The sequence below is a fragment of the Hemiscyllium ocellatum genome, chromosome 2 (genome assembly GCF_020745735.1).
Source record: "Hemiscyllium ocellatum isolate sHemOce1 chromosome 2, sHemOce1.pat.X.cur, whole genome shotgun sequence".
NCBI lineage: Eukaryota > Metazoa > Chordata > Chondrichthyes > Orectolobiformes > Hemiscylliidae > Hemiscyllium > Hemiscyllium ocellatum.
In genome coordinates, this window is record NC_083402.1 from 81,496,462 (window position 1) to 81,568,550 (window position 72,089).

General features: G+C 42.5%; 1 protein-coding gene across 1 annotated transcript; it reads right to left on the reverse strand.

The window, feature by feature from the left end:
* Positions 1-19,779: 19,779 nt before the first annotated feature.
* On the reverse strand, positions 19,780-39,574 carry rfk (riboflavin kinase). The gene is made up of 4 exons (XM_060837864.1): positions 39,234-39,574; positions 30,909-31,060; positions 28,821-28,923; positions 19,780-22,834 (listed from the first exon to the last, which is right to left on the reverse strand). The coding sequence occupies exons 1-4, from the start codon at positions 39,313-39,315 to the stop codon at positions 22,704-22,706; spliced, it is 468 nt and encodes a 155-aa protein (XP_060693847.1). The 5' UTR covers positions 39,316-39,574; the 3' UTR covers positions 19,780-22,703.
* Positions 39,575-72,089: the final 32,515 nt, after the last annotated feature.

Here is a 72,089-nt window from a genome sequence, read left to right on the forward strand (position 1 = left end):
ACAGTTCTGAGTTGGGACGGTTAGAAAAGGGAAATTCCATGTGGCCAAATTTTACATCTTTCTGGGTAAGTCTGAACTACGCAAGTTTTTCAAGCGTTTCAGTTGTAAGATTTAACAATATTTCTCACTATCTTACCAAACACATCTTACTTAATGCCTATCACACCATTCTGGCACCTGTAACATCTGATTTCAGCTCCATCTTCTCAGCACCGTTCCCAGAACAGCTCACCACTCAGCAGGCAGGGGCTGAAATATCAGCTCCCCTTGTCGCCATGCTCTCTTTAAAAGGTCACTGTGTGCCCAGATGTGAGATAGTAGCCAGCATTGCCTTCATTGTCAATGTCATGGCACAGCAGCCATAAGCCACATTGCTAAGGCATATAGTTGACATGGTTGAAACTTCCTTGTACATGCTAACACTATAGCAGCTTGTCATTGTCAGTTAGGAGATCATCACAGACAAGCAAGCATTAAGTCAAATCCAAACATGATTTTTTATTACAGGAAGCAAAAAAGACCAAAAAAAGCTGAAGTTTGCTATGACAATGTAAACCAGATTTCAGTGTCATGACGAACAAACATTTTACATTCCACAATTATGTGATGCATCCAGCTTTTATTTATTATAAGAGGGTGGCAATGAGGTTCAGTTTGACACAGCTGAGCTCTGATCTCCTCCTGAGATGACTGCTCCACTTTCCTCAGTTCCTCTCCATCCAGCACATTGCCACATTGTCTGCTTCAATTGTGCAGCACACAACATGACAGGATGATGTGGCACACTCTGTCTGGACTATTTGGAATCATGTGCACAGATGGCATCAGTCACTGCCTGATACATTTGTGGGTGCATTACTGAGAAACCTTCACCTTCTTAGGGAGGCAGACATAGCGATTAGCACAGTGGGAAAACCCAAGAATCTCGAAAGAAATTACCAAAAATGGGAACATATGTAAAAGAGGTTACTAGATCCCACAACACACTTTGATGGTTTACCCTGCAGGTGAGGGAGGAGCTCACCACCACAAGGTGACTTACACTAGACACTGATAACAGGGACATGTCTCCAAGAGACACCTACCTTCAGCCTCAACCTGTGCAGGAACTTAGTGAAGGTGCTGAATAACCACCATGTCACCACAAGAGGAGCACACCAACACCCTTCTTATTCCAGGCTGACATCTAATGTCCAGCTCATCACTGAATTTAGTACAGACCATCAGAACACATGGTAGATGATGAATCAAAGTTGTGTGTTTCACACAGGACCTTTCAAAGTTGCCCTTCAGCCAGCAGCAGCCTTTAGTACCATCATTGCTGCTTACTGCAATGTCATTGTGCTGTCCGAGTTCAGTTTGCAACTAATAACGGCATGTCAAAAATCACGTTTGACCAGACCTGACCCCTAAACATCTTCATACTGCCTGTATTGAAAACGGGTGTGGAAGAGATTGTTAACTAAATGTCGCAGGTGCTTTGCAAATGACAGCTTCCGCAGCTACACTGTCACCATATCCCACCTTTTACCCCACTACATTGATTAATCTATTGGCGGTGCCTCGTGCTCCCACAACGAGCTTGAACAGTTCATCTAACACACCGACATCTTCCACCCAGACTTCAAGTTCACCTGGACCATCTCCGACACCTCCCTTCCCTTCCTGGACCTCTCCATCTCCGCCAGCTAACTCAGTACTGACATCTATTTCAGACTCACCGACTCCCACAGTTACCTCGACTATACCTCCTCCTATCCCCCTTCCTGCAAAAATGTGATCCCATACTCCCAATTACTCAGTGAGTGGAAGCGGTTTGTTTGAAACAGACGGCAATGGAGAAATCAGCGCCCAGGGAAACAAGGGAACAGCAGGCTCCTTCCAGCAGCACATCGGGATGTGAGCCTGGGATACAGAGGGGGCTCCGAGACCGGATTGATTCAGGGCAAATACTCAATGGACTAAGACAATGTGATATATACTCAGTACAAAGTGGAAAGTGTGACCAACTGCTTCTAACAAACATCAGATATGTTAAAACTGTCAGAGCAGAGAACATCCTTTCCACAGTCACAGAGCGGATTGAGCCAGACACACATTGAGTGCAATTTCCAGAGGTATCCATTCAACCCATGAGTCAAACACAGCTGTTGAAATACATTTTTCTCTCCTCTCAATGCACACTATACCCAGTTCCAATAATTTTTACCATTTGTAGCTCATCGTCATTCACCAAATCTGAAGGTGTATTGACTGTCTGCTAATCCAAAATCTGTACTCAGGAACTACATTAAATCCAAATTTAGTCAAGGTTTATTAGTTTAGTTTTGATCATTCTGTTACACTGTTACAATAACTATAAATGAAGTAGAGATTGAGTGCCGACATAAAAGGAAACTTTGACATTATCAGTAACTGATGAGGACAAATTAATCTTTTGATCAATAGTTGTCCCATACAAAGACACCACAATTGAATAATGTAGATTCCAAATGTTCTTTCCTGACATGGACAGAGAGCTTACTGCAAGTACACACACACAACTAACATCTCACCATTCCTGCACGCAAACATAAAATCCTGACTGATTTACAGTGAATTACAAATACATCCTAACACACACATGATGATATCGAACAGCGATGAAGGTTCATATACATTGCAAGTGTCAGGAAATGTCACATTCAAACTGATTTCTACTCTCAGATCTCAAGACAAAGAGATCTCCAGCATAGAAGAAAGCCCTTCAAATGATTAAATCTGCACTGATCAAAAACAATCCATAACAGCATAACAATTGACCAAGTTAACAACCCTTCCAACCAGCATTCCATTTCCATAAATATATCATGGCAGCAGAGAATCTGCCAACCCCATCTTTATCACAATGTCATTCTTTATTGCTTCACTTGGCAGGTGTTATTTTTCTTTTCTTTTTCAGTTCGGCAAAATCTTTTTCTTTATAATTCTGTTCATCTTTCAAAGTTCATTTCATTTTTCTATAAAGAGCCCAACATTTCTGTTGACCCTCCATAGGATGGATTACTAAAAAAGCAAGGAATCTGGACACAGATTTCTCAATGAATCAATGGAATCAGGTAATCAGAGCAGTAACAAACCAAATAGCCATAATCGGTAGGTGCGTCAAGCTTCTCAATTTATTCCATGAAGGGCTGGACAGTGTTGATTGATTAATAAATTGAATTTGACCATTTAAATATTCTGCATTGCATGACAGAAAATAAAGCCCTTTTGCTTTCCTCCTCCCTTCCATAGAGCAACACAACAGTACTGCTCATGGTTTGCACTATCACACTACAGAGGCAGGTCACCATCCTGTCTGCATCAGTGAATAAAATGGAATTGATGAATTCTCTTTCCTGTATAAGGAATATAGTGGTCAGTTAGATGCAATGTAGTGAAATTATTCACTTCATTGCAAATGGATTCAGTTAATACTGATCATCAATGCAGCAGTATTCTGAAAAGTATGTCACTGTGCCGTAACTAATAGCATCCTGAAGACCAGCCCTTCTTGTCGCTATTCCCAGTTAGACTTTGCACAATAGGAGTCACAAGGGCCCATTATTTTTTTCTCCCTGATTATGAAGATCAACACAGCCTCTTGTCCATTGCGATGTGTTGCATGTTCAAATATCCATGAATCCTATAGGCACTACAACTAAAGAACATAGGATATTTCCCGTTCATTAAAGAATACATGCACTGAGAAGTCTCTTCTCTCCTATTTTGGTAACTGGCTCCCCACTTTCCAAGAATCATTTAAATCTCTCAGTAACACAATGCAGGAAGCTTGAAATTGCATCAAACTTGAATGTATGTCCTTCTTATATCACAATAACTGTTCTTTTCCTGTATAACCAGTGTATTTACACAGGAGACAGCAGCCCTAGTCCTCAACACTGAATTTTAGGTTCAAAGGTCTTCACTAAACAATGTAACTTTTTTTTTCTGTAGAAAGTCTGTCACATATAGAGTCATAGAGATGTAAGCATGCAGAAAAATCCTTTCCTCCACGCTGACCTGATATCCTAACCTAATCTAGTCCCATTATCATTCCTGAAAAAGGGCTCATGCGCGAAACGTCGTCTCTCCTGCTGCTTGGATGCTGCCTGACCTGCTGCGCTTTTCCAGCAACACATTTTCAGCTCTGATCTCCAGTATCTGCAGTCCTCACTTTCTCCTAGTCCCATTATCAACACTTGGCCCACATCTCTTAATCCTTCCTGTTCATATACACATCCAGATGCCTTTTAAATGCGGCAATTGTACCAGCTTCCACCATTTCCTCTGGCAGCTCATTCCATGTATGCACCACATTCTGCTTGAAAAGGTTGCCCCTTAAGTCCCTTCAATATCTTTCCCCTCTCACACTAAACTTATGCCCTCTACTTCTGGACTCCCCCACCCCAGGGAAAAGATTTTGTCTATTTATCCTATCCATGCCTCTCATGAATTTATAAACCTTTATAAGGTCAACCCTCAGCCTCCGACACTACAGAGAAACAGCCCAGCTTATTCAGTCTCTCCCTATTGTTCAAAACCTCCAACCCTGGCAACATCCTTGTAAATCTTTTCTGAACACCTTCAAGCTTCATAACATCCTTCTGATAGAAAGGAGACCAGAATTGTATGCAGTATTCCTAAACAGACCTAACCAATGTCCTGTACAGCCGCAACATGACCTCCCAACTCATACTTAATGCTCTTACCAATAAAGGAAAGCATACCAAAAACCTTCCTCACTATCCTATCTACCTGCAAGTCTATTTTCAAGGAATTATGAATCAGCACTCCAAGGTCTCCATGTTCAGCAACACTTCCTTGCACCCTCCCATTAGGTATATAAGTCCTCTCTAGTTGCTTTTCCAAAATGCAGCACTTCACATTTATCTAAATTAAACTCCATCTGTCACTCCTGAGCCCATTGGCCCATCTGGTGAAGATCCCATTATACTCTGAGGTAACCTTCTTTGCCATCCATTGCACCTCTAATTTTGGTGTCATCTGCAAACTTACTAACTATACCTCCTAAATTAACACCCAAATCGTCTAAATAAATGATGAAAAGTAGTGGACCCAGCACTGATCCTTGTGGCACACCAGCAGACAGAGGCCTCCAGTCTGAAAAGCAACCCATCACCACCACTGTCTGTCTTGTACCTTTGAGTCAATTCTGTATCCAAATAGCTAGTTCTCCCCATATTCCATGAGATCTAACCTTGCTAACCAGACTCCCATGGAAACCTTGTTGAATGCCTTTCTAAAGTCCACATGGATCACATCTATCACTCTGCCCTCATCAGTCTTCTTCTTCAAAAACTCAATCAAGTTCGTGAGACATGATTTCCCACACACAAAGCCATATTGATTATCCCTAATCAGTCCTTGCCTTTCCAAATACATGTACATCCTGTCCCTCAAGATTCCCTCCAACAACTTGCCCACCACCGATGTCAGGTTCACCGGTCTACAGTTCCCTGGCTTTTCCTTACCACCTTTCTTAAATAGTGGTTCCACATTAGCCAATCTCTAGTCTTTCGACACCTCACCTGTGACAATCAATGATACAAATATCTCAGCAATCACTTGCCTAGCTTCCCACAGAGTTCCAGGATATACCTCATCAGGTGTTTTATCCACTTTTATGCATTCCAAGACATCCAACACCACCTCCTCTGTAATATCTATTTCCCCACATTCTAGGATGATGACGTCAGTTTGTACAAAGGGGCATAACTACAAACTGAGGGGTGACAGATTTAAGACAGATGTCAGAGGCAGGTTCTTTACTCAGAGAGTGGTAAGGGTGTGGAATGCCCTACCTGCCAATGTAGTTAACTCAGCAACATGAGGGAGATTTAAACAATCCTTGGATAAGCACATGGCTGATGGTGGGATAGTGTAGGGGGACGAGCTGAGAATAGTTCACGGGTTGGCGCAACTTCGAGGGCCGAAGGGCCTGTTCTGCGCTGTAATGTTCTATGTTCTATTCCTCTGCCTCTGCTGTATCTGATCGAAGGATGAGTGTTTCCACTCTAGGACATCCCAGATGTCCTCCTACTTCAAGGACTGCAATTTCTTTCCCTCTCTGATCAACAATGCCCTCAACTACATCTCCTCCATTTGGCACACCTCTGCCTTCAAACTTCCTGCCCCCCAACCACAACATGGATAGAGCCACCCTGGTCCTCACATTCCACCCCAAGAATCTTCAAATTCAATGCAAAATCCTTTGCCATTTCTCCCATCTGTAGTCTGACACCATCACCAAAATATTATTTCCCTCTTCACCCCTATCCGCTTTCTATTGGGACCATTCACTCCGTGACTCCCTCTTCAGTTCCACATTCCCCACCAACCTCTCCTCCATACCTAAAATCTTTCCCTGCGGCCACAGGCAATGCAACACCTGCTCCTACACCTCTTCTCTTATCTCCATCCAAGGCTCCAAAGAGTCATTCCAAGTCTGCAACAATTCACCTGCATTTCCTCTAACCTAATTTATTGCTCCCAATGTGGTCTCTTATACATCGGAGAGACCGAGCGCAAACTTGGGGACCGGTTCAGGGAATATCTATGGTCCATATGATCCACCTTCTGGTTGCCAGCCATTTCAACTCCCCCTCTCACTCCCTCGACAACATGTCCATCCTGGACCTCTTCCATCGTCAGAATAAAGCCACATGCAAACTGAAGGAAGAACACCTCATCTTCTGCCTCAGGACCTTACAACCATAGAGCCTTAATATAGAATTCACCATCTTTCAAATCTCCCCCATCCCCCACCTCATCACCGGTACAGCCCTCCCACTCCACCCTGCCTCCTTGACCTGAATTAACATGTCTAATTTCCTTCCCACCAATCTGTTCCACCCTTCCCACTGACCAATCACTATCACCTCTTACCTGCATCCACCTAACACTAACCTACCTACCTTTCCCACAGCCCCCTTCCCCTTCCTTGTCTTTATGAAAGGTTTTAACCTGAAACATTGGCTCTCTTGCTCCTCTGATGCTGCTTGATCTGCTGTGCTTTTTCCAGCTCCACACTTTATCGACTCATTTTAATTGCCTAGCCTGGTCACCACGTACACCTTCCAAAAGCCTCTATGTTGTCTATTACCTCAAACTGTGAGGCTGAGGTAGATTAGCTAGGAGAAATGTAGGATCACAGAGATAAGGTAGGGAGGTGTGTCTGGGTGGGATGCTCTTCAGAGGGTAGATGTGGACTTGATGGACCAAATGGCTTGCTTACAAACTGTACGGAATCTTGTTTCTAAATACTATTATGCCCTCTGATACTCCAAACTGTCCATTCAGTTTGAATCTACCCCCACCCTTACTACACAGTACTGAACTCCATTTCTATAAATGCCTCTGCTTGCACCCCTCACACTCCCCACCCCTTTTGGCATTGATCCCCTTTCTTACCCCTTAGGTACCACTCCGCCACTCCTCCCAGAAGCCACCTGAAGGTCCACTGGATATACTGCCAAGACCGTAATCACAGAAAGCTCCTACTGACTTTGAAGACCAGCTCTGGATATGACTGACCAGACTCTTGACCACCATCTTTGCAGCTCCCTAACTAATGATATATGGTTCCCCTGATTGCTAGTGGTGGTTCAGGATTAACAGCCACACACCCCTTTGAGTACACTGGGATAAATCCCCCGACTGGAAGCTTCACAAGCAAATGATTGACCATAACTAAACCTCTGGACAGTGTGCAGTCTGTGCCCATGGCTGACAGCACTGAGAATCCCTGATCCAGGGATTCCCAGGCAGTGGCTCCTCCTGGACGGGGCTGAAGACTAGCTCCCATTAATTTCCGCATGGTCATTGGGTTGAATGAATGTGCAGTGTGTTTGCCATGCTAGCAGCTGCTACATGTCATACATCAAGATATACCCTCTGACCCAGGCAAATCCATATTGACAAGTAGGCTGAATGTGTGCCTGTGTTGAAATTTATCTCAAAATAGCAGTATTGATAGCTTTTATCTCTGAATAACATCGTGGTGCAATAACAGGCAAGATAATCCAAGGCACGCATGGATGCTATTGAGCCACAAGACTGAACGTGACACATTTGTTGGACTGTAGAGGCATGCATTCCCTGACCGATAACATCCTGGGTGGATGCCTGATAGTGGACAACCTCTTTGTGTAGTATTGAAGGCTGTCCTTAACTTATTGTGCCAGGAACCCCTGACTCTATTGACTTCACTGAGGACTATTTCCCTAAGACATTGAGACATGCTCGAAAACAAAAACAGAATTTGCTGTAAAAGCTCAGTAGGTCTGGCAGAATTTGTGAAGATGAATCAGAGTAGACATTTCGAGTCCGGTGACCCTTCCTCTGAACTAGTGTCTATTCACAGATGCTGCCAGATCAGCTCAGCTTTTCCAGCAACTTCTGTTTTGGTTTCTGATTTACAGCAACTATGATCAAGGAGAAAGGGAGTGTGAGATGGTATGGATAGCTAGGGAGGCTCCTAGCATGGGAAGAAGACTACAGGACCTATTGCTGGGATTGGACAGCTGCAGGAATATGACAACTGTGAAGGGGACGGGAATACAATAAAGCTTGGATGGGAATGGGTTTATGAAAGAGAGGACCAATCATCCATTGGTCAGGACCAGCCTGCTGTCAAGGGGATTACAGTCTATAACCACGCCTGGCATGGTCACCTCATATGGCAGAGGCTTGGGGTTGAAGATGGCCAGGTGTATGCTCATATCGATGGGCTGGGTAAAGGCCTGAGGTGGTGTGAAGCTTATGAGGTTCACAAGAAGGGCTATCAGAGTCACCTGATTAAGAGTCATCTAGACACGAAACGTTAGCATGTTGCCTTACACCCTGGATTTCCATCAGATTTGTTTACAGTAAAGACACATCTATGTCTATTGTTTTCTGCCCGCCAGTCAATCTTCTATTCATGCTAATCTGTTACCCCTTACACCATGAATCTGTTTTCTGGAAACCTTTGATATGGCATCTTGTCAAATGCCTTGAGGAAATTTAAAGGAAATCTACATACAGGACCTTTACCCACAGCACATTCCTCCTTCAAAGAATTCTAATATATCAAATTAAGCATTATTTCCATGAATGATGCCTATTCTTCCTGATCACCTTGGTAGAGGATACACTGCCATAGATATCAAGGTTTTTTGCATGATATCGAAAAAAAGGTTGTCCTTTCCTTTAGTGTCCTAGTCATACCGGCACATACCTGGGCCTCAAACAGAGATCCACTAACAGCCTGCTGGATTTCATGGACTTTCATACCTCTTTAAGAAGGTAGGAATAGAAATAGGCCATTCAGCCCCTCAAGTCTGTTTCACCATTCAATGAGATCAAGACTGATCTGTGGCTTAACTCCATACATCTGCCTTTTGTCCATATCCCATAACACCCTTGGTTAACAAAACTTTATGTATCTCAGATTTAAAATTAACAACTGTTCCTGCATCCATTGCCATTTGTGGAAGAGAATTCCAAACATCCACCACCCTTTGTGTGCAGAAGTGCTTCCTAATATTTCTTCTGAACAATCAGGCCCTACTTTTCAGACAATGCCTGTGACTTTATAATCCCCAACCAGTGGGAATATTTTATAGTTATTTGCCCTAACTTTTCCTGTTACTGTCTTGAAGACTTTGATCAGATCATCCATTAATCTTCTAAATTCTAGAGAAAACAGGCCTAATTTGTATAATTTCTCCTCATAACTTAGCCATGAAGTCCAGGTGTCATTATTGTAAACCTACATACTACTTTCTCCAATGGCCATTATATCCTTCATAAGCTGTGGTGCCCAGATCTACTCACAGTACTCTAAGTGGGATCTAACCAGGGTTTTGTATAACTGCAGCATAACTTTGACATCCTTTTTAAACAAATCACTCCAGGTATGTCTACAAAACATTAAATAAATTCATTTTTACACAATCTATCAAAATGCAAGTGGTTGAAGCAATATTTGATATACGCTTCTTTGTAACACAGGTCTCTGGATTACTTGTCGCAATATCATAGTCACAATTATAGCTCCAGAAACCAATCGCTTGCACAAATTTAAAGACTAATTTAATAAAAAAGCCTCCATCTTTTCTTCCACTTCATCCCCTGCAAACAAACACTCATATCCATCATTTTCAAAAGCAGCAACAGTTTGGATTTTCTAGCATCTGTAATGCAAAAAAGTGCCACAAAGCAGCTATCAAGAAATCAAATAGATGCAGCGTCAAAGAGATTGTGGAGAGAGATTAGCATGGCTCATCCGGAAAAGTTATTCACAGGTCAATTTGAAGTGATATTTGAAAGTAAGGTGAAGAACAGCAATATTTAGAGAGAAGTTTCCAGAGCAAAAAAAATCCAGCTGTTGCATGCACAGCTGCCATTGAGGATTAGGGTCACATGCACAAGAATCCAGATCTCAGCTTTGGCCTCCACAGTGGAACATGCAGGACCATGGAGGGCACCATTAAATCGTAATATCAGGGCTCAGAGGATAGAGAGGAAAGTTCAAGGTAGATCTCTAAGTCGTGGGCTTCCAAGTTGCAGGGTTATTGCGGGAATGGCCTGCCCAGGTATAGCAAGGTATCAGTGTTGGAGACTTTGGTTGGTTGGGTTGGCTGGTGAGGCGGTGTTGGTGCTGTGTGGTATGGGAGCAGGATTGGTGGAATGGGGGTTACTTGGTGATCAGGCTGAGCCCAGTGATGACAGTGTCTACTGTGAATGCACTCTCTGTCATCACTTGCTGTTTGCTGGAAGTAACTTGCAACTAGAAAATGCATACATCCCTAGCAAGCTGAATCTGGTCAGTATTGGTTTGAGGGGCAAAAGTGTCAGGAAGACAGTGTAGGGCAAAGGCATCAATCATGTATTTGCAAACTGAAGCTACACTTGCTCTGTGATCAATATCAAGTTGCATGTGAAATATTTTCATTCTGAAAGTGTTTGGAATTAACAGGCTGGTCACAGACAATGTTCACTATGTTATTGGACCACTGTGGACCATGGACCTCAACATCTCTGCTGTGGTTCAAGATGCAGCATATTTCATGTGCAAAGCAGCCTAAGTAGCTGTTAACTACAGAATATTCCAGTATTGACCCTTCTCTGAGGTAAGAAACTGTTCTGTTTCTTATGCTCCCAAAATAGGTGGCTATCAGCAGAAGTCATGGACCCAGTTATGTGTATAGTGCTGGTCACAGTGACTGCTTTGCTAAGAAAGCAATGGAAATATAGGAAGAGCAGGTTCAGTAGATGTCTAGGAGTAGTAGCAGGCTGCCCAAGGATGCTGTGAGGATCCAGCTCAGGGAGAGCTTGCAGATACAGGAACCATCATGATGCCTGATGGAAGGCTTTTGCCCAAAACATCATTTTTCCTGCTCCTCAGATGCTGCCTGACCGGCTGTGTTTTTCCAGCACCACTCTGATCTAAACCCTCATGCTGCAACAGGACCAAAGAATGGTATGAGTCTTTTAACTTCACGATCACTTCCTTGACATAAATGAGGTGTAGCGTTGATGCAGTGTCTGTAGCCCTGCGACACCATAATGAAACTGTGCCAATTGGGATCTGCATATGCCCCTGATGGCTGCGAAGGAGACAGCTGCTTTGATCTTCCATGTGACTGCCTTCCTCCAGCAAACAAAGAGCAGCTCGTTTGGGACCTTTCAGTCGTCCATCCACAAATGGATCAGGAGAGTGAGCAATACCATCTGTACCAGATCACAGTGGATCATTCCCTGTCCAGGTCAATGCAACAGCCCACCTAATTCAAGTCAGAAGCATGGCTGGGCTCCCTCAGGTACAGGGTACCATCGGATGCTGTTAGCACTGAGGGGGCCCTATCCCAATGCTGCACAGTTCATCAACAGGAAAGAGTTTCACTCAATTAATGCTAAGGTGATGTGTAATTACCGATTTCTTCTTTTCAAGCTATGTGCCTGCTACCCCAGAGCACTCTCGTGTACACGCTGTATTTGAGGGCTAAGGTGCCTTTCAAAGCTGGTTAGTGGGAGACAAGGACTATCTAGCGTGACTTTGGTCATGCCACCATTGTGTCTGACACAGATGCAAGATCCACCTTCATACAAAGGCCCTGAGTGCCCTTTCAACAGAGCACTGAATTGGATCCAGCAGCTCAATCAAGTTCACCAGACTGGGTAGTATATGAGTTTTTCAGGCAGCCAGCCTTGGCCAGGAAAAGTTAACTCAATTTGTGTAAGAATTGTTTTCTTTATCTTGCGAGGTTTTAATTTTAAAAATTGAACTGTTTGTTTCGTATAGTAATGGAACCTGGTTAAATGCATTTTATGAGTAATGAACTGATTCAAGTATATAGAATATTGTGCAGGCAACACTTCCCATATCGATGACTTAGATGGAGGAACTGAAGTTACAAAATTTGCTGATCATAAAATGATAAATAGGAAAGTAAGTTGTGAATAGAACATAAAGAATCTGCAAAGCAATATACATAGGCTACGTGAATGGATGAAAGGTTAACATATTATGGGAAAATGGAATTTTGTCCATTTTGGAGCAAAAGCAGCACATTCTTTAAATAGAGGAAGACTGAATACCTTTGAATATCAAAACATTAGCATGTAGATATAGTTAAGAAGGCAAATAAAATGTTGCCACTTATATCAGGGCAATTTATAATACAAAAATAAAAAAATTCCGGTGAGATTGCTGCCATTTTAACACCTTATTTAAGGAATAACATAATTGCCCCAGAAGGAGCAGAGAGAAAATTAATGCAGCAGGTTTGAGGGTATTATGTTGTGAAGGTTGGAAGGCTGCAGCTGAATTTGCTGAAGTTTAGAAGAACGAGACAATTTCATTGAAACATATAAAGATCCTGAGAGGACTTGACAGGGTGAATGTTAGGACGATATTTCCTCTTTGGGACAAATGAGAACTAGATACACAATTTTTAAAAAGTTTATCATTTAATATCAACATGTGGAGAATTTGCCTTCTCTCATAAAGGCCATAAGTGTATGGAATTACCTTCCATACAATTGGAGGCAAGATAACAGAATATTTTTAAGACACAGAGATAGATTTTTGGTCTCCAAGGGACTTGAAACAGTATCACTGGAAATGACATCATAAAATAGTTAACTGCTAATCTTTTGTTTAAAACCCAACCAAACAATTCAATTCTAATTGGCCCAGAAATATCAGAAAAAGGCTATCCCCAAAGCTGAAAAAATGGAATAAGTGACCATCTTTCTTTGGAGTTTACAAAAGACTGGACCTTACCTGTGAAGACATTTAGCTTCTGGTTGGTGCAAGTGAGCCACACCACAAGCTCAACCGATAAACTTGTTTCAGTATTAAGACTAACAGGTTTGTTTAGCAAGTGTTGCTCAGTCACAGAATCTCTAACATAGAAATATGTTCTGTGTTTTACAAGTACAGGCTGGTTGAGGACAGTCAGTATTCTTCCTGTTATTAATAATTGAAGGGACTTGCTGTTGAATATATGATCTATCAGGGACATACTGCCAACATTCAGCAACATAAGTTTGCAAACTACACTACTTACTGTGTGATAGGCAGTGGTCTGACAGCAAGCAGCTAGTTAGTGAACAATAACATCCATGCTACTACTGCATAGTAGTAGTGACACAGCTAGCTTCACTGAGTGCTCATGTTTCAGACACATTAAATCGAAGGTTAACTGGAACTTTCAAAACTGAACTTGTGGACAATACCTAGTGAGAAATGATCTGATCAGGGTAGCCATCATCCCATCAAATAGCTTTGTTATGCTATTTCAACATTGTTTGCAAGGTTTCAGCCTGATTTTCAAGATTGCAGGTAGGTTTCCATAGATTCCCTGTGGACAATGGCCATTCGGCCCAAGTCCACACCATTCGTCTGAAGAGCATCCCATCTAGGTCATTACAACCCTGCATTTCCCGTGGCGATCACACCTAATCTTCACACAATGGGTCATTTAACTTGGCAACCCACGCAGACACAGGGAGAATGTGTAAACTCCACAGTTTTCAGAGGCTGGAATTGAACCCAGCTCCCCAGCACAGTGAGGCATCAGTGCTAACTACCGAATTACCTTTGTGGCCCCCATAATTTTACATAGTGAGAAACTGTAGAATTCAAAGGCATATATTACCATTGAAGCCAGCAACACATTTTCAGCTGTGATCTCCAGCATCTGCAGACCTCATTTTTTACTTAGTATAGTCAGTAGTATAGAACCTAGTAGTAGGTTTCTCAACTAGCATATTTGAGAGAAAGGAGTTTGCTAGCTGCTCAATTTTGAAGGTGAATTTAAGTGCTAGACGGAGTTCATTAAGGTGTAAATTCTTACATAAAGCTGCAGATTCAATAAAGCAAATATATGATATAGGCGTTGGAAAAATAGAACCATTACAAGAGAAAATAAAGGCAAGAAATGGGTAAAGACAGTATGTTGAAAGTGTTATCCTCTGTGCACAACACAATCCAGACAAATGTGCACAAAAGGGAAAGTTAAGACACACCCAACCAGTTGAGGGTCATTGGACAAATTTGCAGATTGATTTTCCTCAGCCCTTTACCACTTTGCTGGGGGAATAAGAGCATATCCTGGTCATAGTTGACATATTCAGTAAACGGGTCAAAGTATTCCCTGCCTGGACCATCACAGATTATGGGCAAAAGTGAGGACTGTAGATGTTAGAGATCAGAGTAAAGATTAGAATGGTGCAGGAAAAGCACAGCAGGTCAGGCAGCATCTGAGGAGCAGGGGGAAAAAAAGTCAACATTTCAGGCAAAAGCCCTTCATCAGGAATGAGACTGGGAGTCTCCAGGGTGGAGAGATCAATAGGAGTGAGGGTGGGGGTGGGGGAAGTGAGGTAGGGGAGAAGGCAGCTAAGAGTTCAATAGGTGGATAGAGGTGGGGATGAATGTGATAGGTCAGAGAGGAGGGTTGAATGGCTAGGTGGGAAGGAAGATTGGCAGGTAGGACAGGTCACGCAGATGGTGCTGAGCTGGCAGGTTGGAACTGGGGTAAGGTAGATGGGGGGGAAAAGGAGGAAATGAAGACACTGGTGAAGTCCACATTGATGCTCTAGGGCTGAAGTTTGCTGAGGCAGAGGATTAGACAGTCTTCCTCCAAGTGTCAGGCGCTGACAGAGTGGCAGTGGAGGAGGCCCAGGACGTCTAGTTACACCGGCACCACTCACTTCTTCCGCTACTTTGATGACTGTATCGGCACCAAACAGTTCATCAACTTCACCAACACATTCTGCCCCGACCTTAAATTCACCTGGACCATCTGAAACTTCCCTCCTCTTCCTGGGGCTCTCCATCTCCAATGTCAACCGACTCAACACTGACTTTTTTTTTTTACAAACCCACCGACTCCCACAGCTACCTGGATTACACCTCTTCTCACCCTATCTCCTGCAAAAATGCTATCCTGTATTCCCAAGTCCTCTGCCTCCGCCCTATCTGCTCCCAAGAGGACCAGTTCTGCCACAGAACACACCAGATGACCTCCTTCTTTAAAGGCCGTAATTTCCCCTCCCACGTGGTTGAAGATGCCATCAAACGCATCTCATCCATGTCCCACGAACTCCACCCCTCCAACCGCAACAAGGATAGAACCCCTCCCCTTGCACCCCACCAACCTCCACATAAACCACATCATCCGCCATTTCCACCACCTAAAAAAGGATTCCACCACTAGGGATATATTTCCCTCCCCAACCTTAAAAGACCATTCCCTCCATGACTACCTGGTCAGGTCTACTCACTCCCAACCCACCGTCCCTTGCTGGCATCTTCCCCTGCCACCGCAGGAATCGCAAAACCACACGTTCCCCTCCCCCTCCGAGTCCCCAAAGGAGCCTTCCACATCCAAAGTTTCACCTGCACATCCACAACTATCATTTATTGTATCTGTTGCTCCCGATGCGGTCTCCTTTACATCGAGACTAGACACCTTCTCGTACAGCACTTTAGAGAACATCTCCAGGACAGCCGCCCCAATTAACTCCAGTGCCCCGTGGTCGAATATTTCAACTCCTTGTTCCACTCTGCCGAAGACATGGAGGTCCTTGGCCTCCTCCACCCATCACACGCCTAGAGGAAGAACGCCTCATCTTCCGCCTCGGAACTCTTCAACCCCAGGGCATCAATGTGGACACCATCAGTTTCCTCATTTCCCCTCCCCCCCACCTTACCACAGTTCCAACCTGTCAGCTCAGCACCATCCTCATGATCTGTCCTTCCTACCTATCCACTCCACCCTCCTCTCGGACTATCACCTTCATCCACCTATTGCACCCTTAGCTATCTTCGTCCCAATCCCATCCCCCTCCCATTTAATCTCTCCACCCCAGAGGTTCCCAGCCTGATTCCTGATGAAGGGCTTTTGCCCAAAACATTGATTTTTCCTGATCCTCTGATGTTGTCTGACCTGCTGTGCTTTTCCAGCACAATTCTAATCTGGACACTCAGCGCAGATTATATTGTAACACGTATTGACTAGGTGGGAGCTCCCCACATTCAATACAATCGGTTCAGAAGTCCCATTTCACCACTCAGCTAATGCAACATGTCCCTATGTGGGATAAACTAAGAACTCCACATTGCAGACCACCTCCATTCAAATGGGAGCGTGGAGAGAATGAACCATACCATAAAAAGGTATAATTAGGAAGACCATCCAGCAAAATAATTCCACTTAGATAGCACCATATCCCATCTGTTCACCTGATGTTGGTATGGATTCATGCACATAGCCTAATGGTTGGATGCTCTATGAAAGGAACTGAACTGCTGTTAAAATGAGCTCTATCGGAGCCAGAAATCAGCCTTCATCTATGAACAGGTAGTGAAAACACTGCTACAAAATGTACGTACTGTGCAGATGACAGCCGCCATTAAACCAGGGCAGAAAGGAAATGAAGTGCAGCCTACTTTGATGGCAAAGCAAATGAGACAGGGTACACGTACAAGGTAGGACAATAGGTAATGCCCCAGGTTTTCCAACCACACATTTCAGTCCCCCCCCCCACAAATACTCTGGACTCTATTCTAGAGAAGGCAAGCCAGTGTATAAAAGACTGCCTCTAAAAAGACTAGATGGTATCATATAAACTACATTAAAAGGCAGGCAGAGCTCAGAACAATGTCTACTGGTTCCACCTGTTTTTAAAGGGGGATTGGAGGAATCAGTCTCGATCCTAACCCGGTGGCCCATACTGATTTAGTGCCAGTCCCAGTCACCACCATTCCCGATCCTAATCTAGTGCATGCCCCAGTAACTGTTCGCGATCCCGATTCAATGCCAGTATACAAGTCCTGTACAGGTCTCCATAAAAGGAGAAGGATCCTTTGCAATTTAATGAAAAATACAGAAAACTATACAGAACCAACCAGATAAAAGTACCATTAAAAGGCACACCACATTTTTTTGCATCTTATGCAGACCATGCATATGTGAATACAGTGAACAATGGAGGAAAGATCTCATCAGATTTACTAGGAGACAGGACATTGCTCTTAGACAAAGTGAGCAAATGTCTTACAATTTGCCTTTGTGCACAGCTGTGCACACAGTAGGTCTCAGGTCCCAATTTGTATCCACATCATTAAGAACAGTGCGCATTTTGTCAAAAAAAAAGCTGGAATTTAGAAACAAAATTAAAAATTGCTGGAAAAACTCAGAGGGCTGGCAGCATCTGTGCAGAGAAAGCAGAGTTAGTGTTTCAGGTCCAACGACACTTATTAGATACAGTCAGTTCTAAAGAAAAGTTGTTATACATGGTAAAGATAAAGGATAGATGGCGAGGAGTTCTGGAGAGAGAATAGCAGTTGGGCAGACAAAAGAATGGGTAAAGGTCAACCTGGGAGAATGAATAGCTGCTAATGGGAACCATTAGTGTCAGACAATTGGTTGTTTGTAGTAACAATCCATGTGATGGCACTGCTTGTCACAGGCCACTCGGGTGTTTTTCTACTTTGCCTGGTGGTGGAAGTTGAATAAAGATTTGTACACCTTGTCTCTCACAGCCACACACACACAATGGGTGCTGGGGATAAAAATAATAAGCACTACCGCAGTTAGGCGGTAGTGTGGGGGTTAATATATATATATATATAAAAAAAAAACAAAAGAAGAGAGAGGGAAAAAAAAATCCATGTGATGGGGCCTGGTGTTTGGGATAGAAGTAAAGAGATGGGAGAAGATGCTCAAGCCCAAAGATCGTCAGACTCTACATTGAGTTGAGAAGCTGCAGGGCATGCGCTGAGCTTTACTGGGGTATTGCAGTAAGGCAGAGTCAAATGTTAGCAAGTGAAAATGGAGGTGCATGAAGTGGCTGGCAACCTGAAGTTTAGGGTCATTTCTGCAGACAAAATGTAAGAGTTCTGCAAAGTGGTTGCCCGTTCTCTCCTTTGTCTTCCCAATGTAGAGGGGACTTCATTGTGACCAGCAAATAGAAGTCTAGATTGAGTAGAGCTCCCCACATTCAATACAATCGGTTCAGGCAACATTAGGCAGGTGTGTCTGGGATCTCAGATAGTTAGGAGGGAGGAAGTAAACAGGCAAATGTTACACGTTCCACAATTGCATGGGAAGATGCCATAGGGGTTTGGAGAGGTATTGGGAGTGGAGTTGTTAATATAGAGACACTTGTTAACAATAACTATTTGAATCCTTTGCCAGGCTTACAAATGTCTATGTTGGGCTTCGGGAATTAACACTACCAGATATTAGTGTTGCATATGAAAATTAACCAAAACATTTAGCATATGCATGTTGTAGGATGCCCAATGGTGAGCATTTACAAAATGTCTTTTTCCAGCAAAATAATGTTCTGAACAATTGAATACAATATTTCTACATTACTTCTCTAATATCTTGTGCAACCTCAATACAAAATGTACCAAACCAATTCTTTTCTTAAAAAAGTAACATATGCAACAAATGGAAATGCAATTCAGATTTCCCCATGTTTTGCACATATCAACTTAAAGATGATGGGCACATGCTAAGAAATTTAAATTATGGAATCACTACAACTACACTTAATTAAATTTTAGGAAGGTTTAAGAACTTGTTTGAGCAAGAGCCAAGTTCCATCAGTTACCATGAGCATTGTGGCATCAGCATGCAATGCGGTCTTCCATGCCCATTATAAAAGAGCAGGGATAAGCAGAATAATAAAATGCTAAGAATACAAAGTTACAGTCAGAAGTTGGAAATACCTTTGGTGGGAGAGGAGACTAAAAAGTGGCAGGGAAGGATTTTGGAAATTTAGATAGCAGGGTGAGCTCAGAGATAGCATGGAGGGAAAAAAAAGAGTTGTCTCAGAGACTGCAAAGGGAGGGGAATCAGTGACGACAGTACAAGTCAAAAATTGTAAGGGAACAGAAATCAGAGTTGGCAGGCAAGAGGCCATTCAGGGGACCAGAAAAGGTCTACTGCATGATTAAATTGGTGGCTGGAGGAAATACACTGAAGTGGCTATCCACCCCACAACTTGCCTTTGTTAAAACAGAAAGACAGCAACTTAGCAATAGATTAGAAATGTCAATACCTTCTCCAAGACGTTATTCATTAAAATGATCCAAGAGAGCATTGAATTCAAGAGAAATCCCTTTAACCAGACAAATTACTATTCCAACAGAATAGTTTGATGAATACTCCATCTTTAAAACTAAAAGAACTTATTCCTTCATTGCAGAAGTAACATTCGACACAAACACGTTTTTGACTTTGAAAAAAATCTGGTCCATTAATAGTTCAACAGAATAGTGAGCTAGCCAACAATAATTTGTTCATTGGACAACTCACATAATACATGCAAAATTAACTTTATCACTTCAGTCTGAGATTTTATCACGAGTCTATTTCCACTTTAAGGCTAGAGCTGCGAATTGACATTGTTTGAGCAAGGACGAATCTTCCTCCCAGCACTTACCAGTCAGTCAGTCTTTGAAAGTATAAAAGCATTCAATGATAGAATTATTTGAACAGGTTTGCAGAAGACAAATGAAGTTAGATCTTTATTCCATACCATACAAGCCTATAAAGAGCCTGAAAACAAAATCAATTTTCTAACATTGCAAGCTTTGCAAAGATAAACCACATAGCCAGACCCGAACATTAAAAGAAAACATAAATGTGATGTGTTCCATATATTAAAATCTCAACTTAGCAGTCAAAAAGAAATAATGCAAGTTGCCACAAAAATACATGAATGAAATTTGGTCTTGATTTTAAATAAATTACATATATAAACAGTTTAGTTATGGCTTCTTACATTTCTCATAATAATGGATAGGGACATTAAAGGTTAAAACATTCTTATTTCATATCGGACTCCCAGCCCTTAAGTGTAGAGACCTTTCACTTTAAAATGGAGAATGCATATGGAGCTGTAAAGGTACTAGTGTCATAACTGTTTGCAGTAAACATGGTGGTTTGACATGAAGAGCAAAACAAAGGAGCACTTCATATCGAGAATAATAAAATTCTTCCTCTACAGATAAATATATTAAAATTGTCTCCATCACTTACAGACTCCTGCGTTTTTATTAAAACCATAAGTAACCCAAAACAAGTTAAGGTGTAATGCACTGTCATACTCAGACTTTTAAAATATGTTTTTATGCCCCCCCATCCATCAATGGAAAGGAATAGACTATGCCTTTTTCTAGTTTAAAGCAGAATGAGCTATTTAGTTTTTGCTTAGTTTTAGCACCTACAATACAAGGAGATGGGACAATGACTTATAAAATTATGAGCACAGATCATTTAATTTATTATGATGGAATTTCATGAAGCTCCTTTTATTGGTTTTACACTATTGGATTCCTCTCCTACAGAATTACAATAAAACATTATTTAATAACTGTGCAGTATCATTAGTTCTACGAAGTACTATGCTGCGCATACTGCCAATGTGGGCATATTTATGTAACAGTAAATCCTCTCCTTACAATATTTTTCGTCATGAACGCAAATGTTTTCAGGTGACGAAAATAAATACATAGCAGATAGGTTTCTATTACACAAACATCAGGATTTCTAAAGAAGTGTACAGAAATGACTGGTTGTAAAACGGATCAATGAAAATTGAGGAGTCACTCAAGAATCTATTCCCAATTCTACCCAGTGCCTAACTGATGTCCAAAAGGGAATGTGAAATCATAGATTGTTATTTTCTATCCTGTAATAGTGACAGGATTAGTATTCTGTGTAGACATCTATACCATTCAAAGCTTACAGACGGCAGTTACAGATGAGTGGATACAGTTCTCTGGCATTTGCAATGGGAAAAGCATTAGCTGTTACTTAGAAATGGAGTGTACCCGAAGGGGATTCACTAATACTGAAAATGTGTTATTCCTCATGTGAATGCCTTTAAATCAAATACTCCTTCTTGGTACATGGGCAAAGACAAAGAAATACAGAAATACTAGGCCAGTTTATCTCAATCCACATTAAATAGGATAGTGACTGAAATCATAAGTTTCAATGTCAATTACAGGTCACAGAAAATTCCCTAAATCTTAGCCCCTGGGTTTTGATGTATATTAAGTACACTACCAAAAGGTATGGCTTTCTTTATGTTGCCTAATCTTGGCAGTGCCAACATATAGAGGACAGAAAATATAATTTTAATGCAAATAATCAGAGGAGCAACGAGTGATCTTTATAATGCTGTGCAGATGTTGGGATTTTTGTGCTGCTGATTTGTAATACCACAGGGACATATGTAAAGCATTCAGATACTAGAGATTCATTTTGCATAGACAAACAACTGCCCTCTGCGACAATGAACTTTGAGCAGTGCTTGAAGCCAACAAAAGAACTGTTTAAAAAAAAAATCACGGAGGCAAAGTTAGAAAGACAATGAAATGGAAGAGAAAGTATAGTTTTGTTTTGAAAGATAACAGAAAACAAAAAGTTAAGGAATTGAAGAGAATAAGGCTGATATTAGACGCACCGTAATAGGTTCTGGTGATTAAGATTTGCTTGCAAACATTTTTGTACCATTGGAAAAGAAATCTGACGCACAAGGTTATCTCAAATCATTAAATACTCCAAGTTGCTGGGCTCAGTAATATAAATGCAATCTCAGGTTTAACAGATTTTGTTGAAAGCAAGGACATTCTGTTTAAGGGTATTGCTCGAACAGATGTTAGTAGCAGAAACATAGGCTTAAAATCTACTGTTATAGATTTTTAGTGAACATATTTCTAACATTCTCATAGGACGTCCTCAAACATCTACTATATATGAGGTATTAATGAATTTATGCCCCGTCTAAGACAGATGTCATATGACACAGTAAGCTTTCGCCTATTACAGTCACACTATCACTTTTAGCCTCACATTATTATGGCATTTTATCAACCGAGATTGCCAAAATTAAAGCACATAAAAGACATTTAAGATTTCAGTAGTTATTAAAGCAACTGCATAGCTAGTACATTTTAAACAACAGGCATCTGCATCTGAATATTATTTTTGTAAAATGTGTTATTTTCTTCATGAGTTCATCTATGACATTTAGAACAAAAGTCTGGTCAGGGTTCAGCACAGTTATGTTATGCTAAGTTAACAATTGCCTAAAATTAAAGGGAACACGATAAGAAGAGGCCACAGTTGCACAAACTTTGGTCAATGGCCATTCATTATATTGTTTTCATGTGACCTGAAGAAGTTGTCATCCTTCATGCACTGGTGTTCTGGCAGATCTAGCTTTTCCTTTGCTTCAGAAATATCATTGTGAATTGCTGTAATTAGAGAATCTGAAACAAGGTGGAAATAAAAAAACAACCATGAATGAACAAAAAACAGCAAGTAAGACTTAAAACCAGAAGTATGTAAAATAAAGAGCCATCCTGGGGGTAAAATTGCATAGAGCAACATTACCTTTTTGTATTTTGAACAACCTGACAGAAATGCTCAACTGAAGACTGCATTTCATTTAATGCTCACTTCTATTTATCTTCAAGGTATAGTTGTTTTTTCTGTATTAAAATAATGAAGGAAGAGTCCCAAAACATTATTTTCCATAAAAAGGGGCTTCTGGTAGTTTGGGAGAAAAGAAATAGCTATATCTCTAACGAAGTAATTTTTTTTGTTTTGTTGTAATCATCCATGTGTCAAGAGATTAGTATAGCAGTATCATTTTACATTTCACAAGCTAAAGAAATAAAAAGTGTCAAAGTTATAAGTAAAAGATTAATTAAAATTAAAACAGATTAGCACCATAAACTAGTAAAAATATAAAAAGTAAAACCTTCTGAAAAATCAGATACTGTAGTGACAACTTGTCATCAGCATTATTAAGAAACACAGCTCCCATGGCTTAGGATATAACAGCACTGACCATAGGACACAATAGCATCTTTTCTAACTGTTTAGATAATGTCCAAAGTTTAAAAAAACAATACAACACCGGGTTATAGTCCAACAGGTTTACTTGGAAACACTTTCTTTTGGAACTCTGCTCCTTCATTAGGTTTCTGTGGAGCAGGACCATAAGACACTGAATTTATATGTTTTGTGGTTTTTTCTCATTCGCCCACCCTAGTCCAAACACTGACTCCTCAACATCATAGACATTGCCCATGAGAGTTTGAGGATTGAGAAGATTTGTCAGTCTTCTACTGTATCAACCTAATGGAGCAGGTAGAAAAGGAGATAACCTGGTGATATGGGAGCTCTTGCTGATGACAGAACAATACAGGCATTGAAGGGGGTACAGAACTCCATTTTGACTGATAATATGTTGCACATTGAGCAAAGCTGGCATTCTCAGCAATGCATCGGTTTCTATTCATCCAGGCTAACATTCATAGCCTCTTCTCATACCTCCACAGATGCATGGATACTCAACCCAAGGCAGCCTCTCTCCCTCACCCTGTGGGCTGAGAGCAGCAAGCATAATCCCGTCAGGTCCTGGGGAGTGTGGCTGAACAAAGATCTTGGCATGCAGATTCATACTTCCTTGGAAGCGGAGTCACATGTAGACAGGACAGTGAAGGTGGCATTTGGTATGCCTGCCTTTACTGGTCAGTGTATTCTGTATAGAAGTTGGGAGGTCATGCTGCTGCTGTACAGGACATTGGTTAGGCCACATTCAGAGGACTGTGTGCAACTCTGGTCTCCCTGTTAGAGAAAGGATGCTGTGAAACTTGAAAAGTTCAGAAAAAATTTAAGAATGTTGCCAGGGCTGGGGGCTTGAGCTTTAAGGAGAGGCTGAACAGGCTGGGGCTACTTTCCCCAGAGCTTTGGAGGCTGAGGGGTGACCTTATAGAGGTTCATAAAATTATGAGGGGCATGAATAGGAAAAATAGACAAGGTCCTTTCCCTGGAGCAGTGGGGGAGGGGGTGAAGAGAGTCCAAAACTGGAGGGCAGAGCTTTAAGACAAGAGGAAAAAAAAAAGTTAAAAAGGGACCTAAGGGGCAACATTTTCCATGCGAACAGTGGTACATGCACAGAATGAGAAAGTGGTAGAGGCTGGTGCAATTACAACATTTAAAGGGCATGTGGATCGGAATATGAAAAGGAAGCATTTAAGGGATATAGGCCAAATGCTGGCAAATGGAACTAAATTTATCTAGGATATCGTCAGCATGGACAAGTTGGACCAAAGGTTCGGTTTCATGCCATACGTCTCTATGGAGGAGAAAGTGAGGACTGCAGGTGCTGGAGATCGGAACTGAAAATGTGGTGCTGAAAAAGCGCAGCAGGTCAGGCAGCATCCAAGGAGCAGGAGAATCAATGTTTCCGGCATGAGCCCTCCTTCAGGAATCTTGAAGGGCTCATGCCCGAAACGTCAATTCTCCTGCTCCTTGAATGCTGCCTGACCTGCTGCGCTTTTCCAGCGACACATTTTCAGCATACGTCTCTATGACTCAGATAAGTCAGAGTCTCACTTTACCTGTCCACTGCCCACCGGCAGATACACATCTGTAGACTTTGTTGTATTCAGGATAGATAGGGTGATGATCACAGGTGGAGGGGGCATTGCCTGCAGAGAGAAGCTGTGATTGGCAAGTTCAACTCAGGTGACCACAGGTTCACAACCTTTGGAGACTCTGGACGAAAGCTGTCTTGAGTAGCAGCAGGCGTGCTCCTGCATGTAAGTGTTCCTGAGACAGGATGAATCTTCAACGAAGGTGTCCATCTAATTCGTATGCCGTGATTGCTCAGGGCTATGACTGGATGAGTTCCTTCCCAGAATGGTCAACCTCTTACATGGAATGCATGATGGAGGTTCAGAGTGACATTCACAGGATGCACAGATCTTTGGAGAATGCACCTAAAAACCAACTAGTGTCCTCAAATCAGGAATCCTGAACACCTAGCAAGAGTAGAGGACATAATTGAGGTGGCTCAATATAATTGTCATCATCTGAAAATAATCTTTTAAGCCCCTCTAAAAAGGCAGAAATTCTAAGGTACATTTCAAATAAGCAATACGGAGGCTCTTGACCTGATTTTTCAATGGGAATTGATAAACTGATAGCAGTTGAAGTATTAACTGGCACATTTACAAATACTTTTGTTACATAATGAGTGGTGGGTGCAATATTAAGAAAAACGAGTTAGATGACAAAGCAAAAAAGGATAATTTAGAACAAGGAACATTTTTTCAGATCAATGGAATTGGATAAAAATCAGAGCAGAAGTGGGTCTTGGAAATGAGAATGAGGAAGAATTTTTCTTTCAGAGCGTAGCAAATTGCAGAGTCTGATTCAGTGAAGACATTAAAAAGGTTGATACAAACATTCTTCAAGTCATACAACATGGAAAAAGACCCTTTGGTTTAACTTGTTCATGCTGATCAGAATACCCAAACTAAACTACTCCCATTTGCCTGCATTTTGTCTATATCCTCCTAAAATTATTCCTATTCATGTACCTGTCCAAATGTCTTTTAAATGCTGTACCTTAATCTACCACTTCCTCTGGCAGTTCATTCCACAAAGGAACCACTCTGGATGGAAAAGGTTTTCCCTCCTATCCCTTTCAAATCTTTTTCCTCTCATCTTCAAATATGCTGTTTAGTTTTGAACTCCCCATTCCTAATCCACAGAAAAAACCATTGCTATTCACCTTACCTAAGCCCCTCATGATTTTATACATCTCTAAAGGTCAAATCTCAACCTTCTATGCTCCAGGAAGGTGGTCACAACTTATTCAGCCTCTTCTTATACAGTCAGTTCTGTTAGAACACTATGGTGGGGTTCTTGTGCCATCCTGCGTTACAGAAAAATCATGTTTTAGAAACAGCGTTTAAAGTTGGCACTATAAATTGTGTTACAGCCAACACATATTTTAAAAGTTTGCACTGTAGAAACAGCGTCCTCAATTGGTCAATCACGTTACAGTGAACTTGAATTGACGAAACATCCATTAGAAAAGAATGACTTGTAATTCAAACCCTCCAGTCCCAATAACACATTGTAAATCTTTTCTGCACCTTTTTCAATTCAATAGTACCCTTCCTATTGCAGGGCAACCAAAACTGTACACAGTACTCCAAAAGTGGCCTCACCCATGTCCTATACAACCACATGACATCCCAAATCGTATACCCATTGCTGAGCAATAAAGACAAGCATGCTAAATACCTTCTTCACCATCCTGTGACACCACTCTCAAGGAACTATGAAACTGAACTCCTAGGTCTCTATTTGACAACAGCCCCTGGGCCCTATTATTAAATATGTAAGGCATGCCCTTGCTTGTTTATCTGACCAAAATGCAGCACCTCACACTTATCTAAATTAAATTCCATCTGTCACTTTTCAGCCCAAATGACCCAGTTACATAATTGTCTTCACTGTTCACTATACCACCAATTTTGGTGTCATCCACAAATGTACTAACCATGCTTGCTATGGTCTCATCTTAATAGCTTATACTGACAACAAACAATAGTGGACCACTGCTGGTCACAGGCCTCCAGTCTGAAAAACAACCCTCCATTACCACTCTTTCTCCTATTCTCAAGTCAACTTTTCTATCCAATTGGCAGGCTCTCCCTGGATCTCATGTGATCTAACTTTACTAACCAGTTTACCTTGTTAAAAGGCCTTGCTAAAGTCCACATAAACCACAGCGAATGCTCTGCCCTCAAATCTTCTTTGTCATCGTCCACAGGAAAGTCAAATCAAGTTTGAGACAATTCCCATACACAAAGCCATGCTGACTATCCCTAATCAGTCTCTCCAAATGCATGTAAATTCCATATCTCAGAATCCCCTCCAACAACTCATTGATCACTGACACCTAACTCACCAGTCTATATTCCCAGGCTTCTACTTGTGCCTTAAGGCAGGCTGCAAGATTAGCCACCCTTCAGTCCTCTGGCATCTCACCTATGGCTGTAGATGATAAAAATATTTCTGCTGGGAGCTCCACAATTTTTCCTAGTTTCCTACAATATCCTGGGATATACTTGATCAGATCTGAAGATTTATCTACCTTTATATTTTTAGATCACTGAATCTCCTCTTCTGGAATGTGGACTACTTTCAAGACATCACTATTTTGCTCTGTATTCCCTAGCATCTTATGTCTTTCTCCACACTAGATACTGATGCAAGTTTTTATTTACTCTCTCAATCTCCTGTTGTCCACACATAGATGACCTTGTTTATCTTTAAGGGGACCTATTCTCACTACAGTCTCAATTTCCCCTTTAAGTATGCCTATACATTCTTTATACCTTTCAAGGGATTCACTCATTCTCAGCTGTCTATACCTGACGTATGTCTTTTTCTTGATCAGTCTCAATATCACTAGTCATCCATTGTTCCTTGTTAGCAGCCTTGTCCTTCACTCTGACAAGAACCTACTGCATCTGAACTCATTATCTCACTTTTGAAAGCCTCTTAGTTGCCAGTCATCTCTTCACCTTTGAACAGTCTATCCCAATCAGTTTTCTAAATTTCCTAATACCATCAAAATTGGCAGTGATCCAATTTCAAACTTTAACTTTTAGACAGGGTCTATAGAATTATGATCACTGGTCCCAAAGTGCTCCTCCATTAACACTTCAGTCACTTGCCCAGCCTAATTTCCCAACAGAAAGTGCAAAACTTGATCTTCTCTAGTAGGTACATTTACATATTGATGAAGAAAATTTTCTTGAATGCATCTAACAAATTCCTTCCCACCCTAGCACTTTACACTTTAGCAGTCCCAGTCTATGATTGGATAGTTAAAATCCCCTATTACAACACTACTATTCTTACACATATTGGAAATCTCCCTATTATATTTGCTCCTCAGTTTCCTCAGGGGACCGATAGTTGAAGTAATTTCGAACAGTAACAGAAAACTTTGGGAGGCACAATGTTTTTGATAACAAGGAGGAGAATGCAATTGAGGCAAAGATCACATTAGCAATCTTATGAAGTAGCAGAGCAGACTTGAGCGCGTTATGGCCTACGAATGTCACTATTTAATGTTCTTATGTACGCAAGGTGACAGGTGTGATACTTACTCGCTGATATCAATGCTTCTGTGCGCAATAACTTGGAATCAAATCTAAATTGGAAAATGGAAAACTGAAATCCCATGCCACACAGATCACCCGGTCTTTGTGATGTGGGGAGTATTCTTTAAGCTACGTTTTCACTGCTGATTACAAAACATGGCGCCCAATCTTCACGTACTATTAAAAGTGAGCAACAGTGTTCAATTTTGCGTTGTGGAAAGTAAAATGTCTATTTTACAAAGAGTTGAAATATCTGGTGAAGTTAAAATCTTACCTAATGATTCAAATGACTTCTCTGCTCGGATATAGCCAACAATAACTATGCTGAGTATTTCCCCATAAAAATCTTCTTTGTAAGTATGAATAATGTGCGTTTCCTGAAAGAGTGAGAAAGACAGCCATGTCTAAAACATTATTGTAATGGGAGTCAAAAAGCTATGTCATTCCTTAACTGAGTACTGAACATCTTAAGCATTTTTTTCCAAAATTATAAGTTTTCCTAAAAGATCAAGCCAATACCGTTCACCTCATTCTTCTTAGCAGTTTTTAAGCTGTTCAGCTGTGATTTAAAGTTATTTCACAACATGAATTTCATTGCTGAAATAATCTCAGTAGAATCAAAATGGATTTAAAGCTCCAGGATCATGAGATGAAAGGACTGACTCAATTATTAGTGGTGTCAGAGTCTTCAATCTTCATTATTCCTTAAGTATTAGACATTTCTGAATTAGCCACTGTATCCAGGCCTATTCATAGCTTGTTAAGATGAGAGGCTGCCTACATATTACACTATTAAAAGTCCTCATTCATCCCGGCCCTTACCCACATTTATTGGATTTCAGTTTCCCAAAGCCTCAAAATTAAAATTCTCATCCTCATGTTTAACTACAAACCTGGTCTTGCTTTTGCTATGCATTAACCATCTCTCAGACAAAACAATACTGCTTCAATTTCTTGCAAATGCTAAATATTGTAGGTGAACAATGGCTAATACAAAAAACAGCATAATCCCTGGAAATACTAAGCATATCAAGCAGCATCTGTGCAGGGAGTAACAAATGTACTGTTTCAGATCAATGATCCTTGGTCAGAACTAGAAGTAGTTAGGTAACAACTTTCTTCCATATAAGAGGCAGGGAAAGAGTGAGCAGAAAGAGTGAGGGGGGAAAATATCTGATGGAGTAGAAGGTAGAAGAAGTTGTTTAGTTAAAAGATTATAATGCAACAAGGAAAAAAAAAATAAAAACTGTTCTAAAGGCAATTTAAGCAGCAACAGCAGTGATCCAGCCAGGACTCGGACTGTCCAGTTACCTCACCGTAAAGGAACAGAGTATGAACTTGAACAAAGTATCAGCAATCTCAAGTGATGAGAACAGACTGTCCTTCCTTCACTCAACATAATAAATGCTCACATCAGTCCAGCCTATGGTTTGAGGGCATGGAATGCTACTACTTCTGTGGTTCTTTTCCAGTTCAACTGCTTTGTGTTCAGGGGAGGCTGGAACCTTTTATTCAAAAATCACTCAGAGCTCAGGATGAGTTTTTAAAAAATGTGAGGATGGGCTATGCATTTTTGGGGGTGGGGGTGGGAAAAGAGTGCGGGGTTGATCGACAGTTTAACTGGCTTCTCCTGAAATACGTTCTCTCAGGTCTGAATGTGAACTAAGCAATTAAAACAAATCTGTTAAATAAAGCACGTATCTTGTTTCAGCATTAAAAAAAAGGAAAATAATAATATTCAACAAAACAATACAAACTACTACCTGCTAGCAGCTGACCAATTGAATTCCCCAGTTCTTGGAATCAGGGATCAAGCAGATACATGCATTATCTACTGTAACCAATATAAGACCATAAAGATAAAGGACTGGAAGGCAGTCAGCCCATCGAGTCCACTCTGCCATTCAATCGTGGCTGATTGGCATTTCAATGCTACTTACCTGCACTCTCCCCGTAACCCTTAATTTCTGGTGAGATTAAGAATTTGTCAATCTCTGCTTAAAAGACATTTAACATCCCAGCCTCCACTGTGCACTGTAGCAGTGAATTCCACAGGACCACCACACTCTGGCAGAAGAAATGTCTCATTTCTGTTCTAAATTGACCCCCTCTAATTCTATGGCTGTGCCCACAAGTCTTAGCATCCCTGCCTGACGGATACAATTTCCCAGTGTCTACCTTTTCGAAGCCATGCCTTTCCATTAGATCTCCCCTCAACCTTCTAAACTCTAACAAATACAATCCCAGGATCCTCAGCTGTTCATCACATGTTAGGCAAATGTGTATGTGTGCACCTTCCAACAAAATGTAAAGAAAGATTTTAAACCAGCACTTTTCTGTTATCAAAAAAAAAGTTAATTACCATAGATTTTTTTGTATTTCTATAGTATGGGTTCCAACCAATGCTCATAACCATTTTATGCACATCACCATTACCAACACAGGCCCAGCCATAGTAAATGCCAGTAGTAATGTCACTTGGTAGGTTGTCTACGACACTGTCTGGGAAGTTAGCTGTGGAATCAGAAAGGATAGGTAAGATTAAATATGCTTATAACGCATTTTTGAACACTCAGAATTAGTGGAGCATATAATAAGATTGAAGAAAAATCATTATCCTTACCAATAAGGTTAAGGTTACACTTAGCAACTAAAATTGTACAAAAACATCAGAGGTGGACACCTATAGCATAGGATTTTTGTATCACTTTAAAGATACGAGGTAAAATGTCAGAATATAATTAAACAAAATGATCACTTGGCTCACTACTTATTCCATCAGAAAGTGGACTGGGATCCACATCATTTCCACCAGCACTTGAAGGATACAACATTAACTCATTTATCCTATCGAGAACTAAAAAGATTGAATTACTCAAAAAACCTTTACAAAGGCCATTCTTAAACAGTCAAACAATATTATCTTATCTCCACTTGTGCTATGCAATAGTTACATTCATTTTTCATTTGAAGTGCAAAATGGCACTTCATGTCAGCAAGTAGGCAATGCTTGCATCGTCAACTTTTTAGAAGTGGGCTCATTCTGTATGGGTACAATCTACATAAACAACATTCTAAAGTATCATTACATATTGAATCTGAACGCAAAGACATTAGATAATTATCGGAATAGGAAGAATCTGCAGGATCGTGGGGAAAGGGCAGATAAGTAGCACTCGGTGAATGTTCCTTTTAAGAGCCAACATAAACAAGACAGGCCAGAGCTCTGCTTGTGTGTTGTAATCATGTTATAATTCTGGAAAGACTGTAAATCAGACCAGTACTTACCAATAAACAAAACAATTTAGTAAACCAAATTAGCATTTTACAAAATTCTACAAACGTGGCATAAAATTTACTAAATACCATTAAACTCAATGTATTGAGAACAAATCTCAAAACTCTTGCACTTCTCTAGAATCTTAATAATAGCATCAGGTAATCTCAGACATTCAAAATTCAAAATAAAACAACGCCTTGAGAGATCAGGAACTGTGCATCAATTTTTCACACTTGCGTGGAATTAGCCAGCTCAATGAGCTTAACTACTGAGATGGCAGAAGTACTGTTAAGCAAAACATACCCTAGCGATCAAGAAAGAACACATCAAGGTCGGTTAATAAAGTGGAAACAATTTTGGATTTTAACTGCTAGCTATGAAGCTGAAACTATGTGGGCACACTAATGCAAAAACTACGGAGGTATGGCATTGAGGGTGCATTAGAGGTTTGGATTAGGAATTGGCTGGCTGGAAGGAGACAGAGGGTAGTAGTTGATGGAATAGGTTCATCTTGGAGTGCAGTTACTAGCAGTGTTCCACAAGGGTCTGTTTTGGGACCATTGCTGTTTGTCATCTTTATAAATGATCTAGAGGAGGGGCTTGAAAGCTGGGTTAGCAAGTTTGCGGATGACACGAAAGTCGGTGGAGTTGTGGACAGCGAAGAAGGATGTGGCAGGTTACAGCGGGATATAGATAAGTTGCAGAGCTGGGCAGAAAGGTGGCAAATGGAGTTCAATGTAGCTAAGTGTGAAGTCATTCACTTTGGTAGGAGTAACAAGAAGATGGATTACTGGGCTAATGGTAGGCTACTTGGTAGTGTGGATGAGCAGAGGGATCTTGGTGTCCATGTACACAGTTCTCTGAAAGTTGCCACCCAGGTAAATAGTGCTGTGAAGAAGGCATATGGTGTACTGGGCTTTATTGGTAGAGGAATTGAGTTCCAGAGTCCTGAGGTCATGTTGCAATTGTATAAGACTCTGGTGCGGCCTCATCTGGAGTACTGTGTGCAGTTTGGTCGCCATACTATAGGAAGGATGTGGAGGCATTGGAACGAGTGCAGAGGAGGTTTACCAGGATGTTGCCTGGCATGGTAGGAAGATCGTATGAGGAAAGGCTGAGGCACTTGGGGCTGTTCTCATTGGAAAAAACAAGGTTTAGGGGAGATTTGATAGGAGGTGTACAAGATGATTAGGGGTTTAGATAGGGTGGACACTGAGAACCTTTTTCTGTTAATGGAGTCAGCTGTTACTAGGGGACACAGCTTTAAATTAAGGGGTGGTAGGTATAGGACAGATGTTAGGGGTAGATTCTTTACTCAGCACATTGTGAGTTCATGGAATGCCCTGCCAGTAGCAGTGGTGAACTCTCCCTCTTTATGGTCATTTAAGCGGGCATTGGATAAGCATATGGAGATTATTGGGCTAGTGTAGGTTAGGTAGACTTTGGTCGGCGCAACATCGAGGGCCGAAGGGCCTGTGCTGCGCTGTATTTTTCAATGTTCTATGTTAAAGCAGAACTGTTACAGCAGTTGGTCCCACACTTTGTTGGAAAATAGTTGTGGTTGGATTTGTGACTGCCAAAGTCCTGTAGCTATTTAAAATGGGGCTTTTACAACATTGAAAATAATCCCAAAATTTGTTGAAAGCTGCATGAGATTTGGCAAAAACCAAAACAAAAATTAAATGCTGCAAAATTAATACCTTTTGGGATACTTAGGAAGAAAATACTAAAAATGGTTAATGCCATTCTTTCAAATAAACATTCTTACACTGCTGAAAACAAAAAAAAGTTAGTTAATATGATGAAGTGGATAAATGGATGGACATATGGCAGAGTTTTTAAAGTGACAACATCCTCTAGTTTTATAATAGGCAAGTCTTAAATATGCCCACACACACCAATGAGATGTTTTGAAAATATGAACAAAGCCATGGAGAAACCTACATGGATAATTCTTTTAGCATCTAAGCTCTTTAGCTTTTCTTTGCAATTCATTTTTAATGGAGAATAATTTCTTTCTGGATATTTGAAACTAACATAAATCTTTTAAGTGTCATGTCCAATTCTGGGTTATCATTTCTTTAAAATGCAGGAAAAAGACAATAATAGATGAAGGTACCATGTAATAAACGGAGTTGCTCTTAGCTATGCCACTGAGAAGGTAGTTGAGTGTGACTGGCTCCAATAAGTCCCAGATCCTGTCTAAAATGTCCTGGAAGCTGGTAGATGCAGCCAAATGTTGGGATTGGATCCCAAGGAACTGTGGGCCCTTGAAAAAAGCTTATCAGCCATTAAGAGCTTAACCGAGCATGGAGGTTAAAGAAGCCCATTACACTATTTTCTTGGTGCACCAGAACAAGATTAAAATTCAGAATTCCAGATTAGTCAAGGTGAATGTGGACAAGCTGGAACTATATCCATAAATAAGAATAGTTTCCAGAATAGGTAGCACAGTCCCAAGAAAAGATAGGGAACTACCAAGGTGTGAGCAGTTGTTTTAGCAGTCCATTAACCAGTGCCTTTAGAAGCTTTGTCTTCTAAAACAAGGCATGGATTCTCTTGTAAAGTTTTAATAAGATTGATGATCCATCATGTAATTAAAGTCTCAGGGATTTAGCATGGAAATCAGTGGGATCTGTCTTGATTGCTTTTGCTATTTGATATGTTCATTGGGAGGACTGGGACCAGGAAACAGTTCACCCCTCTAACCTCAGTTAAAGCAGAATGACTGCAAAAGGAGAGCATCAAGTGAATATGATGTGGCAGATGGACATTGGTGCAAAATCATGAGCTTTGCAGACCTGGGAGGTGGCTCAAAATGGTGACCCAAAAATGCAGTAATTGGTCCCTTATTCTGACAAAGAACAGGACTTCATTTCTTAGACATCACATGGAAGTGATGTAAATATACATTGCCAACAAGCCAGAGAGTTGCATTCCCAGCAAAGAAAGTTCAAGATTCTAGTCCAATGAGAGAAATCTGCCAGATTTGACAAAAAGCAACAGGATATGCTCTGGAAAAAGACTCAGAAGAGATAATAAATCTAAATGGCAAGCATCTTCACAGATCAAGCAAACTCTGCAAAATGCAGCTTTCCAAATTCTGCAGGAAGTAGTTATAAAAGATAACGTGAAAGCATCATGAACGCAACAATAGAAGCACTATAGTGATGAGGTGATTGCTCAAAATGGTATCTCGTACAAAGAAACGAGAGAAATTATCTAAGATGATGAGTAAACAAACATGGATGCATATCAACGTATGCCAGTAGGGAATTAAGTCTCATATGAGAAAGGCAAGAAAGTTCTCCACTCGTCAAATGTCAGCAGCAACATTCAGGAATACATCAGCCATTGCAATGCTTGTAATGAATGTCGAAGCTCAACCAGCTGAAGAGTTGCTCGTGAATCGGTGACCACGAATGAAGCTTGGTGCAGACTGCCTCACCTTTGGAGGAACCGATTCTCTTGTCACCATCAGCTCGGAGGTAGATTAGCTGATGTCAACGATCATCAATGAACATGTTGAATGCCTGAAAGAACATTGGTCATTATGGTATTCCAAACAGACATTGAAAGACTATAAAACTACTTAAATAATCCATTTGACACATCAACCAAACAGAGCAAGGATCTGAAACCCATTCATTCAGGCTCAGAGATTCTGGTTGATGCTGTAACATCTGCTGGAAATTCTCTCACACTTTAAACAGAAGCCAGTTTATTGTCTGATATTCCTGATTACTTTTATTTTTGCTGCTTCTTCCGGCCACCCTGGAGTTAAAATTGCATGTCACACTGAATCACAAAACCTCTCAGCTGGCTTCACGTGTTTGGAAAGGCAAGGATTGATTAAGGAGAGTCAACGTAGCTCTGAGCAGGAAATCTAATTCACGAACTTGATTGAGGTTTTTTGAAGAAATAACAAAGAGGATTGGTAAGGGCAGTGGTGGATGTAATCTATATTGACTTCAGTAAGACATTTGACAATGTTCCCCATGGTAGACTGGTTAGCAAGGTTAAATCACATGGGATACAGGGAGAACTAGCCATTTTAATATAGAATTGGCTTGAAGGTAGAAGACAGAGGGTGATGGAGAGTTGTTTTTCAGACTGGAAGCCTGTGACCAGTGGTGTGCCATGAGGACTGGTGCTGTGTTCATTGCTTTCAATCATTTATATAAATAATTTGGATGTGAACAAAGGAGGCATGGTTAGTAAGTTTGCAGATGACACCAAAATTGGAAATGTAGTGGACAACAAAGAAGAGTACGAGAAGTGATCTTGAATAGGTGGGCCAATGGGATAAGGAGTGGCAGGTGGAGTTTAATTTCGATTAATGTGAGGTACTGCATTTTGCAAAGGCAAATCAGGGCTGGCTTACACGCTTAATGGCAAGTTCCTGGGGAGTGTTGTTGAACGAAGAACTTGGAGTGCAGGTTCCTTGAAAGTGGAGTCGCAGGTAGACAGGTTAGTGAAGGTAGTGCTTGGTGTATTTATTGGTCAGTGCATTGAGTATAGGAGTTAGAAGCACATGTTGTGGCCGTACAAGATACTGGTTGGGAAACTTTTGGAATATTGTGTGCAATTCTGATCTCCTTCCTATCGGAAAGATGTTGTGAAACTTGAAAGGGTTCAGGGAGATTTAAAAAAGGATGTTGCCAGGGTTGGAGGATTTGAGCTAAAAGGAGAGGCTGAACAGGTGGGGCCATTTTCCCTGGAGTGTCGGAGGCTGAGGGGTGAACTTCTAGAGGTTTACAAAATTATGAGGGGCATGGATAGGATAAATAGACAAAGTGTTTTCTGGGAATCCAGAACTAAAGGGCATAGGTTTAGGATGAGAGGGAAAAGATGTAAAAGAGACCTAAGGGGCAACCTTTTCATACAGACGGTGGTACGTGTTTGGATTGAGCTGCCAGAGGATGTGGTGGAGGCTGGTACAATTGCAACATCTAAAAGGCATCTAGATGAATATATGAACAGGAAAGGTTTGGAGGGATATGGGCCAAGTGCAGGTAGGTAGGACTAAATTGGGTTGGGATATCTGGTCGGCATGGACAGGATGAACCGAAGGGTTTGTTTCCGTGCTGTACATCTCTATGACTGAGTCCACTTAGGATTTTCCATTCATTCACAGGGAGAATGTGTTGCTGGCTAAGCCAGTATTTATCTTCTATCCCTAACTGTCCTCGAGATGATGCTGTGAGCTTCCTCCATGAACTGCTACAGTCTTTGTGGCTTGGGTACACCCAGTGCTGTTAAGGAGGGATTTAACCCACAGCAAAAGCAACGAACAGAACGACGTAGGGCTTGCAACAGAACATGAAGGTGATGTTATCATTTACATGTTGCTTTTGTCATTCTTGGAGGTAGAGATCATGACACACACTATTGCCATCATGTGGTGATAGAAAGAGGGAATATTCAAAGTCTTAAATGAGGTGACAATTGTAGTGTGAATTAAATGTAAATTTCACAGAAAGGGGTTACAACAGGAGTCCCCACAGTCTGTACCAATCTTGGGAGCAGACTAGAGAGTTTTAAACAGATTCCCAGAGATAGGATATTAGAAAGTCTTAGGGCAAAAGATTTGCTTATAGTAAGTAAACAGTGTACGCATATAAAGGTTGATGACTTTCTGCATTGGACAGATGTGGGACAGGGTCAGGACAAAATATCAGACAGAAGAATTTTGTTCAGTCTAAGACAGAGGCTATTTCAATGAACAAAGTTAACCTGCAAACTCAAAGTTGTCCTGTGGTCTATGCAAGGAAAATTTATGTGGCAGAAATGTTACTTGCCACTTATCAGCCCAAGACTGAACATTGTTCAGGCCTTTCACATATAGTCACAAGCTGCTTCAGTATCAGAGGGATTGTGTTGAATATTGTGCAATCAGTGAACATGTCTATTTCTGACCTGATCAAGAGGTCATTTATGAGACAGCTGAGTATGCTTGGACTGGGTGATAGTGTAATAATACTTTCAATCTCATCATACCAATTGAATGTGAACAGTTATACAAGTACAACTTGAGAAGCTGCCCCTTCACTGTATACAGATAAAGATGTCATGTCACCAAACGTATAGGGTACACATTAACTAGAGGTCCATCATTCACCTTCAAGGGTATTGGATTTGCAACAATTACCACAGCAGTAGCACTCTCCACAACAATTCCCTAGGAAGGAACACAGGAATATGGAGAGACAAAAGAACAGCCAATTGGTGAGTGTATTGAGTATAAGAGTTGGGATGTCATGTTGCAACTGTACAGGACATAGGCAACTTTTGGAATACTATGCGGTGTTCAATTCTGGTCTCCTTGTTATAGGAAAGATGCTAAACTTGAAAGGGTTCAGAAAAGATTTACAAGGATGTTGCCAGAGTTCAGAGGGTTTGAGTTATAGGGAAAAAAAATGAGGTCTGCAGATGCTGGAGATCACAGTTGAAAATGTGCTGCTGGTTAAAGCACAGCAGGTCAGGCAGCATCCACCTGCTGTGCTTTAACCAGCAACACATTTTCAATTGAGTTATAGGGACTCCAGGGACTCTGAATAGACTGAGGCTACTTCTTTTTGAGCAGAGGTGAGAGATGACCTTATAGAAGTTCAAAAGATCATAAAGGGACATGGTTAGTGCGAATAGCCAAGGTCTTTTTCTCTGAATAGCAGAATGAGAGGGCATAGGTTTAAGGTGACGGGGCAAGATTTACAAAGGACCAGCGGGGCAATATTTTCACCAAGGTGGTGTGCTTATGGAATAAACTGCCGCAGGAAGTGGTGCAGTCTGATAGAAGATTTAAAAGGCATCCAGATGGGCATACGAATAGGAGAGTTTTTAAGAGGGATATGGGCCAAATGCTGGCAAACGGGACTAGATTAATTTAGAATATCTGGTCAGCATCGAAGGAGACGAACAGGAAGGAGACTGGAAGAACACAGGAGGTGGAGAAATCAACGTTTTGGGTATAATCCTTCTTCAGGACGAAATGTGGGGTTAGGGAGATCTAAAGATGAAAAAAAACAGACCGAAGGGTCTGTTTCCTGCTGTACAAGGTCTATGAATCAAAGTCTGCAAACAGTGTGTATGTGCCAGAGTACAATTGTTTAGCAAATCATCATTTTCTTGAGACCACGCGCATGCATTAAATTTTTGCCTAAACCTTCAATAAAGAATCTAGTAAAACCAGCACATGCGACGCGTTTTGTGTAATATTAAACTGCTGTGATGCAATCCAGGGAGAGGCTCTGTGAACAGAGAAGGAACACTGAGTGGATTTACAGGAAAGGGTCTCGGCCTGAGGAGCCGCCACTCGGTGGACACTGACCCGGCGAGAATGTACCAGAAAAACTGCCTGACCAACGGGAAAACCCGTGCCGGATTCCCCCGTGTGCCTGCCTTTACCTGTGCGGATCCCCAGCTCCTTGCTGCCTCGGCCGAATCCTCTCACGACCTCCCCGCGGCAGAAATACGGCAAACTCCTCATGGCCGCGGCTCAGCCGCTCTCCGAGCCAGGCCCACCGGCAACAGAACGCTTTATTTAAACTGATAGAGCCGCCTCCCTCCCGGTTCACCGCCACTAAAACCCCACAGGATCTAATCCTCGCTCACAGGAACCGGCGTTTCAAGAAAACCCGTTACGTCAATTTCTTTTTATTTCTGGGAACGCTTCCTTCTCCGCCCTCTTGGACACTGAGGCCAACTGATCCTCCCAGTCCGGCATCACCACCTGCTGCCTGGAGGACCTACACGGCAGCGCCACCTGCTGTGTGGAGGAAATAGTATGGCAGCGCCACCTGAGGCTTGGAGGACCTACACGGCAGTGCCACCTGATGTCTGGAGGACTAGTATGGCAGCGCCACCTGAGGCCTGGAGGACCTATGCGGCAGTGCCGCCTGATGTCTGGAGGACTAGTATGGCAGCGCCACCTGCTATGTGGAGGATCAGTGTGGCAGTGCCACCTGATGCCTGGAGGACTATTATGGCAGCGCCACCTGCAGTGTCGCCAGATGCTTGGAGGACCACTGTGGTAATGCCACACCACCTGCTGCCTGGAGGAACAGTGTGGCAGAACTGTCAGCTACCTGGGTGATCAGTGTGACAGTGCACTTTGGAGGACCAACGTCATTGTACTTTTCTGCCCCATTGCTGTCTACTACCAAGTCACTAGTTCTGAAACAAACCATTGAAAAATCTATTTAAGCAGTTTCAGTTTTCCTGAGTGATGCTTTTTTGACTAGTGGTTTTTGGGTTTAAAACAAAACAAACAAGTGTTTGGTCAAATAGGGCAATGCCAGCATGGTTCCATCAAAGGAAGGTCATGCTTGACAAATCTGCTAGAATTTTTGAGGAAGTAACGAGCAAGTTAGACTCTGGAGAGTCAATGGATGATAAATACCTGGACTTCCAGAAGGCCTTTCCACAAGATACAGCACAGGAGGCTGCTGATTAAGATAAGGGCCCGTGGTATTAGAGGCAAGGTGTTAGCAGATGAGCAGAATGGGAATAGAAGGGTCTTTCTCAGAATTGCAGCTGGTGACAAATGATGTTCTGCAAGGGTCACTGTTGGGACCACAACTTTTCACTTTGTACATCATGATCTACATGAAGGAACTGAGGGCATTCTAGCTATAGAGGCTGCAGAAAGATTTAGGAGAGTAGGTAAAGAAATGGCAGATGGAGTACAACTTGGGAAAATTGTAAGAATACAAGCATGGCCTATATTCTAAATGGGGAGTAATTTCAGAAGTCTGAAGTGCAAAAGTACTTGGGGGTTCTAGTCCAAGATTATCTCAAGGTAAACTTGCAGGTTGAGTCAGTAATTAGGAAGGCAAATGCAATGTTGGCATTTGTTTTGAGAGGACTTAAATATAAAAGCATCTGAGGCTCTGTAAGGCTCTGGTCAGGCCTTTTTGAAGTACTGTGTGCATTTTTGGGCCCCATATCTCAGGAAGGACGTACTGGCCCTGGAGTGTGTTCAGAGGAGGTTCACGAGCATGGTCGCAGGAATGAAAAGCTTAACATATGAGAAATGTTTGAGGGCTCTCATCTATACTCGATAAAGTTTAGAAGGATGAGGGGGTATCTAATTGAAAGATACAGAATACTGAATGGCCTGGACTGAGTGGATGTCGGGAAGATGTTTTCACTGGTAGGAGAGACTAGGACCTGAGGACACAGCATTAAAATAAAGGGAAGACCTTTTAGAACGGAAATAGGGAGAAACTTCTTTAGCCGGAGAGTGGTGAATCTGTGGAATTCATTGCCACGGAAGGCTGTAGAGGTCAGGTCACTGAGTATATTTAAGATGGAGATAAATAGATCCTTGATTGTCAAAGGGATCAAGAGTTTTGGGGAGAAAGTGAAAGAATGAGTGAAGAAACTTATCAGCCCTGAATGAATGGAGGAGCGGACCCGATGGCCTGAATGGCCTGATTTCTGCACCTGTGTCTTATGATTTTTTCGATGCTGTACATTTTAGGAGACTTGCTACCTCTGAGCAGGTTTAGATTTCCCTGAGGAATGAAATACTGGTGTTGGAGGCGACCTTGGGGATTTGATCATCTGATATTCTGGTCAGAGAACATCTACAAATGCTATTGCATTGCCCTGTCTTTCTAATTCAACAGTAAAAAATTGTAGTTTACAGCATCGATTACTATATTTTACAGTTTTGTTCACTATATTTTGCACCATCCCATGCTGTTTCAATATTTCAAAGCAAATAAATATAAATGTACAGAACAAAGCTGTGTAAAAGTGGAGCAGTTGGATTTAATCATTGCTTTATAAAAGCAACATGAAGACAATTGCTAAACTGTAATGATGACACATATGAAACAAGTAATTAAAATTCATAGAACAAAAGTAGGTTATTACAGATGCTCAAAATGTGTTGCTGGAAAAGTGCAGTAGGTCAGGCAGCATCCAAGGAACAGGAGAATCGACGTTTTGGGCATGAGCCCTTCTTCAGGAATGAGGAGAGTGTGCCAAGCAGGCTAAGATAAAAGGTAGGGAGGAGGGACTTGAGGGAGGGGCGTTGGAAATGCAATAAGTAGAAGGAGGTTAAGGTGAGGGTGATAGGCCGGAGTGGGGGTGGGGACGAAGAGGTCAGGAAGAAGATTGCAGGTTAGGAAGGTGGTGCTGAGTTCGAGGGTTGGGACTGAGACAAGTGTTGAACTTCAACTCCCCTCCCACTCCATCAAGGACATGCAGGTCTTTGGACACCTCCATCGCTAGACCATAGCAACACGACGGCTGGAGGAAAAGCGCCTCATCTTCCGCCTAGGAACCCTCCAACCACAAGGGATGAACTCAGATTTCTCCAGTTTTCTCATTTCCCCTTCCCCCACCTCACCCTAGTTCGAAACTTCCAGCTCAGCACTGTCCCCATGACCTGTCCGGACTTGTCCGACCTGCCTAGCTCCTTTTCCATCTATCCACTCCACCCTCTCCTCCCTGACCTATCACATTCATTCCCTCCCCCACTCACCTATTGTACTCTATGCTACTTTCTCCACACCCCCACCGTCCTCTAACTTATCTCTCCACGCTTCAGGCTCACTGGCTTTATTCCTGATGAAGGGCTTTTGCCTGAAATGTCGATTTCGCTGCACTTTGGATGCTGCCTGAACTGCTGTGCTCTTCCAGCACCACTGATCAAGAACCCGTAGGCCATGCTCAGCGCTTCACCCTGGGAAGGTACTGGGGCGAACTGTCCTAGAGGTGGCAGGAACCCCCCTCCGATTCTATTTTGTTTTAATCCCTACCCTACCCTTCACGTTTTCAATCACATAGGCATTGCTCTTTGATGCGAAGGGCACAGCTTGCCACTGGCCACTCGGTGTTTCTTTTCTTGCATGTGGTGTAATGTCAATAAAGAGTTCTGTTTATGTTGTTCTTCACTGTGTCCGGCACTTACACACATGCCATGGGTGCTAGGGAGGAATAAGCAGTACAGCTGTTTGGTGGTAGTGTGGGTGTTTATATATGAAAACAATATCTAACCAGGAGATAAGAATCTCCACAGTTGGAGAGTGACTCTGAGCTGGCTAGCCACAATCAGTGTACAGGGGTGGGGGGGGGGGGGGGGGGGGCAAAAGGTCCCTTGATTGAGAGACATTGCCTTCCTTTTTCTCCTTTGTTTTTGTGTTTTCAGTTTGTTTTCTTTTCATTCAATGAGCTGTAAAAAAAATTACATTATATATATAGAATATATGGCTGAATGCCTTCCCCTCTTCTGCAGTTATGTTTGGACTCGGGTATCCTTAGAGATGCAACACATGGTGTCTACTAATAGTCTTGGCTTCTTTAGGGCGAGGTGAGCACCATGGGGTGGAGTGCTTTATTTCCCCTTCAATTCTATTTTAATTTAGTCCCTACCCTTCCTTTCACCTTTCCACATAAACATTGCTCGCTCTGGGTTTTGCTCGTCACTGGTTCATTGGCATTGTGGGATTGTGTTCAAATAATGACCGAAATTGGTGAAAATAGCTACTTTTATTCAGCAAACACAAGAGCACAAGATTGAGGTGGCAATAGAATCCTGAAATACAGTTCTTACAAGAGCCCCCTTAAACACACTTCTTACCTATATTAAAATTCCATTACTATGATGTTACATTTTTTTTATCTGTAGCACACAAAGGTTTAAGGGGCTTCCATCCTGGAAGCCAGGATTTGGGTTAAAACATCTGCTAAGTGCAGGTTGCTACTTCTGAAGGGATTGAGAATGTCTGCCTGGTTTCCTGCATAATTAAAAGGTGTTAGTCCTTTTGTCTTTTAAGTTGGTAAAAATACTAGGCCTATATGCTCTAAATAAGTTAGCAACTGTACTGTCCTTAGTAAAAGAATAAAGGATATTCAACTGATTATCACAGCTGGGTTGTGAGATTTGCCGGTGTGAGTTTCATTCATTGATGCAATTTCACGAAAGCACTGTTTTGTCAGATAGTTTCTTTAAGGGATAATGGCCCAGGTAAAAGATATTTAACAATTACATGCTTACTGGAGAAACTGTTTAGTGTTCTATAATCTATATTGGTGCAGGCGATTACACAACAGCGGGTTATAGTCCAACAGGTATTTTGGTTAAAGTCCAACAGGAAGCACAAGCTTCCAAATAGACCTGTTGGACTATAACCTGCTATTGTGTGATTATTAACTTTGTCCACCCCAGTCTAACACCAGCACCTCCAAGTCATGGGGTCCAGGAGATAGTTGTTTAGGGTTGATTAATATTATAATGTTTTGTGGAAACATGATGGCGGGGCTAGTATTGTTCTGTATGATTAAAGGTAAATCTCCTTGTAGCAAGGGCTGATAAGGTGTGAAAATGCAGTAGTGGGTTTGAAAGGGTTATTTTGATTAGAAAGAATTGTTTTAAAGTCAGTCTATTTTATGATTGTAAAATATACTACAGAACCGTGGTTATATGAATGAACGAAAGAAACCATATTTTGTAGGCATCATGTGGAGGAGCCGGTGTTGGACTGGGGTGTACAAAGTTAAAAAGCACACAACATCAGGTTACATTCTAACAGGTTTATTTGGAAGCACTAGCTTTCAGAGCGCTGCTCCTTCATCAGTGCTATAGTAGAGAATTATGATTGAATGAAACAGGAACATGGTGTTTGTTTGTGAATGGGAATTATGAATGAATAGACATAAAGCACCTGTGAGTGAGAATATACAAAGTGCTTGTGAGTTGGTTAGTGAAGGCACCTGGAATACAATATCTCACAGCCACTTTGGTGTTGTTCCTGGTGGTGGAGTGTTAATAAAACTACATTCACTTGGTGTTTTCACTGTATCTTGCACCTACTCATACAAACATAGGTGCTGAGGAATATAAACACTACTGCTGTAAGGTAGTAGTGTAGGGGAAACAAAAATAATATAATATAGAATCTCCTCAGTCCAGTGGAAAACAGAAAATATAACCAGGAGATTAGAATCTCCTCCATTCAGGTGACCATCTTTGAGCTGGCTGGCCAGAGCCAGTGTATTGTTGAGCTTTTATGAGAACTGATTTCTGAGCTGGCTGGCTACATAGCCAGTGCATACTGTTATGCTTTAGTTCTCATTAGTGTGGGATATAGGTAAAGTAATGTTACTTCTGCAATTATAATTGCTTATACAAAGTAAATGAACTCACACAAGTGTGTAATTGTTTCAGCCAAGAGCTGAGTCAACAAGAATGGAAACAATGTGGAGGAAATGCATAATTTTTTTTTGTATTAGCTAAAAATGTATGCAAGAAAGAAACGGGACTGCAAAACAATGGTAGATATTACAGGCGACTAGATAAGGTGCTGTGAAGAGAGGCAGTTAAGCTAGATACGCCTGTACAAACAATAGGTATAAACATCTGTTTCCCACTTTTACAGAAACACAGAAACAAACCCCAATTAAAAGGGTCTTAATGATAAGATGCTGTGAGGGGCAGCACAGATGGAGGGAGTAGATAATGGTAAGGAAAGGATATGCCTAACAATGACCTACAGCAGGATGAGGTCAAACGGCCTTGTGAGGCCAGAAATAAGCATTTTGTCACAGACAAGGCCGGATCAGGCAAGAGATAAACAGGAGTAATGGGTGCAGTTCTTAGGGAAGTGGAAGGTGTAAACAGGGGAGGAGCAATGAAATAATAAAAAAAAGGAACCAAATTAATAAATATCGAGTATTCGTTGAATTCGTTGAGTTTTGTCCACTGTCCACTGTGGACAGTGGACATCACACCCACTTGCAAGTGTGAAATAAATGACACTATTGATTCAGATCTTGTCTTGGACTGAAATGATTGAAGTGAGTGAGCTTTGTTTCTCACAATTGGGGGCTGTCCGGGATATTCTTCCATTGCCGGGGGAGTGGCTGGCCCTGGACACTGGGAAGATGCGTCCCGTTCCCAATTGAAGAGCGGTCTCATGTCCCGGTTTGGTCCGCTCCTTTTTCGACAGGTACGAATCCCACAAGAGAGACATCTGAATCAGACAGTGAGAGGAGGTCGATAGAAAACACGGCAAAAAGGGGCCAGGCAACTCTTTGCACAGACCAGGGTAAGAAGATTGACTTTTAAGTATTGCCTTGGTAGCCGGGATTGAGTTTTAGTAGTTAATAAGGGACTAACGAAGGAACTCAATATGGGTTGTGCCGTGGGTAAGGAAAAAAGCCTCCGGGAAAACAAAAGAAGAAAAAGGCAGTGGAAGTGGAGGCGGGGTCCCTTACAACATACCTCCAGAAAGTCCATTGGGCAGGATGTTGTGGAATTGGAAAAATAATACTTGTACAAGGGAAAAAGATGATTAAATATTGTTGCTTTGTATGGACGAAGGAATCCATTCTTCGCCTGCCGTCTTCTGGCCAAAGTACAGGTCGGACGAAGACTGGGTTTGTAAATATCCGAATTTATATGTCAATGTGTGAGAGAGAGAGAGTATGAAAAAAGCTGTACAGCTGGTAGAAAGTTTAACCCTTTGTGATTTGGTTTGAATGCACATTTGTTTGTCGGTGATTGAATGTTTGTGTTTTATTCCCTGGAGCTTGAGTTTCAGGACTGTTTTGAATCTGATTTTTATTATGGAAACTTAACATGATGTCTTTTAAGGTTAAGGATTCTATAGAGATTATGAAAAAAAAATGATGATAACTCCTGTTCTTTTTACATGTCATGACTGCCTTACTATCGGTTTCTAACTAATCTCTTTTATCTTTGCATAAAAGCGATTTATGGAGGACAGTTGAAGTTTCAGTTCAACATTAGATTGTAGAAAAAACAAAATTCTATGGTTAGTATCTGTGACCTAGGATTCAGCCATTGTTCATGCATTAGAAGTTTTTTTTTAACTTGAATAGACAAATTCTTTTAAGGCAGCTCTGATTATTTCACGACCTATAGTATTGTAATTGAGCAATGATTGGTCAGGACTACTTAAGAAAACTAATTTTGGATTTAAATTAAGGGACTAAAACTGGGTAATTACAGTGGATTTCAAAATTGAGAACTGTATGCATTTTACATTTTAAATATTAAATACTGAATAAATGAACGTAAATATATAAATATATTTACAAGTTAGGAACAGGCTTTAAAGTTAGTCAAGCATGAATTGATGAATTGGTATTTGAAGTTATAGGGAGCTAGAAATATTGCAATATTTCTTAAAAATAAGGAAGAACGTGACGACTTATCCCCTTCGGGAGGTACCAATAGGGGACAAAGAGATTGGGTTTATAAGTGCCCCCCTCACCAGTGGGGAGGTCAGAACATTTAAAAAGGAAATGAAGGTCCTGGTTGAGGGTCCGGTAGGGTTGTCTGAACAAATTGATCAATTTTTGGGGCCCAGTCTGTATACGTGGGCTGAGTTAATGTCTATTTTGAATATACTATTTACTGGGGAAGAAAGATTTATACAAGGAGTAGCCATTAAAATATGGGACAGGGAACACCCAATTGGAGATGGGGATGGCTGGACAGGGTGAGATGAAGTTTCCCCTCAGAGACCCCCAGTGGGAAAATCAAAACCCGGAGCATAGAGAAAAAAATGAGGGAATTGAAAGACCTGATTCTGAAAGGAATAAGAGAGGCAGTTCCGAAGTCGCAGAATTTGACTAAAGCCTTTGAAGTTAGACAGGAGAAAGATGAGACTCCCTCAGCTTTCTTGCAAAGATTAAGAGACTCAATGCAGAAATATTCTGGAATGAACCCTGAGGACCCAGTGGCACAGGGTCTTTTGAAAGTACATTTTGTGACAAAGGCATGGCCAGACAGACAGAGAAAGATACAGAAAATAGAAGGGTGGAGTGAAAAACCATTAGATGAATTGTTAAGAGAGGCACAGAAAGTGTTTGTAAAGAGAGAGGATGAGAGACAAAAACAGAAGGTGAAAATGATGGTAGCTACGGTTGATGAGGTAGTTAAGAAAAGAATGGAACCAATATTGAGCAACCGGAGCGGCGGGTGGCAGCATGTAGGGCAGAGAGGAAAGGGGAGAGGGAGAGGACAAGGGGGAGCATTTGATAGAGGGTTCGAGTGACAGGGGCAGAGATGGAGGTCTCCACAGGAAGGATGCTATTATTGTGGAAAGATAGGGCATTTTAGGCGGGAGTGTCCTGATCTACAAAGGGAAGAAAGGGCAATTCCGCTTATGAATTTTGATGAAGAATAGCGGTGTCAGGGGTTCCTTCAGCGACCCACCAAGAACTCTTGAAATAAATTTAAAAAGGAAAGGGGACATTGTCTGTGAGCAACAATATCCCATTTCCATAGAAGGTAAACGAGGACTGCAGCCAGTAATTAGAGACTGATTAGAGATGGATTGTTGGAGCCATGTATGTCTCCTTATAATACCCCAATTCTACCTGTGCGGAAATCTGATGGAACTTATCGATTGGTGCAGGATTTGAGAACATTAAATCGAATAGTACAGATCAGACACCCAGTGGTGCCAAACCCCTATAAGTTATTAAGTAAGATCCCTCATGATCACAAATGGTTTAGTGTGATAGATTTAAAGGATGCCTTTTGGGCTTGTCCCTTGGCGGAGAAAAGTAGGAATTTGTTCGCCTTTGAATGGGAAGACACCAAGACAGAATGGAAACAGCAATGCCAGTGGACCATGCTCCTCCGGGGGTGTATGGAATCCCTGAATCTATTTGGACAGATGTTAGAACAAATATTGGAGAAATTTAGCAGCCCCAAGGGGACTATCCTGTTGCAGTATGTAGACGACCTCTTAGTAACAGGAAAAAGCAGACAAAGAGTAGTAGAAGCCACTAACAAATTATTGAATTTCCTGGGCCAGCAGGGCCTGCAAGTATCTAAAAACAAATTACAATATGAGGAGTGGGAAGTGAAATACTTGGGACATTTAGTTAGTGAGGGAAAGCGAAAGGTAAGCCCAGAACGGATAGAGGGAATAGTGGGGATGCCGTTGCCCAGGACTAAACGGGAGTTACGTAAATTTTTGGGTCTAATGGGATATTGCAGATTGTGGATTGATTCCTATGCTCAAAAGACTAAGAAATTATATCTCAAACTATTGGAGGAGGAAGCTGTTGTACCTTTATTCCTAATAACACTGCACCTGATGGTTCAATTACTCGGGCCTTAAGGGGATTGACTACCTTAGCAGAGGATCTGGCTGAGAATTCAGGAATAGACACATCTCTCATGGGATGGCTTGAATCCTGGTTTGGAAGATGGAAGGGGGTGGTAGTTTCCATCCTTACTTGCCTGATAATAGTAGTCGGGGTATTGGTGGCCATTGGCTGTTGTATCATACCCTGTATGCGAGGGCTCACCCAAAGACTGATTGAGACAGCCTTAATGAAACAGATGCCCCTAAAAGGGAATCAAGCAGAGGAACTTTATCAACTAAATAATGAGGGGATGAGTGAGACCAAGATGGATGAAATCTCTGGTATGATGCTTGCGAATTTCGGGGGCGATGCTTAAAAGAAAAATGCAGAAGATAAAAAATGGTAATTAAAGAAAAAGGGGAAATTATGGGATATAGGTAAAGTAATGTTACTTCTGCAATTATAATTGCTTATACAAAGTAAATGAACTCACACCAGTGTGTAATTGTTTCAACCAAGAACTGAGTCAACAAGAATGGAAACAATGTGGAGGAAATGCATAATTGTTTTTTTTTGTATTAGCTAAAAATGTATGCAAGAAAGAAACGGGACTGCAAAACAATGGTAGATATTACAGGCGACTAGATAAGGTGCTGTGAGGAGAGGCAGTTAAGCTAGATACGCCTGTACAAACAATAGGTATCAACATCTGTTTCCCACCTTTACAGAAACACAGGAACAAACCCCAATTAAAAGGGCCTTAATGATAAGATGCTGTGAGGGGCAGCACAGATGGAGGGAGTAGATAATGGTAAGGAAAGGATATGCCTAACAATGACCCACAGCAGGATGAGGTCAAACGGCCTTATGAGGCCAGAAATAAGCATTTTGTCACAGACAAGGCCGGATCAGGCAAGAGATAAACAGGAGTAATGGGTGCAGTTCTTAGGGAAGTGGAAGGTGTAAACAGGGGAGGAACAATGAAATAATGAAAAAAAAGGAACCAAATTATATAAATATCGAGTATTCGTTGAATTCAGTGTGTTTTGTCCCTGCCTTGTGGACAGTGGACATCACACCCACTTGCAAGTGTGAAATAAATGACACTATTGATTCAGATCTTGTCTTGGACTGAAATGATTGAAGTGAGTGAGCTTTGTTTCTCACATTAGGGAACTGTTGCTTTTTTTCTTTCACTGGCTGGTTGCAGCCTGTGTGTTACTCTTCTTGTTTTTTGAGCAAGGAAAATGATGATTTTGTGGCAAGACTTGGCTATTGCATTATGGTACTTAGTGTTTGCACTTTATTTTTGCATGTGTTTTTACCTTTTTGTGTTTGGACTGAGCCCCTGTGAGTCAGCTGCACCTTTATAAATGGACGGTGTCTCTGTGAGTTGGCCTGGGCCCCTGTGGTGGACTAGGCCTCTGTGGAGACTGACCACATGTGTGTGATGTGAGGTGTTCAATTGTTTCCTTCTGGAGTGGACTCTGCCTTTGGGTGCTGACTCTATTTTGGTAATGGATTCAGCCTTTTTGATGGTTGGTTGTTTCACCTACACTGTATTGTGTGCATCCCTCGTTCTGGCAGGCGTTACTGTGAGCCGGGTGGTGTGTAGGTCATCCCGCAAGCTGTCACCCCCAGAGCTAGAGGATGGGTAAGCTGCCCTGAGATTAAGACACAGCCATTCCGAGAGCCAGAAGGTGGGTAGGCTGTCCTGAGTGCCCTTGTCCCAGAGAAGTATAGAGACGGCCTGCCCTAGAGGTTGCCAGAAGGTGCGTAGGAGCGGGCGAGAACCGATGGTGCATTAGAGTGGAACGAGAAGCTGCAAGGTGGGAGGGGTGGGCTGTTTGTTGGTCGATTAGGGACTATACTACGGCCCTAATTAGTATTGCTGATAAGTCAGTGTCAATATTATTTAAAAAGGGCCGCCACACCTTGTAAAACTGTTTTGTTTTATGGTGCACCATATTTGTGAGGTAGTCTTGGGGAGATGCTCCATCACCAGCTTATGCTACCTCATAAGACCTGGTGGTGTCAGTGTTATATGCATTGTTTTGTCATTTTGTTGATCGGATTTGGTTTGTATGTCTACTGTTTTCTCCTCAGGAACTTAAGGTGGGATTGGGATTCTTCTGCATTTCCTCGTAAATTGGGGTTTGGGGTTTGAGGTATGGTTTTGCTGAGAATTGATGTTTATTGTTAACTGTTGACTGTTTCGTAAAATTTTTGTACAGTTTTTTAAAAATAATATTTTTATTGAAAACTTTTAAAAAATCTTTTACAAAATATTTATATACAAAGAAAAGAATAACACCATCAAAACAGAAAAAAACGTCAGTGCAACAAAGGGGGCGACAGGGACTCGCGTTTGGTATGTTGCCTCCCAGGTGCAAGGGTACGTGATGTCGCTGATCGTGTTTTCCGGGTCCTTAAGGGGGAGGGGGAGCAGCCCCAGATCGTGGTCCACGTTGGCACCAACGATATAGGTAGGAAGAAGGGTGAGGATGTCAGACAGGCTTTCAGGGAGCTAGGTTGGAAGCTCAGAGTTAGAACAAACAGAGTTGTAGTCTCTGGTTTGTTACCCGTGCCACGTGATAGAGAGTCGAGGAATAGGGAGAGAGAGCAGTTAAATGCATGGCTACAGGGATGGTGCAGGAGGGAGGGATTCCGGTTTCTGGACAACTGGGGTCCTTTCTGGGGAAGGTGGGACCTCTATAAAAAGGATGGGCTACACCTGAACCTGAGGGGCACCAGTATCCTTGGGGGGAGGTTTGCTAGTGCTCTTTGGGAGGGTTTAAACTAACTCCGCGGGGGCATGGGAACCAGGACTGTAGCTTTAGGGTACAGGACCTTGAGTGTAGGGAGGTTAGGAATAATGCAGCGATCTCTAAGGAGGGTGCCTGTAACCAGAAGGGTGGATTGAAGTGTGTATACTTCAATGCCAGAAGTATAAGGAATAAGGTAGGTGAACTTGCAGCGTGGGTTGGTACCTGGGACTTCGATGTTGTGGCCATTACAGAGACGTGGGTAGAACAGGGACAAGAATGGCTGTTGCACGTTCCAGGGTTCAAATGTTTTAGTAGGATCAGACATGGGGGTAAAAAAGGGGGAGGCGTGGCATTACTTGTCAAAGATAGTATCACAGCAGTGGAATGGACGATGGAAGAGGACTTGCCATCTGAGGTAGTTTGGGCTGAGGTTAGAAATAGGAAAGGTGAGGTCACCCTGTTAGGTGTTTTCTACAGGCCTCCTAATAGTCCTAGAGAAGTAGAGGATAATATTGCAAGGATGATTCAGGAAAAGAGTGAAGGTAGCAGGGTGGTTGTTATGGGGGACTTTAACTTCCCAGATATTGACTGGGAGAGCTATAGCTCGAGTTCATTAGATGGGTCGGTGTTTGTACAATGTGTGCAGGAGGGTTTCCTGACACAATATGTCGACAGGCCAACAAGAGGGGAGGCTATATTGGATTTGGTTCTAGGTAATGAACCAGGCCAGGTGTTAGACTTGGAGGTAGGTGAGCACTTCGGGGACAGTGACCACAACTCGGTGACTTTTACTTTAGTGATGGAGAGGGATAATCGTGCGCCGCAGGGCAAGAGCTATAGCTGGGGGCAGGGAAATTATGATGCAGTGAGGCATGACTTAGGATGTGTGGATTGGAAAAACAGGTTTCAAGAGAAGAACACTAATGAGATGTGGGGATTGTTCAAGGAGCAGCTACTGCGTGTCCTCGATAGGTATGTACCAGTCAGGCATGGTGTAAAGGGCCTTGTGAGGCAGCCGTGGTTTAGTAAGGAATTGGAGTCCCTTGTGAAAGGGAAGAAGGCGGCATATGTAAAGATGAGGCGTGAAGGTTCAGTAGGGGCGATTGAGAGTTATAAGGTAGCCAGGAAGGAGCTAAAGAGGGAGCTAAGAGAAGCGAGAAGGGGACATGAAAAGTCTTTAGCTGGTAGGATTAGGGAAAACCCAAAGGCTTTCTATAGGTATGTCAAGAATAAAAGGATGACTAGGGTAGGTATCGGTCCAGTCAAGGATAGTAGTGGGAAGTTGTGTGTGGAGGCGGAGGAGATTGGAGAGACATTAAATCAGTACTTTTCATCAGTATTCACTCAGGAACAGGACACTGTTGCTGATGTGAATATGGAATCACAAATAATTAGAATGGATGCCCTGGAAATATGCAGGGAAGAGGTTTTGGGAATATTGGAAAGGATGAATATAGATAAGTCTCCTGGGCCTGATGGCATTTACCCCAGGATCCTATGGGAAGCTAGGGAGGAGATAGCAGAGCCATTGGCCTGGATTTTTATGTCGTCATTGTCAACGGGAATAGTACCAGAGGACTGGAGGATAGCGAATGTGGTCCCATTGTTCAAGAAAGGGAGTAGGGATAGCCCTAGTAACTATAGGCCAGTGAGTCTGACTTCAGTAGTGGGCAAAGTCTTAGAGAGAATGGTAAGGGATAAGATTTATGAACATCTGGGTAGGAATAACGTGATCAGGGATAGCCAGCATGGTTTTGTGAAGGGCAGGTCGTGCCTCACAAACCTTATTGAGTTCTTTGAGAAGGTGACTAAGGAAGTGGACGAGGGTAAAGCAGTAGATGTTGTGTATATGGATTTTAGTAAGGCGTTCGATAAGGTTCCCCATGGTAGGCTAATACTAAAACTTCGGAGGTATGGCATTGAGGATACATTAGAGGTTTGGATTAGGAATTGGCTGGCTGGAAGGAGACAGAGGGTAGTAGTTGATGGATTATGTTCATCTTGGAGCGCAGTTACTAGCGGTGTACCACAAGGATCTGTTTTGGGACCATTGCTTTTTGTTATCTTTATAAATGATCTAGAGGAAGGACTTGAAAGCTGGGTAAGCAAGTTTGCGGATGACACAAAAGTCGGTGGAGTTGTGGATAGTGAGGAAGGAAGTGGTAGGTTACAGCGGGATATAGATAAGTTGCAGAGCTGGGCGGAAATGTGGCAAATGGAATTCAATGTAGCTAAGTGCGAAGTCGTTCACTTTGGTAGGAATAACAAGATGATGGATTACTGGGCTAATGGTAGGCTACTTGGTAGTGTGGATGAGCAGAGGGATCTTGGTGTCCATGTACACAGATCTCTGAAAGTTGCCACCCAGGTAAATAGTGCTGTGAGGAAGGCATATGGTGTACTGGGCTTTATTGGCAGAGGAATTGAGTTCCGGAGTCCTGAGGTCATGTTGCAGTTGTATAAGACTCTGGTGAGGCCTCATCTGGAGTATTGTGTGCAGTTTTGGTCGCCATACTATAGGAAGGACGTGGAAGCTTTAGAACGAGTGCAGAGGAGGTTTACCAGGATGTTGCCTGGAATGGTAGGAAAATCTTATGAGGAAAGGCTGAGGCACTTGGGGCTGTTCTCATTGGAGAAGAGAAGGTTTAGGGGAGATCTGATAGAAGTGTATAAGATGATTAGGGGTTTAGATAGGGTAGATACTAAGAACCTTTTACCGCTAATGGAGTCAGGTGTTACTAGGGGACATAGCTTTAAATTAAGGGGTGGTAGGTATAGGACAGATGTTAGGGATAGATTCTTCACACAGCGGGTTGTGAGTTCATGGAATGCCCTGCCCGTATCAGTGGTGAACTCTCCTTCTTTATGGTCATTTAAGCGGGCATCGGATAGGTATTTGGAAGTTATTGGGCTAGTATAGGTTAGGTAGGATTCGGTCGGCGCAACATCGAGGGCCGAAGGGCCTGTACTGCGCTGTATCCTTCTATGTTCTATGTTCTATGTTCTAAAGCCATAACGCAGTACAATTGTTAATAAATGACCGACTATTCTACTATTCCCAGTCTCCCCCTCCCGGAGTCCCACAGGCACCCATACTGATTCCCACGGCTAATATTGTTATAAGTCAGCGTCTTATAAAACTGACACATTTTGTGGTGCACCATATTTATGAGGCAGTCTTGGGGAGATGCTCCATCACCAGCCTACGCTACCCCATGGTAACTTTTCTAACGTCCAATTCAGTAGAATGTTCTTCCTCGCACAATGTTGCATAATCTCTTACCGTGTTCCCCCAGAAAGGGCAAATTTGGCAACCACAAAAGAAGAATGATCAGATCCACATTAATTTCAATCCCCAGGATGTCCTTACTATAGAACTCCAGTATCTCGGATCTTACAACATGACCAGTAGCAGTGTGTGACAGTGCCTATACTCATGTTACATTTGGGACACCCTGATGACAAACCTCGCTTGAACTTAGCTAACCTCTCTGGCGCCATATGAGCCCTGTGTAAGATCTTCAATTGCATGGCCTGCGCTCTATTACATACTGAGATATTCCTTACATTTGCCCAGATGTCTTCCCTTACCTCAGATGAAATATCTCTCCTATCTCTCGATTCCACAACCTACAAAGTCCTTCCATGTCCTCCAGAGCACGACCTTTCTGTAAATGATATAAAGTACTGAGTGAAAGAGCATCTGTACACCAGAGTACTCTTTTCTCCACGTCTGATTTGTAACACTGGACCAGGAGGTTGGTCTTCCTCTGTATATAGTCCCTTATCTGAAGTATCGGAAAAGGTCCCTATTAGACAATCCATATTTCTGGCTTAACTGAGTAATTGACACCAGGATCTCCCCCTCGAGTAAATCTCTCAGACAGAAGATTCCCTTATTCTCCCATGCCTTAAAGCTGGAGTCCATTGCCGCAGGTTTAAATCCTTGGGCTCCCACAAAAGGGGTAAATGGCAAAGTCTTAGACCAATTGCCCTCAGCTTGCCTCATTATCCTCCAGGCTCTCTCCGTATTTAAAATAATTTTGACTTTTACACTGCTGGGTCACGGATTTCATCTTGTCCATGAATAATAAATTAATTAAAGGACATCTTGACTGTGAGGCTTCAATTTCAAGCCAAATCAACTCCGAATTCCCCTGTACCCAGTCACCAACATATGTAAACAGGGCGCTTATTTGATATTTCTTCAACTCTGGAAGATCTACCCTCCCTCACCCCGCGAAAGCTGCAATTTAGTGAATTTTATTTGAGGATGCCTGTGGCACCAAAGACCCGAGCCAACCATTGAGCCTATGTCACACTTGTCTTGGTAACAACAATGGGAGCATTCCGGTGGGGTACAGCAGGTGAGAAAGAGCACTCATCTTAATCAGGGCAATTCGGCCCAATCATGTTAACAGTAATCTCTCCCACCGTTGCAAATCCTGTTTTATCCTCTCCAGTAGTTGAACATAGTTAACTTTATACTTTAAGGTGGGTGAACTTAAGGCGTGGAATGGTACTTGGGACTACGATGTTGTGGCCATCACAGAAATGTGGATAGAAGAGGGACAGGAATGGTTGTTGGAGGTTCCTGGTTACAGATGTTTCAGTAAGATTAGGGAGGGTGGTAAAATTAGAAATGGTATAATGGTTGCAGAAAGGCAGTTCGAGGGGGATCTGCCTTTGGAGGTAGTATGGGCTGAAGTCAGAAATAAGAAAGGAGCAGTCACCTTGTTGGGTGTTTACTATAGGCTCCCCAATAGCAGCAGAGATGTGGAGAAACAGATTGGAAAACAGATTTTGGAAAGGTGCAGAAACCACAGGGTAGTAGTCATGGACGATTTCAACTTCCCAAATATTGATTGCAAGCTCTTTAGGTCAAGTAGATTGGACGGGGCGGTGTTTGTGCAGTGTGTCCAGGAAGCTTTTCTAACTCAGTATGTAGATTGTCCGACCAGAGGGGAGGCCATATTGGATTGGTACTCGTTAACGAACCGGGACAAGTGATGGGCTTGTTAGTGGGTGAGCATTTTGGTGATGGTGACCACAATTCTGTGACTTTCACCTTGGTTATGGAAAGAGATAGGTGCGTGCAACAGGGTAGGTTTTACAATTGGGGGAAGGGTAAATACAATGCTGCAAGACAGGATCTGAGGAGCATAAGTTGGGAGCATAGGCTGTCAGGGAAGGATGTCGTTGAAATGTGGAATTTTTTCAAGGAACAGATACGACGTGTCCTTGATATGTATGTACCTGTCAGGTAGGAAAGAGATGGTCGTGTGAGGGAACCTTGGTTGACGAGGGAGGTTGAATGTCTAGTAAAGATGAAGAAGGAGGCTTACATAAGGTTGAGGAAACAAGGTTCAGACAGAGAGTTGGAGGGATACAGGATCGCCAGGACGGAGCTGAAGAAAGGGATTAGGAGAGCTAAGAGAGGGCATGAAAAATCTTTGGCGGGTAGGATCAAGGATAACCCTAAGGCCTTTTGTGTGTATGTGAGAAACATGAGAATGACAAGAACGAGAGTAGGTCCAATCAAGGACAATAATGGGAGACTGTGTATTGAGTCGGAAGAGATAGGAGAGGTCTTGAATGAGTACTTTTCTTCAGTATTTACAAATGAGAGGAACCGTATTGTTGAAGAGGAGAGTATGAAACGGATTGGTAAGCTGGAGGAGATACTTGTTAGGAAGGAAGATGTGTTGGGCATTTTGAAAAATTTGAGGATAGACAAGTCCCCTGGGCCTGACGGGGTATACCCTAGGATTATGTGGGAAGCAAGAGAGGAAATTGCAGAGCCATTGGCAATGATCTTTTCGTCTTCACTGTCAACGGGGGTGGTACGAGGGGACTGGAGATGGCGAATGTTGTGCCACTGTTCAGAAAAGGGAATAGGGATAACCCCAGGAAATACAGGCTAGTTAGTCTTACTTCAGTGGTAGGCAAAGTAATGGAAAGGGTACTGAGGGATAGGATTTATGAGTATCTGGAAAGACACTGCTTGGTTAGAGACAGCCAGCACGGATTTGTGAGGGGTAGGTCTTGCCTTACAAGTTTTATTGAATTCTTTGAGGAGATGACCAAGCATGGTATGGTAGGAATGGTAGGAAAATCTTATGAGGAAAGGCTGAGGCACTTGGGGCTGTTCTCATTGGAGAAGAGAAGGTTTAGGGGAGATCTGATAGAAGTGTATAAGATGATTAGGGGTTTAGATAGGGTAGATACTAAGAACCTTTTACCGCTAATGGAGTCAGGTGTTACTAGGGGACATAGCTTTAAATTAAGGGGTGGTAGGTATAGGACAGATGTTAGGGGTAGATTCTTCACACAGCGGGTTGTGAGTTCATGGAATGCCCTGCCCGTATCAGTGGTGAACTCTCCTTCTTTATGGTCATTTAAGCGGGCATTGGATAGGCATTTGGAAGTTATTGGGCTAGTATAGGTTAGGTAGGATTCGGTCGGCGCAACATCGAGGGCCGAAGGGCCTGTACTGCGCTGTATCCTTCTATGTTCTATGTTCTATGTTGATGAGGGTAGAGCAGTGGATGTAGTGTGCATGGATTTTAGTAAGGCATTTGATAAGGTTCCCTATGGTAGGCTTATGTGAAAAGTCAGGAGGCATAGGATAGTGGGAAATTTGGCCAGTTGGTTAGAGAACTGGCTAACCGGTCGAAGTCAGAGAGTGGTGGTAGATGGTAAATATTCAGCCTCCAGCCCAGTTACAAGTGGAGTTCCACAGGGATCAGTTCTGGGTCCTCTGCTGTTTGTAATTCTTATTAATGACTTGGAAGAGGGAGTCGAAGGGTGGGTCAGTAAATTTGCAGACGATACGAAGATAGGTGGAGTTGTGGATAGTGAGGAGGGCTGTTGTCAGCTGCAAAGGGACTTAGATATGATGCAGAGCTGGGCTGAGGAATGGCAGATGGAATTCAACTCTGTCAAGTGTGAGGTTGTCCATTTTGGAAGGACAAATAAGAATGCGGAATACAGGGTTAATGGTAGGGTTCTTAGTAAGGTGGAGGAGCAGAGGGATTGTGAGGTCTATGTTCATAGCTCTTTGAAAGTTGCCACTCAGGTGGATAGAGTTTGTAAGAAGGCCTATGGTGTATTAGCATTCATTAGTAGAGGGATTGAATTCAAGAGTCGTGAGGTGATGTTGCAGCTTTACAGGACCGTGGTAAGGCCACATTTGGAGTACTGTGTGCAGTTCTGGTCGCCTCAGTTTAGGAAAGATGTGGAAGCTTCGGAGAGGGTGCTGAGGAGATTTACCAGGCTGTTGTCTGGAATGGAGAATAGGTCATACGAGGATAGGTTGAGAGTGCTAGGCCTTTTCTCATTGGAACGGCGAAGGATGAGGGGTGACTTGATAGAGGTTTATAAGATGATCAGGGGAATAGATAGAGAAGACAGTCAGAGACTTTTTCCCCAGGTACAACAGAGTGTTACAAGGGGACATAAATTTAAGGTGAAGGGTGGAAGGTATAGGGGGGATGTCAGGGATATGTTCTTTTCCCAGAGAATGGTAGGGGCATGGAATGTGCTGCCTGTGGGAGTGGCAGAGGCAGAATCATTGATGACCTTTAAGCGGCAATTGGATAGGTACATGGATTGGTGCTTGAGCTAGGACAAATGTTCGGCACAACATGGTGGGCCGAAGGGCCTGTTCTGTGCTGTATTGTTCTATGTTCTATACAGCAGGTGGAAGGAAGGGGCAACAAAAATTCCCAAATACAAAACACCTTTTGATGATCATCTAAATTGGAATTGCATTCCATCCTTCAGGTTAGGCACCTCCACTAATCCCCCTACCGGCATGGCTTCTGATTTTATAAAATTGATCCTGTAACCTGAGAAATCACCAAATGAATTAATTGCATGAATCAGTCGAGAAACAGACTTCTGCAGATTGGCCAAAAACAAGAGGAAGTTGTCAGCATACAGGGTGATCTTATGGTCCCCATTCCCACCTTTGGCGCTACTATTTCAGGATCCTTCCTGATAGCTTCAGCTAACGGCTCAATCACCAAGGTAAATAACAGCGGTGATAAAGGACATCCTATCGACTACCTAGAGTCATAGAGATGTATAGCATGGAAACAGACCCTTCAGTCCAACCTGTCCATGCCGACCAGATATCCCAACCCAATCTAGTCCCACCTGCCAGCACCTGGCCCATATCCCTCCAAACCCTTCCTATTCATATACCCATCCGAATACCTCTTAAATGTTACAATTTACCAGCCTCCACCATTTCCTCTGGCAGCTCATTCCATACACATACCACCCTCTGTGTGAAAAGGTTGCCCCGTAGGTCACTTTTATATCTTTTCCCTCTCACCCTAAACCTACGCCTTCTAGTTCTGGACTTCCCCACCCCAGGGAAAATTTTGTAAACCTCTATAAGGTCACCTCTCAGCCTCTGACGCTCCAGGGAAAACAGCCTCAGCCTGTTCAGCCTCTCCCTATAGCTCAGATTCTCCAACCCTGGCAACATCCTTGTAAATCTTTTCTGAACCCTTTCAAGTTTCACAACATCTTTCTGATAGGAGGGAGATCAGAATTGCATGCAATATCCCAACTATGGCCTAACCAATGTCCTGTACAGCCGCAACATGACGTCCCAACTCCTGTACTCAATACTCTGACCAATAAAGGAAAGCATACCAAACGCCTTCTTCACTATCCTATCTATCTGCGACTCCACTTTCATGGAGCTATGAACCTGCACTCCAAGGTCCCTTTGTTCAGCAACACTCCCTAGGACCTTCCCATTAAGTGTATAAGTCCTGCTAAGATTTGCTTTCCCAAAATGCAGCACCTCGCATTTATCTGAATTAAACTCCATCTGCCACTTCTCAGCCCATTGGCCCATCTGGTCAAGATCCTGTTGCAGTCTGAGGTAATCATCTTCGCTGTCCACTACCTTGCCTACCTTGAAGAGGTTCAAAAGGGTTCGCAGCAAGGTTAAAATCAACTGGGCAAAAATGAGAATCTCAGTGAGTCTCTATCTCACTGCAACCCCCAGGTCATCTCCTCTGCCCTGCACTCTCAGCTACCTTCCCCCCAGCCTCAACACCTCCCATTTATCTCTCCACTCCTGAGGCTCCCAGACTCATTCCTGATTAAGGGTCTTTGCCTGAAACGTCGATTTTCCTGCTCCCTGGATGCTGCCTGACCTGCTGTGCTTTTCCAGCACCACACTCTTGGCTTTGAGCTGGTTGGCCAGAACCAGTGTGTTACTGTTATTCTTTTTTGAGAACTGATTTCTGAGCTGGCTGGCTACAGCTAGAGAGTACTGTTGTATTTTAGTTCTCATTAGGGAACATTTTTAAAAAATTTCACAGGACAGTTGCAGCCTGTGTGTCAGCCTTTTATTTTTTAAACAAGGACAATGATGATTTTGTGACAGGGCTCGATCTTTGGTGTTTGCACTTCATTTTTGCATGTGTTTTCACCAAAAGAAAACAAGGAGAGAAGAAAAGGAAAAGGAAAAAAGAAATATAATATAATAACCAGGAAATTAGAATCTCCTCGGTTCAGGTAACTCTCTTCGTGCTGGCTGGCCACAAATTGTACTGTGCTCAAATAAATAAAGGGAGACTTGGTGATGGGATTCTGGCCTCTAGACAGTTATTTTATATACACAATACTTTTCATGAGCAGGAGCTTAAATTTGGACTTCTTATTTACAACTCGACAGTCTCTAAAGACAAGGCAACAAGAAGTCTCTCAACATTCCCTGTACAACTTCAATACTAGTTCGTAGATTTGTTTGGTAATGTACAGCTGCAATATTAAATGTGAACAGCAGGTGTCAGTAATATACAGGCAATTATGCACTAAAACATTATTTGAGTTGTCCAATTGTAAATCAAAGTCCTAATGTAATCAAGTCCCTCAACTGTCTGGACTTATGTGCCTGGAGAACTTCGCCAATGACAATATTGCAAATGGAAAGCGTGTTTCATAATGGGGTCAACTGGATTGATTCCAACCATCCAAAACTTTGACATGGAAATGCAAAAAAATGTACTTAAAATATTGTTTTTCTTTAAAGATTTTCCAGGAGACAAATAATGCAATAAATGTAGAAGTATATCACACTGACCCTTATTAAGGGGAGTCGATGGTCTAGTGGTATTACAAATAGACTGTTAATCCAGAAACTCAGTTGATGTTCTGGGCACCAAGGCAGAAGATGGGATTTGAATTCAAAGGAAAAATATTTGGAATGAAGAATCTACTGATGACTGCGAAACTATTGTCCATTGTCAAACAAACCCATCTGGTTCACTAATGTCCTTCAGGAAAGGGATCTACCATTCTCACCTGGTTGGCCTACGTGTGACTCCAACCGCCAGCAATGTGTTGACTTTTAACTCCCCTCTGAAATGGCCAAGCAAGTCGCTCTGTTGTATCAATCACTACTAACTCTCAACAAAGACATTAAACAGGGTGGACACCTATCGTCGATCTGGACACCAGAAAAGACAATGGCAGAAACAGCCCTGTTCACCCTGCAATGTACTCCTTATTAGCATGTGGGGGCTAGTGCTAAAATTGGGAGACCTGTCTTGTAGATGAGTCAAGCACTAGCCTGATATAGTCATACCTTGCAGACAATGTCCCAGACACCACCATCACCAGGCAAATGGAATTCAATGTAGCTAAGTGTGAAGTCATTCACTTTGGTAGGAGTAACAAGAAAATGGATTACTGGGCTAATGGTAGGCTACTTGGTAGTGTGGATGAGCAGAGGGATCTTGGTGTCCATGTACACAGATCTCTGAAAGTTGCCACCCAGGTAAATAGTGCTGTGAGGAAGGCATATGGTGTACTGGGCTTTATTGGTAGAGGAATTGAGTTCTGGAATCCTGAGGTCATGTTGCAACTGTATAAGACTCTGGTGCGGCCTCATCTGGAGTATTGTGTGCAGTTTTGGTCGCCATACTATAGGAAGGATGTGGAGGCATTGGAACGAGTGCAGAGGAGGTTTACCAGGATGTTGCCTGGAATGGTAGGAAAATCTTATGAGGAAAGGCTGAGACACTTGGGGCTGTTCTCATTGGAGAAGAGAAGGTTTAGGGGAGATTTGATAGAGGTGTATAAGATGATTAGGGGTTTAGATAGGGTCGACACTGAGAACCTTTTACCGCTAATGGAGTCAGGTGTTACTAGGGGACACAGCTTTAAATTAAGGGGTGGTAGGTATAGGACAGATGTTAGGGGTAGATTCTTTACACAGCGGGTTGTGAGTTCATGGAATGCCCTGCCAGTAGCAGTGGTGAACTCTCCTTCTTTATGGTCATTTAAGCGGGCATTGGATAGGCATTTGGAAGTTATTGGGCTAGTGTAGGTTAGGTAGGATTCGGTCGGCGCAACATCGAGGGCCGAAGGGCCTGTACTGCGCTGTATCTTTCTATGTTCTATGTTCTATACCTGGATATGTCCAGCTCCACCAGCAGGACAGACCCAGCAGAGAGGGTGATACAGTGGTTTACAGTCAGGAGGGAGTTGCACCGGGAGTCCTCAACATTGACTCCACACACCATGAGGTCTCATGGATTCAGATTAAACATGAGCAAGGAAGCCTTCTGATTATTACATACTGTGCTCCAACTGCTGGTGAATAGTGATCCTCCATGTTGCTCAACACTGGAAGAAGAACTAAGGGGAGTTAGGGTCCATAATGGGTGAGAGATTTCAATGTCTGCCACCAAGAGTGGCTCAGCAGCAGCACTCCTGACTGAGCTGGTCAGGTCCTAAAAGATGTAGCTGCTAGATTTGGTCCAACAAGATGGAAAAATGTACTTGACCTCATCCTTACCAATCTGCCAGCTGCAGATGCATCTGAGCATGACAATGTCGATTAGAGAGAGACCATCTCACAGGCCTTGTGGAGATGAAATCCTGCTTTCACATTGAGAATAACCTTCATTGTGTTGTATAAAGAGTGAGTGTATGAGATGGAAGTGGATCTTGAATAACATTATATAAAGAGGATATGATTTTTGATTGCTTCACTTTTTGCTTTTGAATTTTGTAAACCTCTCAGTAAGAAACATGAGCAGAACAATGCTTACTTTCATAATTGTATCATAGTGTGTTGCTGTTAATTCTTCAGCTGATCTCATGCAATCTGCCATCATTTTAGTATAAAGTGAGCCTTCTATAAGGTTTTCCTCACTTCTCTTTAGTTTTGTGTGATTTCATCAGTTCTATCAACTCTTCTATATAGAGATCCACTTGATCAGACTAAAGCAAATCACCCCACCTGATCTGTGACCAGATCTGTAAATTTGTTTTGTGAACACAATAATCTTGATTACTTCAGGATCCATTTGGAACCCTGCAAAATTATTCACATCCTCAATCCAACCTTTTTTCCAGCAGGTATTGATAGTTGATTCTCTAACTTCATTTGGTTAGTCCTTAATTAGACCCATCGATTTAAGGACTTTAAGTTGGGCTTCCAGCAATCATGGATGGTGGTTGAGAGGTTTGCTTCCATGAAGCTGAGAATATGGATGAAACTCCTTTGGGTCTAGTAGGCCTCGAAGATTTCAATGACCCACTGGTCAGCTGAGTGAGGTTTTTAATATATTTGTTCTTGGGTTTTAAGCATCATTGGCTAGGCCAGTATTTCATGTCCATTTCTAAATTCTCCAGAGAAAATGTTGATGATCTGCATTCTTGAAATGCTGCAGTCCCTCTTTCGCAGGCACACCACAGTGCTGTTATAGCATTTAGTTATAGCATTTTGACCCAGAGGCACTAAAGGAACGGTGATGTAGTTTCAAGTCAAGATAGCACGTTAAAATTTTTTAAAGAATGGATGCTGGATCAAAAACCAAAATTGCTGGCAAAGCTCAGCAAGTCTGACAACATCTGTGGGAACAAACGATTTAAATGAACAGTCACCAGATTCAAATATTAACTCTCCTTTTTTTCCCAGGAATGCTACCGGACGTGCTGAGTTTCACCAGCAATTTCTGTTTTGGTTCAAGATAATATACTTCTTGGAGTGCAACTTGCAAGTGGTGGTGTCCCCATCCATCTACTGCCCTTGATCTTCCTGAGGATAGGGGTTGCAAGTTTGAAAGATGCTGGCCAAGGAGATTAATAAATTACTCCAGTTCATCTTGCAGATGGTACAAACTGTTGCCATTGTGTATCAATGGTGAAGTGACTGAATGTTGAAGGGGGTGTTTCAGGTGCCAAAAATTGGGCTGCTATGGACTAATTAGTGTCGAACTCTAGGAGATTCAGATGCATTCCTGATTTCTACCTTGCAGTTGGTGGACAGGCATTTGGGAGGTGAGTTGCTTGTCACAGAATTTCTAGCCTTTAATTTGTTCTTGTAGCCACAGTATTTACATTGCCAGCCCTGTTCAATCTTTGATCAATGATGACAGTAGTTAGTTCAATGATTAGAATGTCTTTTAGTTGTCAAGCGGTGATGATAGATTCTCTTTTGTTGGAAGTGGTCATTTCTGGTACTTTTGGGGTTTAACTGTTACATTCTACTTATCAGCTCAAGCTCAAGCTGAACATGGTGCAGTCGCAGAGTCACAGAGATGTACAGCATGGAAACAGACCCTTCAGTCCAACTCATCCACGCTGACCTGATATCCTAAATTAATCTAGTCCCTTTTGCTAGCACATGGCCCATAACCATCTAAATCCTTGCTTATTCATATACTCTTCCAGATGCTTTTAAATGTTGAAACTTCACCACTTCCTCTGGCAGCTCATTCTAAACATGCACAACCCACTGTGTGAAAAAATTGTCCCTTAAGTCCCTTTTAAATCTTGCCCCTCTCACCCTAAACCTATGCCCTCTAGTTCTCTACTCTCCCATCCCAGGGAAAAGACCTTGTCCATCTACCCTATCAGGGAGCATTCTGACTTCTGACTTTATGATGGAGGGAAGATCATTGATGAAGCAGCTGAAGAAGCTTGGGCCTAAGACAGTAACCTGAGGAACTCCTGCGTGGATGTCCCACCCACACTAATGGTGCATCAGGCAAAGTATCTGCTTACGTCTGTTTTCATAGCTAGATTTTCCTGGTACATGTCTGTCATCAGAGATTCTAGCTTGAGGGGCACCACGCCACTTGGTAAGGAGACGTTTGCTGCCTGCCATGGGTGTATCAGAGGGATTTAGTTTGCTGGTTAGCCTGTTTCACCACATTATGAAAGAACCTTCCACTGTCATCAAGTCATGAACTCGGATTTAATCTTGGAATGTTTAGCTCAAAGGTAGGATTGCAACACAATATCTCCACATCATTATACATAGTTGTGTTTATTTCATGTGATTATCTTGCCAAAATTCTTCAGTTATTCATTGTATAGAAGTATCAACCATTGGGCTTGTGCAGAGTAGAAGTATTTTGAAGTTATTTTTAACCAACCTGTTCAGATATGTTAATGTCACACTTCCAAGTTATATGGGATTTGAGATCAGATTTTTGGCCCAGAGGTAGGAACATTACCATTGCATCTCAACAGCCTTAATCTTTGATAATGTTTCTGCTGGGTTATACACACAAAATTTAAAAATAAAAGTCACCAATCTAAATACTTTTTTTTGGTACATTGTCTTGGGTAGCTACTTAACTAAACAGCAGTTGGCAAACTGGGTTGCACATTGTATCCCCTTACATTATTTCCTGGCAGGAGGAAAGCACCAAGTAATGTTAGAGCTCATTATAGTCTCACAATGTTCAACTCTTGGGCCAGAATGCGAAAAGGTTCCCCTCAAGACCATTTGAAAAGCAGCAGCCTAGAACAGTACACATGCTTTTGTAAAGTATTATTACCTAGACTTGGCAGCCCAAAATAATGAACTCTTGGCAAGATGGCTTTCCAACTGGTTTCAAAATGTAGACCCTCAGAATCCTGTGCATTGCTATGGCATGCTGTTACTCAATCTAGAACTGGAACAAAGGATAAAAATAACTGTAGAATGCTTACATTTTATATGTCCCCAATGTTCTGAATGAACACCAAGTTTCCTCCCAACATATTTCTCTTTCTCTTTTGATGGAAATGGACCTCAATGTTCCTGTGCAGTCACAGCATATCAGGTCCAATGCTTCTCTGGAACTGAGTCCTAACCAAGGCTGCGCTTTTATAGTAGAGGAAGAGAAAATTATATGATGCTGATTTTTGTGTGAGTCCAGAACAAGGAAATAAATATGACAAAAAGGAATCATTAACAGCAGGTCAGGCAGCACCCAAGGAGCAGGAGAATCGACATTTCAAACATAAGCACTTCATCAGGAATGATGTTTGTGGGCTGGGGGAGGGGGGGTGAGAGATAAATGGCAGAAGTCTGGGGGAGAAGGTTCCTGAGAATGCGATAGGTAGATGAAGTTAGGGGAGAAGGTGATAGGTCAGAGAGGAGGGTGGTGCAAATTAGATTCCCTACAGTGTGGAAACAGGCCCTTTGGGCCCACAAGTCCAACATACCCTCCGAAGAGTAACTCACCCAGACCCATTTCCCTCTGACTAATGCATCTAATGTATGGGCAATTCAGAATGGCCAGTTTACCTGACCTGCACATTTTTGGTCTGTGGGAGAAAACCAGAGCACTCGGAGGAAACCCACACAGACACGGGGAGAATGTACAAGCTCCACACAGACAGTCAGCCTAGGCTGGTATCGAACCTGGGTTCCCTGGTGTTGTGAGGCAACAGTGCTAACCACTAAGGCACCATGCCACACCATGGAGCAGATAGATGGGAAAGATGATGGACAGGTCAAGAGGGTGGTGCCAAGTTGGGGACTTGGGACTGGAATAATGTTGGGGGAGGGGAATTAAGGAAACTGGTGAAATCCACATCAATTCCGTGTAGCTGCAGGGTCCCAAGGCAGAAGATGAAGCGTTTTCCTCCAGGTATCGGGTGGTAAGGGTTTGGGAATGGAGGGTGCCCAGGAGCTGCATGTCCTAAGCAGGTTGGGATGGGGAGTTGAAGTGTTCAGCCACAGGGCAGTGCAGTTGGTTAGTGCGGGTGTCCCAGAGATGTTCTCTGAAACGATCCACAAGTTGGCGTCCTGTCTCCCCGTTGTAGAGGAGACCACGTCGGGTGCAGTGGAAACAGTAGATGACATTGGTGAAGGTACAGGTAAATTTCTGTCGAATGTGGAAGGATTGTTTGGGGCCTTGGACAGGGGGTGTGGGGAGAGGTGTGGGTGCAGGATTTGCACTTCCTCTTGTGGCAGGGGTAGGTGCCAGGAGTGGGATGTGGATTGATGTGTGGGGGGGGGGGGTGGTCAGGGAGGGGAGTGGGGGTCGTGGATCTGACAAGGAAGCAATGGTGTCTCCGGAATGCTGATAGGGGTGGGGAGGGAAATATGTCCCTGGTGGTAGAATCTGTTTGTATGTGGACCAGGGGGTTCTATCCTTGCTGCGTTGGGAGGGTTGGGGTTCAAGGGCAGAGGTACGGAAAGTAGAGGAGATGTACTGGAGGGCATTATCAACCACATGAGAGGGGAAATTGCGATCTTTGAAGAAGGAGGCCATCTGGGATTTTCTAAGGTGGAATTGGTTATCCTGGGAACAGATGAAGCAGAGGCAGAGGAATTGGGAATAAGAGATGGCATTTTAACAGGTGTTCGGGTGAGAGGAGGTGCTGTCCAGGTAGCTTTGGGAGTCATTGGATTTGTAGTAGATGTCCATGGTTAGTTTGTCACTGGAGATGACGTTGCTGAGGTCCAGGAAGGGGAGGGAGGTGTCCGAGATGGTCCAGGTGAATTTGAGGTCACGGTGATAGGTGTTAGTGAAGTTGATGAACTGTTCAAGCTTTTTGTGGGAGCACAAGGTGACGCCGATACAGTCATTGATGTAGCCAAGGGAAAAGTAGGAATTGGTGCCCGTGTAGCTGCAGAAGATGGACTGTTTCAGATACTCAGCAAAGAGGCAAGTATAGTTGGGCACATGCAGGTGCTCTTGGCTACCCCTTTGGTCTGGAGGAAATGGGGGATTCAAAGCTTGAACAGTTCATCAACTTCACCCACACCTTTCACCCCAACCTCAAATTCACCTGGACTACAACTCCTCCCACCCTACCTCCTGTAAAAATGCCATCCTTTCTTACTAATTCCTCTGCCTCTGCCCCATCTGTCCTCAGGATGAACAATTCCACCTTAGAAAATCCAAGATGGCCTCCTTTTTAAAAGACTGTTCCCTCTGTGACTCCCTCATCAGATCCAAGCCCCCCAACAGACCACACCCCACTCGCAGCACCTCTCCTGCCACCACAGGAAGTGCAATGCTTACATTCACACCACTCCCCTCACCTCCATCCAAGGCCCCAAAGGAATCTTCCACATCTGACAGAAATTTACCTGTACCTCCACTAACATCATCTACTATATCCATTGCCACCCAATGTGGTCTCCTCTACATCGGGGAGACAGAATGCCAACTTGCATATCATTTCAGAGGTCATCTCTGGGACACCTGCACCAACCAACCCCACTGCCCCATGGCTGAACACTTCAACTCCCCCTCACAATCCACAGATCATGGGCCTCCTCCATCACCAAACCCTTATCACCCAATGCCTGGAGGAAGAATGCCTCATCTTCCACCTCAGGACCCACCAAACACATGGGATCAACGTGGATTTCACCAGTTTCCTCATTTGCCCTCCCCTCACATTATTCCAGTCCCAAGCCTCCAACTTGACATTGCCCTCTTGACCTGTCCATCATCTTTCCCATCTATGTGCTCCACCCTCCTCTCCGACCTACCACTTTCTCCACCACCTTCATCACCTATCACGTTCTCAGGTACCTTTTCCCCAACCTCATCCCGCTCATATTTATCTCTCAGCCCCCTTGGCCCACAAACCTCATTCTTGATGAAGGGCTTTTGCCCAAAACGTTGATTCTTCTGCTCCTCGGATGCTGCCTGACCTGCTGTATCTTTCCAGCACCATACTCTCGACTCTGACCTCCAGCATCTGCAATCTTCACGTTCTGCAAAAAAGAATCATTAATAGGTGAACAAATGTTCGAAAGACTTTCACGATACAGAAGGTGATGAATATGTGCAACTCAGTGACACATGACAGTGAATACATTGATACACTTAAAGGAGGCCTGATTTATGGATCAAAGAGATATGGCGTTTGAGTGGCAAAAGGAAAAGAATATGAGGAAAGGTTCACGTCGAGTACAAACTTTGGCAGAAACGAGTCAGATGGATAATACTCTACTGAGTGAAGGCTCAAATTACTTTCAAAGGAAAAGGAAGAGCAAATAGTTTTCGAAGAATGGTTAACATGAGAAAAAGACATTTGCAAAATGCAGCCAACTTCATGATTATTTACATTGCTGCAAGTAGGGATTTTAGATTGATTCTACACCAAACTGAGACCCCACAACTTTCAAACAGGATCAGATTTCACCTTTAGGAAGACAGCAGCAAGCTAACCCTGGGACAGAATCTTTGTAAGCCAAAGGAAAATCAATGGCTTCCCATCCTCATTCAGTTTGCTTGCACACAGTTATTTATTTCATTACTATTTTATTATTGATTTATTTTGGGGTCTCACTGATATGTGCTGACAGAATTTGAAATCACACTGTCTAATGTTTACTATTAAAAATAGTAAATGTGTTATGGGTTATGGATGTTGCTAATTTATTGTCTATCCCTAAGTGCCCTTCTTGAACCACTGTTGTCAATGTTGACATAGCTACACCCAGAGCACTGTTTGAAGGGAGTTCCAAGATTTTGATTCAGCAATAATGGAGTGAACTGAGATATAGCTGCAAATCGGGATGCTATATAACTTAGTGTGGAACTTAATGGTGATGGTGTTCCCATGCACCTGCTGTCTTTGTTGTTCAGTGCGGTAGAAGTTTCAGATTTCGAATGTGCTATCAAAGGATCTTTGGCAAGGTGCTTTCATACACTGCTGCCACTGTGTGATGGCAGTGTAAAGAATAATTGATTAAACTGGTGGCTGATATGTGGATCAAGCAGGCTGCTTTGAACTAGACGATGTTATGTTTCTTAATGTTAGGCTTGACTTGCTGTCATTGGTGAACAACTGCACAATGTGACTTTGGACGCTTTCCACGTATTAGTTCTAATTCATGTCTTTTACCTCCCGCAGGTCTTCCATGGCTGACATAGAAGGCTATGATAGGAGTTGTTAGAGGAGGGTGTAGACACTGAGGGAATGTCATTTCATGGCACATGCACTCTCCGTTAACACTACATAAACAGGTTATGTTGGAACTCCAATAAAGATATCTAAACCCTGAACAACCTTCAAAGATTACTTGTATGAACACTTGAAGTGTCATAACATCTATGGGCCATAATGTGGGAAAGCGGACTAGTGTAGGTAGGAGTGTATGTTTTGATGGTACACCCTCAATGGACCAAAAGGTCTCTTCAATACCATGACTTCTATTTTGTCTAAAGGTGGAGTACACATCTTATGTAGGCAAGACCAACTGCTGGATATATTTGTAAGTCCCCATTATTTGGTGCAGGACCTATCAAACTTGGCTCAGTTGGATGCACATGCTGAGCCTTGGCAGATGAGATGGAGTCATCCGTAAAGAGGACAATGTAGAGCACCAATTAACATATGTTTTCTTCTATTTGCATTTACAGGGGTGGAGCACACCATTGGAGATAGACTGACATGTTCATCATAATTGCAACTGCCATGATCTGTCTTGTATTTGTGTTCATACCCATCTCCATAGAGAAACTTACAACTGCATGGAAAATCAAACATAGCAGGCAATAGAGTGTATTCTGCCCCTGACCAATGGCTTGCATATTCAGGCTTCCACTTAAGATGAAGGAAAGCCTCATTTTTGCTCTTCTGTATCACAATGAGGTGCAGCAAAGAACTCTCTTGCTCTTGGCTGGCAGCAAATTACATGTGGGTATGTGGAAGGAGGTCTTTTCTCAACATTCCTCCTCACTCTAGGCTGCAGAACAAACATTACCTTCCTCTTGCTGCAGCTCCAGTACTCTGTAGTGTAGTATTGTGCAAGACAGAGCAGACCACTAACCTTCAGGAAATATTTGCACGTGCATATGCACCAAAATATCGGACATTTTTAAAATTGCATCTTAAGCAGACCAATGCCTTTCTCAATGAAAGATTTTGTGCTCTCATGGCTCCAGTTATAACTTCCTTCTGCAGCCTTTGTGGGGCCCTCATGTCCACATTCCACATGATATGCCTTGTTGCCAAGAAGACACCCAGTGACTCTGGTTGGAATTGTGAAGCAGTCATTGAATCATAAATAGAGATAGTGCAGATTGATGCCATTCAGCCCATTGAGATTGCCCTTAAGAGCAACCCATCCATATTTACCTTGGTTTATCCACCTAACCTGCACATCCCTGGAATGTGGGAGGAA

Coding starts and splice junctions, on each gene's coding strand:
- rfk (XM_060837864.1), bottom strand. CDS start 39,315: ATGAGGAGTTTGCCGTATTTCTGCCGCGGGGAGGTCGTGAGAGGATTC. Junction 31,061..39,233: donor GGAGCTGGGGATCCGCACAG/GTAAAGGCAGGC, acceptor CTGATTCCACAG/CTAACTTCCCAGACAGTGTC. Junction 22,835..28,820: donor GAAGTCATTTGAATCATTAG/GTAAGATTTTAA, acceptor ACCTTGTTTCAG/ATTCTCTAATTACAGCAATT.